This window comes from Quercus robur, chromosome 5 (genome assembly GCF_932294415.1).
Source record: "Quercus robur chromosome 5, dhQueRobu3.1, whole genome shotgun sequence".
NCBI lineage: Eukaryota > Viridiplantae > Streptophyta > Magnoliopsida > Fagales > Fagaceae > Quercus > Quercus robur.
The window spans coordinates 39414657-39486745 of NC_065538.1; the positions used below are offsets into that span (position 1 = coordinate 39414657).

Below are 72089 nucleotides of genomic sequence, written 5' to 3' on the forward strand. Positions count from 1 at the left end.
TATGTGCTTTGTGCCATGCTTGTGTGCTCAGATTTATGTTGTTTGCTATGACATGTGCTACTTTAGCCCTTTTGTCTCTTGATATCTCTCTTTTTTGCTTTTTGGCCTTTCCAGTAGGGTGTAGATCTAGATTCTGTGGGCTAGGCCTACATTTGCACATCTAGGCCTATATTAAAGGGTTTGGATAATTTCCTTTGCATGCCATGTTTGCTTGCTTGCTTCTATGCTTTATAATTATGTTAGCCTCTCTAGATCTAGGCTTTGCTATGTACTTTGTGCCCTTTGTGGGTTTTGTGATTAGGTGATTGCATCCATCCCTCCTAGGGTTTGTTTGGATTTGACCACCTGTGGGATATGCCTTTGTGGTGTCGGTGTGCTTGCTTTGCACCTTCCTTTGCTCCATGCGATGTTGATATGCTTTTGTTTCTTGCTTTGTGCCACCCGTGTGCCTTTCTTTGAATCTATGCTTCCTTGTTGCACGCTTGCCTACATGTTCATGCATGAGTCTATGGGTCGTCCATACTTCAATCCAATGGAGCTATGGACACTTGATCCAAACCTACATTTGTCCTCCTAAGACACCCCCTTTTGTTTGATAACATGTTGTTTGCTCTTTTATATGCTTAGCATGCTTTGTTTGCCCTCGTTTGGCTTTCTTTGGGAGTATGTTCTTTGCATGCTCTCCCTATCTCCTTTATTTGTTTCTTTGCTTGTCTACTGACTTGTTTCTTTTGTCTTTGCATGTACACACATGGAGCGAGGATACTAGGAGTAAGGGTGCGACTTCCTAGGCACTAGCAAAAAGGGCAAGGATGCAAGCCCACAAAGGGCAATGATTAGTAGACTAAAGGGCTAGCCCATCCAGAGCGGTCTCTTCTTTCCCTCTCTTTAAGCCTCTTCCCTAGAGCATTTATTTGGGTCCCTATTCATGTACCTCCTTTTATTTTTCTACTCCTTGCTTGGGCCGCGTTCCTTGAGTATGGCAATTTTTGTTTTACTTTTCCTGTACCTTGTTGGGCCATACCCTAGGAACGTTGGTAATGTCTGGTTTTTTTTTTTTTTTTTTTTTTCCTCACTCTGTGTGATAGCATTGTGCATGATGCATGATATATATCTGCCTACATGCGTATGGGTGATTGTGCACTTTGTATGATGGACTCTCATGGCTATGTGAGCGACCCTCTCTAGTCATGAGAACTCTTGACCTTGTAGTATGGGTATGTGCTCAAGGCGATTGCTATAGGTGCATATTCATGCTATATTGTGTGCACAATCATCGCGGTGTGATTGCCTTGATCCATGTCACCAAGTGACATTAGTTTCCTCATGTATGCGACACGTATCAGCTTGTTCTAACACTTTAGAGGGCTTCAGCTCGTCATGGTGTGAGTATGTCAATACATGCCGCATACACAGACGCGAAACCCTATCGGTGCGCCATAGCGCACCAAATGCAAAACTTTGTTGGATTTTTGGCGTGAAAATAGGGCATCCCCATTGCCGTATTCCCATGTCAAAAGCTTTGTGAGAATAGCGTTTGGCATGCTATGACGCATCTGAGGCGAAGCGCTATCGAATTTCCGCCATGAATATAAGGTGAAATGTTGCTGGATTTTTGCCGTGGAATTTGGTAGCGAATTCAAACATACTTGGAAAGCATCAATCGAGACCACACCCATTCTAAAACCAAACCTCAAAGCCCAACGCAATTAAAGCCCCAAAAGCTAATGCCAATAGCTTGTTTTCAACTGCCAATGTCCTAAAATTATGATTTTACCAAAACAAAGGATTATCTCCAGACAAGCGTTGTGAGGTGCCTAACACCTTCCCCACACGTAACCAGACTTCCAAAGTCAAGAATCAAAATTTTTTGCCCATCCAAATTAGATGAGGAAAAATTACTTTTTTCTTAACCAAGGATCGATAATAAAATCAAATTGAGTCAGGTGACCAATCACACCTTAGAAAAAACCCACTGATTGGTGGCAACTTCACTTACCCTTGGTAATTTCCATAAGATTGACTCAGATTCTAGTCACACGTCCAAGGTATGACACACCTCCATATATAGCGTGCGAGCATCGTCGTGATGGGTGGTCGAGTAGCCGTGAGGCACCGACAGACTGGCGATTCCACTGGGGATACTTAGAGAGTTTAGCCTTTAGAGCTTTAGATAAAATCCTAATCTTTGGACATTGGCTTTCAAAAACATTGAAATGGGCATTAGCCTCCAGGGCTTTCTTTTTGAAACTGCTTTTACTATATCCTAGTGAACTATTTTCAAAACTCAAAAAATATTTTCCAAAAAAAAAAAAATTTCAAATGGTTTTCCAAAAATCGGCTTTGAGGTATTTTCGTACGTGTGAAGCTTTACTGCTTTCCTAAAGCATGTTTTACAGCTTTCCTTCACATGTGGGAACCTAGGCCAGTAAGATTTAATTTCTGCTAGACCTTTATTTGCACTTATATCTGTTGTACTTGGAAAGTCTTTCCTCTTTCATTTCAAAATGCATGACATCACCCCACATATTAAGTCAAACCCGAGCTTAGCGTTGAAGGCTAATACTGGATGCTATACCTTAGATAGTTACTGGATGCTGAATTGTAGGCCTTTCTTGGGTCCATGGGTGGACAGGATTATGCGAAAAAGGCCCCTTTGATTCGCTCTTTCCCACAACTTCTATGAAGGGAAGGATTTGATGATTGAGGTCCCCCCCTAAGAATAGTACCAACTTACCAGTTAAGCCATGTCTCATATAGTTAGCCTAGACTACGTCAAACCCTTAAGGACTAGGTAGAGCCAAATCCGAGTGAACATCCTAGCCTAGGGTAGGATATCATTCATAGGATTGTTTTCAAAAATGAGTCAAGGGAAAAATGTCCATTTCCGTTTGCAGGTTTGCCCTTTTTGCTTGCATCAAAGAGTCATGCTCTAATGTAGGTTCTACCCATCCTATTTACACAACACCTATGATTAATCCATAGGGAAAAGCAACCCTGATGCTTGCACATTAGATCATACCCAGTTCCTAAGGGTTTCCAACCTTACAAGGGCATGCATGCATACACTAATGGCTCCATCATGTAAATGTGTACAGATAAAAAAACTCCGCACTAAGGAGGACGTTGCTCAGAGTTCAAGATCTTTTCCGAGAAGGCAAAGCCATCTAGAATGAAGGCTCTCTTCAATGTAAATTTGAATTTCCTTGTATTGTAAAAGGCCCTCTATTGGAGCCATTGTCTATAGCCCATGATCTCGGGGCATTGTAAAAAGCCAAATTTCATAAAAAGACATTACTTTTCCATGTAATCAAAAGAGTGTTAGGATCTGTGCCCTAAAATCCAATTTATTGGCATGTCATAAACAATTAAATTGTTTAATTATATGAGACTATTTATAAATAAACTAATGAGATATTATCTTAGTCCATAAGATGCATAGTATGTGATTTATGTGATTTAGTCACAAAAGATATAAATCACAAGTTCTTTGTACACTCAGAATTTTAGTTCGTAGTCGGTGATGAAATTGGGTGTTTCATCTGCGAAGATTATAACATATCAACTAAAATGATTTGTCTTGATCATGGAAATGGAGACTTCTAGTTGACATGTTGATATGTTTTAAGAGTTAAGACATATTGAACTGAATTGCTGTGAGATTTATTATTCTCCTAATGACTATCAAATGAATAATAAATCTCACGACTTCTATTTACATCAACTCTAAATCCTGAGAGATTAATAAATTTGATCATGAAGTGTAGGGTGTGTTGATATATCAAGAGTCAGATTTAAAGTCATGATCAAAACCACAGTATATTGGGCAGCCGCATTTAATGTTGATGGAACATATATTCTCAAGATGGAATTCACAATCTCTTATCGAAAATATAAAATATTCCCTTGAGATAAGTTTAATGGGTTTGGTTATTCAGAGTGTTGTGCCCAACCACTTTAGTAAGCAATTACTAAAGTATATATTTATGAAATTGGATTTCATAAATATATGATGAATAATTTAAAGGATTAAATCGGGTACTCAAGGATTAAGATGTAGTAATTTTCAAAGTGGCAGTTAACATTCAAGACTTTGTATTACTACGAATATTTTAATGAAGGGGTTGTATGTATAATAAAGTCTTGGGATATAATTTATTAATAAGACCTAGTGAGTTCTAAGCAACGGAAGACATCCTAAATGCTAAGGTTAGGATCAATATGACTTAATTCAACTTCTAAGCCTCAACAAAAAGGTAAGGGTGGTAAGAAGCGGAATGATAATACCAAACGGTTGGGCAAGTTAGTTGTCCTAGGAGTTTCCAAAAAGGAAATTAGACTCAAAAGCATGACCTAAAGGAAAGTGTTTCCATTATGGTAAACCTAAGCATTATCCATAATCGTAATTTAGATGGAAATTTACATGTTTTACTTTTAAAGAGAAAGTTTTCATCCTTTAGTATTTTATGTTTTGGCACTTAAATTTGGGTCTTATTAAATTAAATGATTTTCTAGACTGGTGAAAAATGGGCTTTTAGAACCATTAGTTTTTTGTTATATTCCCAGTCTATGAATTCTATTTAGAGGATAAAATGACCTAGGGCTCCTTTATTGTAAAGGAATATAGTTCCAATGACTTCTTTAAGTCAGTGCATACATGAAGGAGGAATATGACTCTTTTAGAAATGGTAAAGTACATGATAAGTATTTCTATTTACTTATTTCTTTTGAAGATATACTCTAATTATTACTATACATTCTCTAAAATTGATTCCAAAAGTTTCTTCCTAGGACATTTGTCAAATTGTGGATTGGGTAAAAACCTAATATATGATACTTCCACTTTTGGAGATGTCCAGCACTTGTACTAGAAAGGAAGTCTAACAAATTGGAATCAAAAGGTAGAAAAATGTATGTTTATGTTGGGTATCCAAAAGGAATTGTGGAAAATCATTTTAGTAGTCATAAAGATAACAAGGTGTTTGTATAGTACAAATACAAAATTTCTAGATAATGACTATGTGAATAATCTTAAAACTAAATGTAGAACTATTTTAGAAGAAAAATGTCAGCTTCTGTTGTAGGAAAACTATAAAATACATTTAGAAATAAGATAGTTGTATTAGATACACCACAATACACTATTCTATAGATAGCTAGTACACCAGTATAATATCGTAGTGAGAGGATTATCAAATTACCTAATAAATTCATACTTTTGGGATAAACCTGAGAAGTTATCCCACAAGAATATGAATTTGATCCTCGATCCTATGTGGAGGCAATAGATGATATGAATATGGATTACTGGATCAAAGTTATGTAAATAGAATTAGATTCTATTTAAAAATCTAGAACTTGTAGAGGCGCCTAATGGCATTAAGCTTATTGTTTTCAAATAGGTCTACATGAAAATGAGATTGATAGATTTGAAGGTGTAAACTTTCAAAGTCAAAACTAGTAGCAAAAAGATTTATTCAGAAAGAAATAGATCGATTATGAAAAGATTTTTTCACTAATAGTCAAGTTTGACTCTATCTAGATTTTCTTATCCATTATATTTCATTTAGGTGAAATATGACAATGGATATCAAGAAAGCTTCTCTTAATGGCAATCTTGAGAAAGACATCTATATGATGTAGTTAGACTAGTTCATAGCAAAGAACTAGTTATATTTAATATACAAGTTGCTTAAAATCCATTTATGGACTAATGCAAGCATCTAGATCATAGAATATCATTTTTGATCAAGCAATCAAATTGTTTGATTTTGATCAAGTAGTGATAAGCCTTATGTGTGTAAAAGCTATATAGAGTAATAAATATCTTAATGTATGTTGATGACATTCTAATCATTTAGAATGATGTATAGATATTGTCATCAATAGAGTTTTTATTGTCAAGACCAGTTTGATATAAGGTACTCGGGCAAGATTGGTCACATCCTAAAAATTAAACATTGGTAAGATTCAGAAATTAGAATGTTGGGTCTATCTCAAATTGCTTAAATAGATTATATTTTACCCAAGTATAGCATGTGATACTTCAAGAAAGGATTCCTACATTTTAAGTTTAAAGATCTTTAGTAAAGGACTATAGTCCTAAGACTTATAAAAGAAAGGTCATATGAAGATTGTTCCTTATACCATGTTAATAGGAAGTCTCAGTTATGCTATGCTATATGCTAAGCCAAATATCTATTTTTCAGTGGGCATGATAAGCAAATATCAATTAAAATCTAGGATTACTTAATTTAGTGAGAGCAAAGCATACACTCAATTATCTTAGGAGAATGAGAGATTACATGCTTATCCATGAAAGTGAGGATTTGATAATTACTAGTTGCATAAACACTGACTTGTAGTTTGACTGTGATTCATGAAATTTGACTTCAAGATATGTGTTCTTCCTAGGTGATGAAGATACATATTAAGCATAAGTATTATCTCATTAGAGAAATATGAGTATGTGGGATTATGATTTACTCTAAAGGGAAGTAAGTGTCAGATATATGCAAAATTGTCCTTGAGGGCAAATGGGAGATTGTTAGGGTTTATGCCCTAGAATCCAATTCATTGGCATGCTAAATAATTAAATTGTTTAATTATATGAGACTATTTGTAAATGAACTAATTGAACATTATCATAATCCTTGAGATGCATTGTATGTGATTTAATTACAAAAGATATAAATCACAAGTTTCTTGTAAACTCAAAATGTAGTTCGTAGTTGGTGATGAAATTGGGTGTTTCATCTATGAAGACTATAACACATTAATTAAGACAGTTTTTCTTGATCATGGAAGTTGAGACTTCTAATTGATGTGTTGATATATCTTAATTGTGTAAAACATATTGAACTGAACCTCTGTGAGATTAATTATTCAATTAACAATATTCAATTAACAATTGTCACCTGAATAATTAATCTCACGACTTCTAATTTCATAGACTCAATCTTGAGAGAATAGTGAATCCGATCTTGAAATGTAGGTTATTTTGATATATCAAGAGTAAGATCTAATTTCACAGTCAAAACCTCAATATGTTAGGTAACCACACATAGTGTTGAGCGAACACGTATTCTCAAGATGAAATCCATAATTTCTTTTTATAAAGACACGAAATATCCCTTGAGATAAGTTTAATAAGAATCGGTTATTCAGGGCCAACCACTTTAGTAAGGAGTTGCTAAAGTTTATATTTATTGAAATTATATTTCATAAATATGAATAACTAAAAGATTAAATCGGGTACTTAAGGAATAAAATGATTGTTTACAAAGTGACCGTTCATTATGACTTTGTTCACTATGGATATTTCATGGAGGGGTCAAATGATATCATATTAGAATCTTGGAATATAATTATTAATAAGGCCTAGAGTGAAATTATATTTCCATAGTGGTACTTGTTATATAATTAATAGTGTAGGGACATGGTTTTAGTTGACCCGATCCTTGTGGGTCAGGTCTTGGCCCAAAAGGTCCCACACAATGAATTTTTTGTAGAGTATGGGCTAAAAAACTTGGTTCCAGTTGGCTTAAACGGTTTGTTGCATGGGCTCAGGAGATACAGGAACAAGAACAAAAGGAGGTATCAGTGAAAAGAGATCTTTCTTAGATGATAAGGTCTCAAACTTGATTAATGGGCACAGATTCTTGCAAATAAAATTTCTCTACAATGTTCTCTCCTCCCTTTCTCTCCGTTTTCTCGTCCCCTTCTCTTGGGGGACTTCTACATATTATATAGACCCTCTCCTATCATCTGAGCTTTACACTTGTTGATCATCCAAGCCCCTACTTGAGCACCTGTCCCATCAGACACCCTTATTAGTTCTTTGTGAGTTGCAGTGACCAAGGTAGCACTGTTCAGAGGTCTTCTCTTCATTAATGCGGCCATGAGAGTAGTTGTGGTGCATTTAATGTGGTGGTGGCAGCCTTTGCTGAGATATTTGAAAGTTCAAAAACGTGTACAAAAACACTTTTGAACGTTTAGACCCCCAAAAACCAATTTAATCAACACATGCAATATGTTAAACAACTAATGTGCGGAAACTTAACATATGCTATAACATGGAATTGATTAAACAACTATCTAAGCCACATCAAAATAAACCACAGCAGATTAATGTAAAGGCAGAGATAGAGAGGAAGGAAGATGCAAACACAGCGATAACACCAGATATGTTATCGAAGAGGAAACCGAAGACCTCGGCGAAAAACCTCTCCGCCGCCCTCCAAGCGGTAATCAATCCACTAGAAAATACAGTTGGGATACAAGGACAGCAATAGACCCTCCAAGCCTAATCTACCCAATGCACCTAAGCCCTCCAAGCTTCTTGCTCCAACGAGGTTGCGCCGAACCTTTTTCTTTTCTAGCTTTCCGGATTCCGCTACTACACCGTAGCATCCACCAATAAAGATTGGCTCCTTCCTAACTGCTTCCCAGAACTCCAAACGTCTGTCTCACAGAGATGATAATGGTGAGAACCAGGTTTGGTATAAAGGCCTCTCAAGGATTTGACAATGGAGAGGAAGAGAGTGAGGGAATTTGATGAGACTCTAAGGTAGAGATTGTGGGTGAAACAATCTGGTTTTTCTTTAGGGTTTCTCTCTCAAAATTCTCTCTGGAAGCTCTCTTTCAATCGTGGGTTAAAAGGGTATTTATACTGAAGAGGAGTGGAATGCGAAACGTCAGGTTTTTCCAAAACAGGGGTGGCTCGCGGCTTGACCTCGCGGCTTGACTAAGTCGCGAGTTCCAGTCGCGAGTTAACCGTATGGCCAGTTGTCCTGTTTTGTCCTGTAGTGCTCCAGCTAGCATGACTGTTCATCTTCCAGCATGCTTGGCACGTGTGCATCTTCTGGCGGGTTGAAGCCGCGAGTCCAGTCGCGAGTCCCAGCCGCGACACTCTGTTTTCTTGCACACTCTTGAGCAATCTTCACACTATCTCACTCACTACCCTTACAACAATCCCACCTAAATACAGGGTTACTAAATGCTGAATTACAAGCAAATTTGGCACGGAATAAAGCCAATTAGATGGTTGAATAAATTCAACCTTACAATCTCCCCCTTTGGCTATTCCGTGACAAAACCCTAAAACAGACTCTAGACTTAACATGTGAGTTGGGAACAGTTGATCAAAACTCACTCACACCTAATTCTAGAAGCTGTGAAGCACTTGAATCATATGAACATAAACTCCTGAAACACAACAATACACCATGATCATTGTAAGCAGAAAATTATAAATGCATATGAAACAGGCAATATGAGATCAAGCAAAGATGGAGTTAATAAACAAACCATGGCTTGATCAACCAAGTGAACACCACAAGGTAGTGATCACAATGTTCATTCACACTTGGAATGAACACAAGGACATACAAGTTAACAAGCACAAGGCAAGACACTTGTATGTACAACACTCAACCAATGCATAGCACACAAGGCATATGCATCTAGGAACAATCCTACAAGGGCACAAGAGTGACAGTACATAAACCAAAATGCAGAACATTTAGATTAAAGTACTGATTTCAACATAGCATAAAGGCTGCACTTAAGCATGGTACATACCACAAGGCCTACAAACTATGCATAAAACATTAACCCTAAAAGCTTACAAAAGCACATGGGTACAAACCATTATATTGAATAAAAACTTAAACAATATAAACTAAAAGTGCTTAAAATTTCTCCCCTTCAAAGAGATGAGAAGCTGTGATGCACTTGGAACATATATGTACTTGTACCCTGAAACACTTGCACAAAACATATTAGACCCTCAAGGTAAAGCAAGTAATAAATGACAAGTATAGAAATGACTACAATGATCACATAGCAAAGCAAATGATCATCTGAACATGCATTCAATGAAGCATAATCACATAGGGATATATGCATGTCCAAAGCACAAACATGATGCAATGAGAACACCAAAGCATAACACAAAGCACCATAAAGCCAACAAGAAAAACAAATAGAACAAGGTTTTCTAGTTAACACAATGTCTTCTCCCCCTTGGTATATGCATCTCCCCTATGGAATATCTCTCCCCCTACAAATGTGCATGCGAAATAGAATTTCTCCCCCTAAGGATGTGCACAAGAGTCATATAGAAATGACAAAATACTCCGAAACATACTCTAGAGTATACTCTCCCCCTTTTTGTCAGGAATAGACAAAGGGTCAAGAAGAAACGAGGGCAAGAAATGAAGGTATGAACAATGCTAATGATGCATGAGGGGTGCAAGATGAATGAGAAAATGAAGCTCAAACCTAAGATAAAGTAACATGCTACAAAGCATAAGACAAACATGACATGCTAGGATGAAGAAGCAAGGTATAGACCAATGCATGACAAGGGTAGCAAAGGTGTGTGCAAGAGGTGGCTAAGTGCAATGCATGATCAATGCATGAAAAATGCACATGTGGGGCAAAGTGTGTTAAAATACACAACCAATGAACCAAACATGTTCCTAATGAGGAAACATGAGAAACCCCAAATTTTGGTACTCATCGGAGTCCAAACAAGCGAGAAAATGTCGAAGAGGCATTTTATCAAACACCTAGCATGCACACTATAAACAAAAATGTGAAACAATGCATGAACATCATGAAAACCACCCTTAATACATGTTCTTACTGCCACAAGGGGCCAACATCCAATGCATATCAACAAAAGAAACCAATCCCATGAAGAAAATTGACAAAAAATAAGTTTTCCCAACCCCTATGATGAAAATCCCAACCAAGAGCACAAAACTCTCCAAAACATAATCTAAGGATCAAAATCAATGAAAAGAGTTTATAATTACCTTAGAGATGTTAATGGATTGAAAAACCATTCAAATTGGTTGGGTTTTGATGTAAAAATATTGAAAGAGGGGTTTTAGAGAGGATGGGAGAGGTTTAAAACAAGTTTCCCACGAAAAAGCTCTTTAAAAAGCTGATTCTGGGCGACTCGCGACTGGCGAGTCGCGAGCCAAGTCGCGAGTGAGCCGCGAAACCTCTCTGTCTGAGCTCGCGGCTTAGACTCGCGGCTTGCAAGCCGCCAAACCGACCAGCCAAAACTGGCAGCTTGCTGGCAGCTCACGCAAGTAGCCAAAATGAGTGGCCAAAAAATCTGACACAAGTTTTTCAAACCAGAACATGTTTAAACATTGAAAAACAAAGTAAGCACTAAACATAAACTCAAAGAGTGATAAAAATCACTTCCAAAAACATATAAAATGATCAAAAATCTTTTTGGATTGAACCATATATGATTGAGCACACACACATCACATTTAGACAAGTACAATCTAACAAATGAATAAGACATTCATTGAACATAAGGCAAGTGTGTTATGTGTGTGTATCAAATGTGGAATAGTCCTTAGTCTAGAATGAAGCTTCAATGATCAATTCAATCAAGTCATACACAACTAGTACTAAGTCAAGTGGTATATCTCAATTATAGAAGTGAACATATATGACCTCCCACAAGAAAATGATTACATAAGATTGAAGCTTTTCATTTGGCTTCTTACAATTCATATCATTTGATCATTTTGAATCAATACAACTCATTTTGAGCAATACATCTCATTTTTGAGATTGATGCCTGAAATTTTTGATATTTCAATTTGATGAACAAGCCTTTGGCTTTTTGGGCATCATACATTTTCATATAAGTCGCTTTCCCTTTTTCCTAGTCGAATACTAGTATGTGCGACGGCTTTTGCAGCTCATTATCTCTTTTCATTTTGAGATTTACATTTATTGAGCTCTTTAAGCAATAAAGATAAAAGAGTGGGAAGAGATATAAGCACAAGTCTACGCATGTATCAAAACCAACATGACTATTGACAAATCATTCATGACAAGCTTGAAGATCGATTTACAACAATCACACAAAGATGTCAAGATTTTTCCCACAAAGATATAAGTGCAAAAATAACAAGCTAAGCTCGAAAATGCACAAAGCCATTTGTACAAAGGTACAAGGCCAAACTCACATGTGATATGTGCTCAAACATATACGATCAAACTTTTTGAATTTTTCACTTTTTATGTGGTTTTGGATTTTTTACTCACACAAAATAGAAACATAAAAGTAAGATCAAAAACGAAACAATGCATACAAATAAATGCAAGATGCACAAAATGCATGAAGATATGACATTTAATGCATGAAGGGTCCTACAAAGATCGAAAGAATTAGATCAAGGACCAAAAGAGCAAAAGCTCAACCATAGGAACCCTTCCTCATCCAAACGGAACGATTGTTTGGAATGAGTGTCTCATGAGAAGTGAGACGAGGGTTGGAAGAATGAGAACCGGAGATGCACATAGACAAGGAGTTAAGAGCATTAAACATTTTCTTTAACAACATGCTATTATCACTAAAATCCGGTTTATCCTTTTTAGCACAACTTCCAAGAAGCTCAAGTTTTTCTTTTCTTTTGATTCTTTTAAAAGCATGAAACTTAGAGCATTGAGGTCTTAGATGACCAAAGGCACCACAATGGTGACACACAATGTGTTTAGGTCCACTAGGCCTTTTGGGAAGGGATCTAGCAATATGATTTTGTTCCATCTTCAACTTATGACATTGAGGTCTTATATGACCAATCACACCACAATGGTGGCAAGTTGGAACAAACTTAGATCCATCCAAAGCCTTAGGTTGAGACCTAAACGAAGGCTTTGACTTAACAGCCTTTCTCTCCACCTTTTGATTTCTTTTATGTGGAGGAATGTACACCGATTTGTCCTTTAAGGTAGAACACACACTAGGCACAAAATCGGGTACCACAACATGATTGCAACAAATATTTTCATCCTTTTTAACAATAGGTTCAGCAATCAAACACTTGGCATGCATCTTAAGAGATTCATTTTCACATTTAAGATCATCAACAAGTTTGTTAGACAAAACAAGTTTAGCTTCCAAGTCCATATTCAAACATTCAAACTCTTTCAGCTTTTCAAGAGAAATTTCAGCAAGTTTTTTATATTTCTCAACCAATTTGTTGGATTCATTGAGCTTAGCAATCAAATCATCCTTTTCACAAAATAACTTGCTCAAATTCTTTTGAAACTTCTTAGCATTTTTCTTGAAGAGTTTGTCAACAACACCCATAGATTCAAATAACATATCATCACACTTATGAGGATTAACACTCATAGAGGCAATTTCACAAACACGTGGCATGTTACATTCATTACCAACCAAATCATGCAAAGAGTCATACAAAGCACAATCCATGGCAAATAAACACAAGGGGTCAAGGATCACACTTAGGTATTTAAACCACAACAAGTGTACCCGCTCTGATACCAATTGAAAGTTCAAAAACGTGTACAAAAACACTTTTGAACGTTTAGACCCCCAAAAACCAATTTAATCAACACATGCAATATGTTAAACAACTAATGTGCGGAAACTTAACATATGCTATAACATGGAATTGATTAAACAACTATCTAAGCCACATCAAAATAAACCACAGCAGATTAATGTAAAGGCAGAGATAGAGAGGAAGGAAGATGCAAACACAGCGATAACACCAGATATGTTATCGAAGAGGAAACCGAAGACCTCGGCGAAAAACCTCTCCGCCGCCCTCCAAGCGGTAATCAATCCACTAGAAAATACAGTTGGGATACAAGGACAGCAATAGACCCTCCAAGCCTAATCTACCCAATGCACCTAAGCCCTCCAAGCTTCTTGCTCCAACGAGGTTGCGCCGAACCTTTTTCTTTTCTAGCTTTCCGGATTCCGCTACTACACCGTAGCATCCACCAATAAAGATTGGCTCCTTCCTAACTGCTTCCCAGAACTCCAAACGTCTGTCTCACAGAGATGATAATGGTGAGAACCAGGTTTGGTATAAAGGCCTCTCAAGGATTTGACAATGGAGAGGAAGAGAGTGAGGGAATTTGATGAGACTCTAAGGTAGAGATTGTGGGTGAAACAATCTGGTTTTTCTTTAGGGTTTCTCTCTCAAAATTCTCTCTGGAAGCTCTCTTTCAATCGTGGGTTAAAAGGGTATTTATACTGAAGAGGAGTGGAATGCGAAACGTCAGGTTTTTCCAAAACAGGGGTGGCTCGCGGCTTGACCTCGCGGCTTGACTAAGTCGCGAGTTCCAGTCGCGAGTTAACCGTATGGCCAGTTGTCCTGTTTTGTCCTGTAGTGCTCCAGCTAGCATGACTGTTCATCTTCCAGCATGCTTGGCACGTGTGCATCTTCTGGCGGGTTGAAGCCGCGAGTCCCAGCCGCGACACTCTGTTTTCTTGCACACTCTTGAGCAATCTTCACACTATCTCACTCACTACCCTTACAACAATCCCACCTAAATACAGGGTTACTAAATGCTGAATTACAAGCAAATTTGGCACGGAATAAAGCCAATTAGATGGTTGAATAAATTCAACCTTACAATATTTTAGGTTTCCTTTCTTTTTACGTGTTTGGAGGGAGGACTACAGTAACTAGGACGCACCTTTTACCTGGATTTTGGAATGTCCGAGGAGGAATTACTCCTCAGACATGTTCTATTTCACCCAGTGGGCCTGAATAAGAATTCTGGGCCACGACGTCTCCTCAGATACACTGGTCCTCGGACGGGCCCGGGGCCCAGTTAACCTATTATTCTGGGCCGGTCCCCACAATAGCCGCTCAAAACTCCAGTTTTTGATCTCTTTCCGAGGAGAAAAACGGGGTTTTGACATTTACAAAGGATGGAATTAATGAGATCTGGGTTCGCGCGTGCAGACAGTTACTTTTAACGCGCTACAATTTACGAAGCGCGGCCATTTACTCCAGGTAGCTTTATGTCTCCTTCATCCAACAGCGAGGCGTGGATCTGACGGTCAGCATTTTTCCTCGAATTCTTGAGCGGGAGTGGTTTTCTCTTTCTCTCTCTTGCTATATAAAGCGCTAGAAAAGCTCATCTTTTCTTTTTTATCTGCATATCAGAAGTCCAGAGAACTCCAGAGAACTCCAGCGCCCAGAAATCTACGAGCACTTTCGTTCTTCAAATTTCCATAACCATTTTTGCGATGCGTCCTTCCTAGAAGAGATTTTCAAGCATCTCACTGGTCGTTTGTGAAGATACTCGTAAGTTCCGTTCGTTTCCTTGCTTCAAATTTCTCCTCGGATTTCACTTTTCTCCTCGGTTTTTATTTCCGTCCCTCCAGTTCAGCTTAGATGGGTAGATTCAAAGACCTAGTAGACACTCCGACTGCCATGGAGGCCTTTAGGGCAAAATACCACATCCCGTAGGGGGTGGTTTTGCCGTACTGTCCCCCAGAAGGAGTATTGTTAGATAGAGACGTGGGTGAAGTGGTCATTCCTATGATTGCCTTTATACAAAGAGAATGACACTTCCCATGCGTAGGATTACCCAGGACTACTTGTTCCACCATAGGTTGACACCACACCAGTGCGCTCCAAACATGTTCAGGGTATTAGGCTGCATAGATGTCTTGAACGAGCGAATGAGTCTAGGCCTGACCTGGCATGATGTGGTTCACATGTACGAGTGCCACTACATCGAGAAGGGAGGGTATTACCTTAAATCTCGATCTGAGGTGGTTAGGCTAATCTCCTGCCTCCCCATATCCAATAAGACTATGAAGGATGACTTCCTCATTGCCTCAGGAGAATGGAGCGATGGTTTTCATTGTCCAACTCGGGCAGGAATTCCAGGTGCGGCGCCTTTAGGGCCAATCCTTTAGGGAGGGGATTTAGCTTTTCGGATTCACTCTTCTTTTTGCTTAAGTCATAAATTTTATAGTTTAACTCTAATCTCCTTCTCGGTTGTATTGCAGATAGAGCTCTGGTTGCTCCCAAGCTGAGCCATGTGAACGTTCAAGCCTTGAACTATCTTCTAAGGTCAGAAATCTACATTGCCGAGGATGGGCAGCTACACACGTGTCATTTGGTTTTGGGCTACCAATCACTAACCCGTTCCTTCCAAGCCATTGGCCACGCCATAAGAGCTGGTAGTCCAAGGTTGGCTAGGATTGACGTATCCAAGCCCAAGTTTCTGGCCTGAGAAGATCTCAAGCCAGTCGTGTTACCTGGTGTTCGGGATCCTCCACCAGCCGCGCAATTGCCTCCGCCAGACAACCTTGAAGTTGCTGTGCCAGTTGAAGGAGAGACCGAATCATCTCGTCTTTCTCTTGAGGAGGAGATAGACGAGTTCTATTTTGAAGAGGAGGTTCATAAAGCCCCCTTGATTGAGCTCTCGGACCCTGAAGGAGAGTAGGATCGAAACTCCGTGGTTGGCGCTCCGATTATTATAGCCTACTCGGACGACTCTTCAAACGAGGAAGTAGACAATATGGCTAGCAAAGGAAAAACCTTACGAGAGTTGATGTCCTCCCAAGGGAAAGGTCAATCTTCGAAGGTGCCTGCTCAGTCGCAGACTCAGGACCTTCCTTTAGTTGCTCCTCAGGTTCCTTCTGACCTGGGCCTCAAGGTCAACCCGGACCTAAAAAAGAAAAGGTTGGCTGAAATCCCTGAGGAAGGCGAGGTGGTGCCCCGCCAGGGAAAGCAGCAAAAAACCACCCGGGGGCAAAAGAATAAAAGGGCTTCCTCCGTGGAGAGCCAAGAGGAGGAGAACCGAGCTGAAGTGCGTGCTCAACCGTGCACTTGGGGCCCAAAGCTGGAGCTGGATGGGGTTGCTATCCCTTACACTGCATCGGTCTGAGAATACAACAGGGGCCAAGTAGGGTACATAGCTGAGGCTTTGGAGCAGCCAATACTCCTCCCCCGGGATATGGAGGCCTACAGGAGGTTCTCTCAGCCCGAGCTCTTTCTATCCCTTAAGAGGGACCTTGCAATGGTAAGTCACTCTTCTACCCTTTCGTTAAATCATTAGACATTGTTGCAATCTAAGACAATTTTTGTTTTGTTGGCAGATCACTTAGCAGGTGTTTGTGGCTAAGGAGTTCTGCCACAGCAACCGCAGCTTAGCTGAAGCTGAGGCTCAATCTTGGACAGAGGTGGAGAAAACCGTGGGGTCCCTCAAGCAAGAGAACTTTGAGCTTGTGGAGAAGTTCAAAGAGGCGGAGAAAAAGCGCCGGAGTGCTGAGGCCGGCTTGAAGAATGCTGAAACCCAAGCGGAGGACCAGCGCCAACAATTGTACGTGACCGAGACCAGCCTGGCCACTGAAAAACAAATAGTGCTGGATCTCAAGGCCACGCTACAAAAAGCTGAGGAGGAAATCCAGTAGGCTAAAGAAGAGGCTCAGCTAATTCAGGAGGCTGCCGAGGCTGAGAAGAAAGCTGCTTATTAGCTCGGGGTTGGAGAAACTGAAGCCAGGTTCTCCGAGGAAATTCCGGAGGTGTGTAGGGATTATTGCAGCATCTCATGGGCTCATGCCCTTGATGCTGCAGGAATTCCTGCAAACTCGGCGCTGAGGTTGCCCGAGAATGTCTTCTTTCCGCCGGAGATCCGAGAGAATCCTGATGGCCCTCCTGAAGCTTCTGAGCAGGCCACGGCTATTCCTGATGCCATCCTTGTGCTTGACAAAGCCAAGGATCCTGCCAAGGAGTCCGTCTCCGAGGTTCCTCCTCCTCAGCCAGAGCAAAAAGAGAATCCTCTTGCTAAGGCTTAGATTTTAGGTTTTTAATTATTGTACCTTTTTTTCAATGAGAGTTGTCTTATTTTTGTTCTTTCGTAAAGACCTCTCTTTGTATTGACCTCGGAATATTAATATAGAATGTTCTCTTTATTCTCTTCGGATGTTTACTAACACTATTCCTCTATTTAACATTTGCAACGATATAAACAAATATAAACGAATAAGAAAAAGGAATGCCGTGCGACGAATCCGAATGATAGTCGTAATTATACTAAATTACGCACGTACCTTGAAATTGCACAAGAGCACTAAGTTATTAATTTCCCCTAAGTCTGTGGTCTGAGGAGCCATGCACGACTTAAGTTCTGTTTAAAACTTAGATAGATGCCATAAGTTATTAATTTTACCTAAGTCTGTGGTCCGAGGAGCCATACAGGACTTAGGTTCTGTTTAAAACTTAGATAGATGCCATAAGTTATTAATTTAACCTAAGTCTGTGGTCCGAGGAGCCATACAGGACTTAGGTTCTGTTTAAAACTTAGATAAATGCCATAAGTTATTAATTTCCCCTAAGTCTGTGGTCCGAGGAGCCATGCAGGACTTAGATTCTGTTTAAAACTTGGATAGATGCCATAAGTTATTAATTTCCCCTAAGTCTATGGTCCGAGGAGCCACGCAGGACTTAGGTTCTGTTTAAAACTTGGATAGATGCCATAAGTTATTAATTTCCCCTAAGTCTGTGGTCCGAGGAGCCATGCAGGACTTATGTTCTGTTTAAAACTTCGATAGACGCCATAAGTTATTAATTTCCCCTAAGTCTATGGTCCGAGGAGCCATGTAGGACTTAGGTTCTGTTTAAAACTTGGATAGATGCTGTAAGTTGTTAATTTCCCCTAAGTCTAATTTTCCCTAAGTCTGTGGTCCGAGGAGCCATGCAGGACTTAGGTTCTGTTTAAAACTTGGATAGATGCCATAAGTTATTAATTTCCCCTAAGTCCGTGGTCCGAGGAGCCATGCAGGACTTAGGTTCTGTTTAAAACTTGGATAGATGCCATAAGTTATTAATTTTCCCTAAATCTGTGGTCCGAGGAGTCATGCAGGACTTAGGTTCTGTTTAAAACTTGGATAGATGCCATAAGTTATTAATTTCCCCTAAGTCTGTGGTCCGAGGAGCCATGCAAGACTTAAGTTTTGTTTAAAACTTGGATAGATGCCATAAGTTATTAATTTCCCCTAAGTCTGTGGTCCGAGGAGCTATGCAGGACCTAGGTCCTGTTTAAAACTTGGATAGATGCCATAAGTTATTAATTTCCCCTAAGTCTGTGGTCCGAGGAGCTATGCAGGACTTAGGTTCTGTTTTAAACTTAGATAGATGCCATAAGTTGTTAATTTCCCCTAAATTAATGGTCCGAGGAGCCATGCAGGACTTAGGTTTTGTATAAAACTTAGATAGATGCCGTAAGTTGTTAATTTCCCCTAAGTCTGTGGTCCGAGAAGCCATGCAGGACTTAGGTTCTGTTTAAAACTTGGATAGGTGCCCTAAGTTTAAAACTTTGATAGATGTCATAAGTTATTAATTTCCCCTAAGTTTGTGGTCCGAGAAGCTATGCAGGACTTAGGTTCTGTTTCAAACTTAGATAGATGCCATAAGTTGTTAATTTCCCCTAAATTAATGGTCCGGGGAGCCATGCAGGACTTAGGTTCTGTTTAAAACTTAGATAAATGCCAAAAGTTATTAATTTCCCCTAAGTCTGTGGTCCGAGGAGCCATGCAGGACTTAGATTCTGTTTAAAACTTGGATAGATGCCATAAGTTATTAATTTCCCCTAAGTCTATGGTCCGAGGAGCCATGCAGGACTTAGGTTCTGTTTAAAACTTGGATAGATGACATAAGTTATTAATTTCCCATAAGTCTGTGGTCCGAGGAGCCATGCAGGACTTAGGTTCTGTTTAAAACCTAGATAGGCGCCATAAGTTATTAATTTCCCCTAAGTCTGTGGTCCGAGGAGCCATGTAGAACTTAGGTTCTGTTTAAAACTTGGATAGATGCTGTAAGTTGTTAATTTCCCCTAAGTCTAATTTTCCCTAAGTTTGTGGTCCGAGAAGCCATGCAGGACTTAGGTTCTGTTTAAAACTTGGATAGATGCCATAAGTTATTAATTTCCCCTAAGTCTGTGGTCCGAGGAGTCATGCAGGACTTAGGTTCTGTTTAAAACTTGGATAGATGCCATAAGTTATTAATTTTTCCTAAATCTGTGGTCCGAGGAGTCATGCAGGACTTAGGTTCTGTTTAAAACTTAGATAGATGCCATAAGTTATTAATTTCCCCTAAGTCTGTGGTCCGAGGAGCCATACAAGACTTAAGTTCTGTTTAAAACTTGGATAGATGCCATAAGTTATTAATTTCCCCTAAGTCTGTGGTCCGAGGAGCTATGCAGGACTTAGGTCCTGTTTAAAACTTGGATAGATGCCATAAGTTATTAATTTCCCCTAAGTCTGTGGTCCGAGGAGCTATGCAGGACTTAGGTTCTGTTTAAAACTTAGATAGATGCCATAAGTTGTTAATTTCCCCTAAGTCTGTGGTCCGAGGAGCCATGCAGGACTTATGTTCTGTTTAAAACTTCGATAGACGCCATAAGTCATTAATTTCTCCTAAGTCTATGGTCCGAGGAGCCATGTAGGACTTAGGTTCTGTTTAAAACTTGGATAGATGCTGTAAGTTGTTAATTTCCCATAAGTCTAATTTTCCCTAAGTCTGTGGTCCGAGGAGCCATGCAGGACTTAGGTTCTGTTTAAAACTTGGATAGATGCCATAAGTTATTAATTTCCCCTAAGTCCGTGGTCCGAGGAGCCATGCAGGACTTAGGTTCTGTTTAAAACTTGGATAGATGCCATAAGTTATTAATTTTCCCTAAATCTGTGGTCCGAGGAGTCATGCAGGACTTAGGTTCTGTTTAAAACTTAGATAGATGCCATAAGTTATTAATTTCCCCTAAGTCTGTGGTCCGAGGAGCCATGCAAGACTTAAGTTTTGTTTAAAACTTGGATAGATGCCATAAGTTATTAATTTCCCCTAAGTCTGTGGTCCGAGGAGCTATGCAGGACCTAGGTCCTGTTTAAAACTTGGATAGATGCCATAAGTTATTAATTTCCCCTAAGTCTGTGGTCCGAGGAGCTATGCAGGACTTAGGTTCTGTTTTAAACTTAGATAGATGCCATAAGTTGTTAATTTCCCCTAAATTAATGGTCCGAGGAGCCATGCAGGACTTAGGTTCTGTATAAAACTTAGATAGATGCCGTAAGTTGTTAATTTCCCCTAAGTCTGTGGTCCGAGGAGCCATGCAGGACTTAGGTTCTGTTTAAAACTTGGATAGGTGCCCTAAGTTTAAAACTTGGATAGATGTCATAAGTTATTAATTTCCCCTAAGTTTGTGGTCCGAGAAGCTATGCAGGACTTAGGTTCTGTTTCAAACTTAGATAGATGCCATAAGTTGTTAATTTCCCCTAAATTAATGGTCCGGGGAGCCATGCAGGACTTAGGTTCTGTTTAAAACTTAGATAAATGCCAAAAGTTATTAATTTCCCCTAAGTCTGTGGTCCGAGGAGCCATGCAGGACTTAGATTCTGTTTAAAACTTGGATAGATGCCATAAGTTATTAATTTCCCCTAAGTCTATGGTCCGAGGAGCCATGCAGGACTTAGGTTCTGTTTAAAACTTGGATAGATGACATAAGTTATTAATTTCCCCTAAGTCTGTGGTCCGAGGAGCCATGCAGGACTTAGGTTCTGTTTAAAACCTAGATAGGCGCCATAAGTTATTAATTTCCCCTAAGTCTGTGGTCCGAGGAGCCATGTAGAACTTAGGTTCTGTTTAAAACTTGGATTGATGCTGTAAGTTGTTAATTTCCCCTAAGTCTAATTTTCCCTAAGTTTGTGGTCCGAGAAGCCATGCAGGACTTAGGTTCTGTTTAAAACTTGGATAGATGCCATAAGTTATTAATTTCCCCTAAGTCTGTGGTCCGAGGAGCTATGCAGGACTTAGGTCCTGTTTAAAACTTGGATAGATGCCATAAGTTATTAATTTCCCCTAAGTCTGTGGTCCGAGGAGCTATGCAGGACTTAGGTTCTGTTTAAAACTTAGATAGATGCCATAAGTTGTTAATTTCCCCTAAATTAATGGTCCGAGGAGCCATGCAGGACTTAGGTTCTGTTTAAAACTTAGATAGATGCCGTAAGTTGTTAATTTCCCCTAAGTCTGTGGTCCGAGGAGTCATGCAAGACTTAGGTTCTGTTTAAAACTTGGATAGGTGCCCTAAGTTTAAAACTTGGATAGATGTCATAAGTTATTAATTTCCCCTAAGTCTGTGGTTCGAGAAGCTATGCAGGACTTAGGTTCTGTTTAAAACTTAGATAGATGTCATAAGTTGTTAATTTCCCCTAAATTAATGGTCCGAGGAGCCATGCAGGACTTAGGTTCTGTTTAAAACTTAGATAGATGCCGTAAGTTGTTAATTTCCCCTAAGTCTATGGTCCGAGGAGCCATGCAGGACTTAGGTTCTGTTTAAAACTTGGATAGGTGCCCTAAGTTTAAAACTTGGATAGATGCCATAAGTTATTAATTTACCCTAAGTCTGTGGTCCGAGGAGCTATGCAGGACTTAGGTTCTGTTTAAAACTTAGATAGATGCCATAAGTTGTTAATTTCCCCTAAATTAATGGTCCTAGGAGCCATGCAGGACTTAAGTTCTGTTTAAAACTTAGATAGATGCCGTAAGTTGTTAATTTCCCCTAAGTCTTTGGTCCGAGGAGCCATGCAGGACTTAGGTTCTGTTTAAAACTTGGATAGGTGCCCTAAGTTTAAAACTTGGATAGATGTCATAAGTTATTAATTTCCACTAAGTCTGTGGTCCGAGAAGCCATGCAGGAATTAGGTTCTGTTTAAAACTTGGATAGATACCGTAAGTTGTTAATTTCCCCTAAGTCTGTGGTCCGAGGAGTCATGCAGGACTTAGGTTCTGTTTAAAACTTGGATAGATGTCATAAGTTATTAATTTCCCCTAAGTCTGTGGTCCGAGGAGCCATGCAGGACTTAGGTTCTGTTTAAAACTTAGATAGACGCCATAAGTTATTAATTTCCCCTATGTCTGTGGTCCGAGGAGCCATGAAGGACTTAGGTTCTGTTTAAAACTTGAATAGATGTTGTAAGTTGTTAATTTCCCCTAAGTCTAATTTTCCTTAAGTCTGTGGTCCGATGGGCCATGCAGGACTTAGGTTCTATTTAAAACTTGGATAGATGCCATAAGTTATTAATTTCCCCTAAGTCTATGGTCCGAGGAGCCATGCAGGACTTAGGTTCTGTTTAAAACTTGGATAGATGCCATAAGTTATTAATTTCCCCTAAATCTGTGGTCCGAGGAGTCATGCAGGACTTTGTTTCTGTTTAAAACTTAGATAGATGCCATAAGTTATTAATTTCGCCTAAGTCTGTGGTCCGAGGAGCCATGCAAGACTTAAGTTTTGTTTAAAACTTGGATAGATGCCATAAGTTATTAATTTCCCCTAAGTCTGTGGTCCGAGGAGCTATGCAGAACTTAGGTCCTGTTTAAAACTTGGATAGATGCCATAAGTTATTAATTTCCCCTAAGTCTGTGGTCCGAGGAGCTATGCAGGACTTAGGTTCTGTTTAAAACTTAGATAGATGCCATAAGTTGTTAATTTCCCCTAAATTAATGGTCCAAGGAGCCATGCGGGACTTAGGTTCTGTTTAAAACTTAGATAGATGCCGTAAGTTGTTAATTTCCCCTAAGTCTGTGGTCCGAGGAGCCATGCAAGACTTAGGTTCTGTTTAAAACTTGGATAGGTGCCCTAAGTTTAAAACTTGGATAGATGTCATAAGTTATTAATTTCCCCTAAGTCTGTGGTTCGAGAAGCTATGCAGGACTTAGGTTCTGTTTAAAACTTAGATAGATGTCATAAGTTGTTAATTTCCCCTAAATTAATGGTCCGAGGAGCCATGCAGGACTTAGGTTCTGTTTAAAACTTAGATAGATGCCGTAAGTTGTTAATTTCCCCTAAGTCTATGGTCCGAGGAGCCATGCAGGACTTAGGTTCTGTTTAAAACTTGGATAGGTGCCCTAAGTTTAAAACTTGGATAGATGCCATAAGTTATTAATTTACCCTAAGTCTGTGGTCCGAGGAGCTATGCAGGACTTAGGTTCTGTTTAAAAGTTAGATAGATGCCATAAGTTGTTAATTTCCCCTAAATTAATGGTCCTAGGAGCCATGCAGGACTTAAGTTCTGTTTAAAACTTAGATAGATGCCGTAAGTTGTTAATTTCCCCTAAGTCTGTGGTCCGAGGAGCCATGCAGGACTTAGGTTCTGTTTAAAACTTGGATAGGTGCCCTAAGTTTAAAACTTGGATAGATGCCATAAGTTATTAATTTCCACTAAGTCTGTGGTCCGAGGAGCTATGCAGGACTTAGGTTCTGTTTTAAACTTAGATAGATGCCATAAGTTGTTAATTTCCCCTAAATTAATGGTCCGAGGAGCCATGCAGGACTTAGGTTCTGTATAAAACTTAGATAGATGCCGTAAGTTGTTAATTTCCCCTAAGTCTGTGGTCCGAGGAGCCATGCAGGACTTAGGTTCTGTTTAAAACTTGGATAGGTGCCCTAAGTTTAAAACTTGGATAGATGTCATAAGTTATTAATTTCCACTAAGTCTGTGGTCCGAGAAGCCATGCAGGAATTAGGTTCTGTTTAAAACTTGGATAGATACCGTAAGTTGTTAATTTCCCCTAAGTCTGTGGTCCGAGGAGTCATGCAGGACATAGGTTCTGTTTAAAACTTGGATAGATGTCATAAGTTATTAATTTCCCCTAAGTCTGTGGTCCGAGGAACCATGCAGGACTTAGGTTCTGTTTAAAACTTAGATAGACGCAATAAGTTATTAATTTCCCCTATGTCTGTGGTCCGAGGAGCCATGAAGGACTTAGGTTCTGTTTAAAACTTGAATAGATGCTGTAAGTTGTTAATTTCCCCTAAGTCTAATTTTCCTTAAGTCTGTGGTCCGATGGGCCATGCAGGACTTAGGTTCTGTTTAAAACTTGGATAGATGCCATAAGTTATTAATTTCCCCTAGGTCTATGGTCCGAGGAGCCATGCAGGACTTAGGTTCTGTTTAAAACTTGGATAGATGCCATAAGTTATTAATTTCCCCTAAATCTGTGGTCCGAGGAGTCATGCAGGACTTTGGTTCTGTTTAAAACTTAGATAGATGCCATAAGTTATTAATTTCCCCTAAGTCTGTGGTCCGAGGAGCCATGCAAGACTTAAGTTTTGTTTAAAACTTGGATAGATGCCATAAGTTATTAATTTCCCCTAAGTCTGTGGTCCGAGGAGCTATGCAGAACTTAGGTCCTGTTTAAAACTTGGATAGATGCCATAAGTTATTAATTTCCCCTAAGTCTGTGGTCCGAGGAGCTATGCAGGACTTAGGTTCTGTTTAAAACTTAGATAGATGCCATAAGTTGTTAATTTCCCCTAAATTAATGGTCCAAGGAGCCATGCGGGACTTAGGTTCTGTTTAAAACTTAGATAGATGCCGTAACTTGTTAATTTCCCCTAAGTCTGTGGTCCGAGGAGCCATGCAAGACTTAGGTTCTGTTTAAAACTTGGATAGGTGCCCTAAGTTTAAAACTTGGATAGATGTCATAAGTTATTAATTTCCCCTAAGTCTGTGGTTCGAGAAGCTATGCAGGACTTAGGTTCTGTTTAAAACTTAGATAGATGTCATAAGTTGTTAATTTCCCCTAAATTAATGGTCCGAGGAGCCATGCAGGACTTAGGTTCTGTTTAAAACTTAGATAGATGCCGTAAGTTGTTAATTTCCCCTAAGTCTATGGTCCGAGGAGCCATGCAGGACTTAGGTTCTGTTTAAAACTTGGATAGGTGCCCTAAGTTTAAAACTTGGATAGATGCCATAAGTTATTAATTTACCCTAAGTCTGTGGTCCGAGGAGCTATGCAGGACTTAGGTTCTGTTTAAAACTTAGATAGATGCCATAAGTTGTTAATTTCCCCTAAATTAATGGTCCTAGGAGCCATGCAGGACTTAAGTTCTGTTTAAAACTTAGATAGATGCCGTAAGTTGTTAATTTCCCCTAAGTCTGTGGTCCGAGGAGCCATGCAGGACTTAGGTTCTGTTTAAAACTTGGATAGATGTCATAAGTTATTAATTTCCCCTAAGTCTGTGGTCCGAGGAACCATGCAGGACTTAGGTTCTGTTTAAAACTTAGATAGACGCAATAAGTTATTAATTTCCCCTATGTCTGTGGTCCGAGGAGCCATGAAGGACTTAGGTTCTGTTTAAAACTTGAATAGATGCTGTAAGTTGTTAATTTCCCCTAAGTCTAATTTTCCTTAAGTCTGTGGTCCGATGGGCCATGCAGGACTTAGGTTCTGTTTAAAACTTGGATAGATGCCATAAGTTATTAATTTCCCCTAGGTCTATGGTCCGAGGAGCCATGCAGGACTTAGGTTCTGTTTAAAACTTGGATAGATGCCATAAGTTATTAATTTCCCCTAAATCTGTGGTCCGAGGAGTCATGCAGGACTTTGGTTCTGTTTAAAACTTAGATAGATGCCATAAGTTATTAATTTCCCCTAAGTCTGTGGTCCGAGGAGCCATGCAAGACTTAAGTTTTGTTTAAAACTTGGATAGATGCCATAAGTTATTAATTTCCCCTAAGTCTGTGGTCCGAGGAGCTATGCAGAACTTAGGTCCTGTTTAAAACTTGGATAGATGCCATAAGTTATTAATTTCCCCTAAGTCTGTGGTCCGAGGAGCTATGCAGGACTTAGGTTCTGTTTAAAACTTAGATAGATGCCATAAGTTGTTAATTTCCCCTAAATTAATGGTCCAAGGAGCCATGCGGGACTTAGGTTCTGTTTAAAACTTAGATAGATGCCGTAACTTGTTAATTTCCCCTAAGTCTGTGGTCCGAGGAGCCATGCAAGACTTAGGTTCTGTTTAAAACTTGGATAGGTGCCCTAAGTTTAAAACTTGGATAGATGTCATAAGTTATTAATTTCCCCTAAGTCTGTGGTTCGAGAAGCTATGCAGGACTTAGGTTCTGTTTAAAACTTAGATAGATGTCATAAGTTGTTAATTTCCCCTAAATTAATGGTCCGAGGAGCCATGCAGGACTTAGGTTCTGTTTAAAACTTAGATAGATGCCGTAAGTTGTTAATTTCCCCTAAGTCTATGGTCCGAGGAGCCATGCAGGACTTAGGTTCTGTTTAAAACTTGGATAGGTGCCCTAAGTTTAAAACTTGGATAGATGCCATAAGTTATTAATTTACCCTAAGTCTGTGGTCCGAGGAGCTATGCAGGACTTAGGTTCTGTTTAAAACTTAGATAGATGCCATAAGTTGTTAATTTCCCCTAAATTAATGGTCCTAGGAGCCATGCAGGACTTAAGTTCTGTTTAAAACTTAGATAGATGCCGTAAGTTGTTAATTTCCCCTAAGTCTGTGGTCCGAGGAGCCATGCAGGACTTAGGTTCTGTTTAAAACTTGGATAGGTGCCCTAAGTTTAAAACTTGGATAGATGTCATAAGTTATTAATTTCCACTAAGTCTGTGGTCCGAGAAGCCATGCAGGAATTAGGTTCTGTTTAAAACTTGGATAGATACCGTAAGTTGTTAATTTCCCCTAAGTCTGTGGTCCGAGGAGTCATGCAGGACTTAGGTTCTGTTTAAAACTTGGATAGATGTCATAAGTTATTAATTTCCCCTAAGTCTGTGGTCCGAGGAGCCATGCAGGACTTAGGTTCTGTTTAAAACTTAGATAGACGCCATAAGTTATTAATTTCCCCTATGTCTGTGGTCCGAGGAGCCATGAAGGACTTAGGTTCTGTTTAAAACTTGAATAGATGCTGTAAGTTGTTAATTTCCCCTAAGTCTAATTTTCCTTAAGTCTGTGGTCCGATGGGCCATGCAGGACTTAGGTTCTGTTTAAAACTTGGATAGATGCCATAAGTTATTAATTTCCCCTAAGTCTGTGGTCCGAGGAGCCATGCAGGACTTAGGTTCTGTTTAAAACTTGGATAGATGCCATAAGTTATTAATTTCCCCTAAATCTGTGGTCCGAGGAGTCATGCAGGACTTTGGTTCTGTTTAAAACTTAGATAGATGCCATAAGTTATTAATTTCCCCTAAGTCTGTGGTCCGAGGAGCCATGCAAGACTTAAGTTTTGTTTAAAACTTGGATAGATGCCATAAGTTATTAATTTCCCCTAAGTCTGTGGTCCGAGGAGCTATGCAGAACTTAGGTCCTGTTTAAAACTTGGATAGATGCCATAAGTTATTAATTTCCCCTAAGTCTGTGGTCCGAGGAGCTATGCAGGACTTAGGTTCTGTTTAAAACTTAGATAGATGCCATAAGTTGTTAATTTCCCCTAAATTAATGGTCCAAGGAGCCATGCGGGACTTAGGTTCTGTTTAAAACTTAGATAGATGCCGTAAGTTGTTAATTTCCCCTAAGTCTGTTGTCCGAGGAGCCATGCAGGACTTAGGTTTTGTTTAAAACTTGGATAGATGCCCTAAGTTTAAAACTTGGATAGATGTCATAAGTTATTAATTTCCCCTAAGTCTGTGGTCCGAGAAGCCATGCAGGACTTAGGTTCTGTTTTAAACTTGGATAGATACCGTAAGTTGTTAATTTCCCCTAAGTCTGTGGTCCGAGGAGCCATGCAGGACTTAGGTTCTGTTTAAAACTTGGATAGATGTCATAAGTTATTAATTTCCCCTAAGTCTGTGGTCCGAGGAGCCATACAGGACTTAGGTTCTGTTTAAAACTTGGATAGACGCCGTAAGTTGTTAATTTCCCCTAAGTCTGTGGTCCGAGGAGCCATGTAAGACTTAGGTTCTGTTTAAAACTTGGATAGATGCCGTAAATTGTTAATTTCCCCTAAGTCTGTCGTCCGAGGAGCCATGCAGGACTTAGGTTCTGTTTAAAACTTAGATAGATGCTGTAAGTTGTTAATTTCCCCTAAGTTGTTAATTTCCCTTAAGTCTGTGGTCCGAGGAGCCATGCAGGACTTAGGTTCTGTTTAAAACTTGGATAGATGCCGTAAGTTGTTAATTTCTCCTAAGTTTGTGGTCCGAGGAGCCATGCAGGACTTAGATTTTGTTTAAAACTTGGATAGATGCCCTAAGTTTAAAACTTGGATAGATGTCATAAGTTATTAATTTCCCCTAAGTCTGTGGTCCAAGAAGCCATGCAGGACTTAGGTTCTGTTTAAAACTTGGATAGATACCGTAAGTTGTTAATTTCCCCTAAGTCTGTGGTCCGAGGAGCCATGCAGGCTTAGGTTCTGTTTAAAACTTGGATAGATGTCATAAGTTATTAATTTCCCCTAAGTCTGTGGTCCGAGGAGCCATGCAGGACTTAGGTTCTGTTTAAAACTTAGATAGATGCCGTAAGTTGTTAATTTCCCCTAAGTTGTTAATTTCCCTTAAGTCTGTGGTCCGAGGAGCCATGCAGGACTTAGGTTCTGTTTAAAACTTGATAGATGCCGTAAGTTGTTAATTTCCCCTATGTCTGTGGTTCGAGGAGCCGTGCAGGACTTAGGTTCTGTTTAAAACTTGGATAGATGCCCTAAGTTTAAAACTTGGATAGATGTCATAAGTTATTAATTTCCCCTAAGTCTATGGTCCGAGAAGCCATGCAGGACTTAGGTTCTGTTTAAAACTTGGATAGATGCCGTAAGTTGTTAATTTCCCCTGAGTCTGTGGTCCGAGGAGCCATGCAGGACTTAGGTTCTGTTTAAAACTTGGATAGATGTCGTAAGTTGTTAATTTCCCCTGAGTCTGTGGTCCGAGGAGCCATGCAGGACTTAGGTTCTGTTTAAAACTTGGATAGATGCCGTAAGTTGTTAATTTCCCCTAAGTTGTTAATTTCCCCTAAGTCTGTGGTCCGAGGAGCCATGCAGGGCTTAGGCTCTGTTTAAAACTTGGATAGATGCCGTAAATTGTTAATTTCCCCTAAGTCTGTGGTCCGATGAGTCATGCAGGACTTAGGTTCTGTTTAAAACTTGGATAGATGCCATAAGTTATTAATTTCCCCTAAGTCTGTGGTCCGGGGAGCCATGCAAGACTTTAGTTCTGTTTAAAACTTGGCTTAATGCGACTGGACTAATGGGTGAGCGATGATCGTGGAAGAAAACATGGATAGAGCTACTTTTATTAATAATAATTTCTTCTTAGATTATTTACATTCCATGGGCGTGGTACAGTTTTTTCATCTAAGTCTTCTAGGTAATAAGCACCTATTCCGGCCACGGAGTAGATGCGGTACGGTCCTTCCCAGGTTGGTCCCAGCTTACCCCAGGAAGGGTTTTTAGCACTGCCGAGAATCTTTCTCATCACGAGGTCACCTGGACTTAAAGGTCATAGCCTTACATTAATGTCATATCCCTGCTTTAGCTTCTGGTGATAGCAGGCCATATGGATCATCGCTTTTTCCCTTTTTTCCTCGGCTAAATCTAGACTTTTCCCCAATAACTCGTCATTATTGTCTGGGGTGAAGGCGTTAGACCTCAAGGTAGGGAAGCTGTTCTCGATTGGGAGTACGGCCTCGGCCCCATAAGTCATTGACAAGGGGTTTTCACCCGTTGACCACCGCGGCGTCGTCCGATAGGTCCATAAAACATGTGGGAGCTCTTCCACCCATCTCCCTTTTGCCTCGTCCAACCTCTTTTTCAGTCCACTCACTATGACTTTGTTCACGGCCTCGGCTTGTCCATTTCCTTGAGGGTAGGCAGGAGTGGAATACCGGTTAATGATCCCAAACTCGCAGCAGTACTCCCTGAAGTTCTTACTATCAAATTGGAGACCATTGTCTGAGATGAGTATGTGGGGAGTTCCGAAGCGTGTAATAATGTTTTTCCAAATGAATTTCTTGGCATCCACGTCCCTGATGTTGGCCAAAGGTTCAGCCTCCACCCACTTGGTGAAATAATCAGTTCCGACTATTATATATCGCTTATTCCCTGCTGTTTTGGAGAAAGGACCGACAATATCAAGACCCCACTGAGCAAACGGCCAGGGGCTGGAGAGAGGGTTAAGGACGCCTCCGGGTTGGTGGATATTTGGGGCAAATCTCTGGCACTGATCACACTTCTTTGCATATTCTTGGGCCTCCCTTTGCATGTTCGGCCACCAGTATTCTTGGGTAAGTGCCCTGTGCGCCAGCTATCTTCCTTCAGTGTGGCTTCCACAAATCCCCTCATGTAACTCTTCAAGTAAGGACTCGGATTCTTCTGGGTGTATACATAATAGTTATGGCCCAGAATAGGAGCGCCGGTATAGTTTACGGTCTTCTGATAACCAGAACCGAGGAGCATTCCTTCGTATCTTCTCGGTCTCCAGTTTTCCTTCTGGTAGTGTATCGCCCTTTAGGAATTTCACTATAGGATCCATCCAACTAGGACTCTTTCTAACCTGATGGACCTGAGCTTTCTTTCCTCTAATGGAACTTGTCTGGCATAAATCCTCAACAAGGATTGTCCTGGGCAGGTCATGTGTAGAGGATGTGGCTAGAGTGGCTAGGGAATCCGCATGTGTGTTCTCGCTTCTCGGAACATGCGTCAGGTTAAAGGATTCAAAGTCTGACTACAGGCGTTTGACACGGCCGAGATATTCCTGCATTCTAGCATCTCTAGCTTCTAACTCGCCCATCACTTGGCCAATGACCAATTTGGAGTCCGAGAACGCTTCCATTGCCCTTCCACCCAATTTTCGAACCATCATCATCCCTTGAAGCAAGGCTTCGTACTCGGCCTCGTTGTTCGTAGCCGAGAACCCGAATCTTAGTGATTTCTCAATGGCAATGCCTTCAGGCGATATTAAAACTAGCCCAATTCCAAACCCTCTTTGGTTGGCCGCGCCATCCACGTAGACTTTCTAGCGCAAGGTTTCCCATGCTGAGATTGTGCCAACCGATTTTCCATCCATGTCTTTCTTCTCGGTTATTGTTTCTATAGAAGGTTCAGCGAATTCTGTGACTAAATCCGCGAGGACTTGACCCTTGATAGAAGACCTAGGCATGTATTTAATGTCAAAAGCACCCAACAGTGTACTCCACATGGCGATCCTTCTTGTGTAATCGGCGCTTCGGAGCACCGACCGAAGGGGAAGCTGTGTTAAAACAATAACCGTTTGTGCTTGAAAGTAATGAGGGAGCTTCCGTGTGGCGTGCACCACCGCCAGAATTGCTTTCTCCAATAGTAAGTATCGCACTTCGGCCTCATGTAATGATTTACTTACGTAGTATACTGGTCGTTGTACCCCATTGTCATCCCGTATCAGTACCAGGCTTACAGCATGAGGGGCTACGACTATGTATGCAAACAGTACCTCATCTGCCTCAGGGCTAGACATGATGGGTGGTCGCGACAAGTATTCCTTGAGTTACTGGAAGGCCCGGGTACAATCCTCCGACCACTCAAAACCTTTCCATTTATTTATCAAGAGGTAGAAAGGTCAACATCGGTCTGTAGATCGTGATATGAACCGGTTTAATGCTGCGATCATGCCAGTAAGTTTTTGTACTTCTTTAGGATTCCGAGGAGCCTGTAGGCTATTAATCGCTTTGATTTGATCTGGGCTTATCTCTATCCCTCTGTGAGTTACCATATAGCCTAGGAATTTCCCAGACTTGACCCCGAATGAACATTTGGAAGCATTAAGCCGCAACTTGTGCTCCCTTAAGATGTCAAAGATGATCTCCAGGTCCTTTACGTGCTCGGACACTATTTTGCTTTTTACGACCATATCGTCTATGTAGACTTCAATAATTTTTCCCAGCTGTGGTTCGAACATTCTGGTTATCATTTTTTGGTAAGTTGACCCTGCGTTCTTCAGTCCGAAGGGTATTACCTTGTAGTGATAGTTCCCAATGGGTGTCATGAACGCCGTCTTCTCCTGATCCTCTAATGCAAGGGGTATCTGATGATAGCCCTGGAAGGCGTTCAAGAAGCTCATTCAAGGGTAACCTACAGTTGCATCCACCAGTCGGTCAATTCGAGGTAAAGGGAATGGGTCTTTTGGGCATGCCTTATTCAAGTCTGTGAAGTCCACACAGACTCACCACTTTCCCGTTTTCTTTCTCACCACCACCGTATTTGCCAGCCATTTAGGGTAAAAAACTTCTTTAATGGCTCCTGCCTTTTTCAGCTTCATCACTTCGTCTCTAACAACACTGGCATGTTCCTTTGAAGGACGTCGGGGTGGTTGCTTCTTTGGAATGGAAGATGGGTTAACGTTCAAGTGGTGACAAATAAGGCTAGGGTCAACCCCCGGGGCATCGTAGGCGTCCCATGCAAACACATCAATATTTCTTCTCAGAAACCCGACCAGTTCCTCTTTTTCTTGAGGAGGCAACTCGGAGCCGACCTGGAAAAATCTCTCCGGGTCATTGTCAACGACAAACTTTTCTAAACGCTCACACCTTATCTCCTCGGCTGGCTCATTGACTTGCCCTGCCGAGGTGGCTGGTTGCTATAAGTTCTCAGAGGCCGAGGACTCGGCATTGGACCGACGTGAGATGGCGGCCACCATACACTGCCTAGCCATGGCCTGATCTCCACGAATTTCTTCTACTTGGCCTTTGGATGGGTATTTTACCTTTTGGTGAAGTGTGGAGGATACAGCTTCTAGGGCATGGATCCATGGCCTAGCTACTATCGCTATGTAGGGCGAGTAGGCATCGACCACGATAAAGTTCACTTCCACCACCTCTGATCCAGTCTGTATTGTTAGTATGATCTGCCCTTTTGGCGTGACAGTCTTCCCTTCGAAGCTGATAAGGGGAGAGTCGTAAGCTGTCAAATCCTCCGGCCTCAGGTTCAGCCCCTTGTATAAATCAGGGTACATTACTTCTACTGCGCTACCTGGGTCTACCAGCACCCTTCTCACATCGAAACCTCCGATTCTCAGCGTAACCACTAAGGCATCGTCGTGAGGTTGGATAGTTCCCCTTTTATCCTCGTCCGAGAATCCTAATATTAGCAAGCTTCTCTTTTTAGACCTTTTAAATTCTCTTCCCCCGTCCTCGGTGGAGAGCCGAGCCACAGACAACACCTTGGAAGGAAATGACCCGGTTCTTCTTGGAGCGGCGAGGATGACATGGATTGTTCCTGTGGGGGGTCTTAAGGATGCATCTTTTCGAGGCTCTTACATCGCCTGGCCCAGATGACCGCTCGAGGGGTGTAAAAGGTGACGCAACTTTCCTTCTCGGACCAACTGATCTAGGTGATTCCATAGATTCCTGCAATCCTCAGTGGTATGTCCATGGTCCTGATAATAGTGGCAATACAGGTTCTAGTTACGTTTTAAAGGGTCTCCAGCCATATTTCCCGGCCATCTGAAGAAGGGTTCGTTCCTCACTTTCTCCAGCACCTGTTGTATTGGCTCTCTGAACACGGCATTCACCGTTTGCATGTTACTTTGTCCAGCCTGTCTCGAAAAATCTTTTCTCAGCTGGTTATGGTTATATCGTTCCGACCTGAAGTCATTCGCTTTGGGGGGAATGATCTTTTCCTTTCCCTTTCCTTGTAGCTGATCTTTTTCCACCCTTTTGTACTTGTCAATCCTATCCATCAACTGATGAACGTTGGCAACTGGTTTACCGGTGAGAGATTTCCTTAAGCCATGCTCGGTGGGGAGGCCACTTTTAAATGTGCTGATAGCGACATCATCATGGTTCTCATCCAACTCGTTATACATCTCCCAATATCTATTCGAATACGCCTTCAGGGTCTCTCCCTCGTGCATGGATAAGGACAATAACGAACTTAGGGGTCGAGGGACTCTACTATTTGTAATAAAGCGAGAGCAGAAAGCTTGAGTGAGCTACTTATATGAGCCTATGGAATTTGTCTTCAGGCTGTTGAACCATCTCATCGCCATTGGTCCCAAGCTGGATGGGAAGACTTTGCACATTAGGGCTTCATTTTGCGAGTAGATAGCAATTTTTTAGTTAAACTGACTCACGTGCTCCACTGGGTCTGCTCGGCCGTTGTAGATGGCGAACGTTGGTTGATTAAAGCGTCGAGGCAACTTAGCCCCTTCGATTCTGTACATGAAGGGTGATCTTGAAATCTGGTCTAGTGCCCTATTTATAGCATCGTTTCCCAAACTCTTGCTAGATGGGCTCTCGTACTTTCGAATAGGGCGAGACTCCTTCTCGCAAGAAAAGCTTCGCTTGGGAGTGTTCTCGATCTCCGTCGATAACTCACGTCCTCCTCATTAGAGGACGCATCTGAATTGGAGGGAGATCGCTTTCGCTGCGCACATCACAACTTCCTTTTCAGGTCATCTATCTCTCACTGCATGGCCTGATGACTGTTTCGCCTTTGGGATACGTAACTACCTATCTGGGTATGACTTTGGCTCGTCTGGGTAATATGTACGCTTCCCTCACGATTCCTTCTGATGCCTGGGTTGGCAGGGTTATTTTGCCACTAGGACTTAACGGGTTCTGTCTGTTGAGGGTTAGCCTGGTGAGGATTCTCCTGGTGTAGACTTGGTTCTGCCATGCTCAACCGTTGTGCTTACTGATACTCTAGTTCTTCCCATAGACGGCGCCAATTGTAGGGACACGGTTTTAGTTGACCCGATCCTTGTGGGTTAGGTCTTGGCCCAAAAGGTCCCACACAATGAATTTTTTTGTAGAGTATGGGCTAAAGAACTTGGTTCCAGTTGGATTAAACGGTTTGTTGCATGGGCTCAGGAGATACAGGAACAAGAACAAAAGGAGGTATCAGTAAAAAGAGATCTTTCTCAGATGATAAGGTCTTAAACTTGATTAGTGGGCACAGATTCATGCAAATAAAATTTCTCTACAATGTTCTCTCCTCCCTTTCTCTCCGTTTTCTCGTCCCCTTCTCTTGGGGGACTTCTACATATTATATAGACCCTCTTCTATCATCTGGGTTTTACACTTGTTGATCATCCAAACCCCTACTTGAGCACCTGTCCCATCAGACACCCTTATCAGTTCTTTGTGAGTTGCAGTGACCAAGGTAGCACTGTTCAGAGGTCATCTCTTCATTAATGCGGCCAGGAGAGTAGTTGTGGTGCATTTAATGTGGTGGTGGCAGCCTTTGTTGAGATATTTTAGGTTTCCTTTCTTTTTACGTGTTTGGAGGGAGGACTACAGTAGTTGGGACGCACCTTTGACCTGGATTTTGGAATGTCCGAGGAGGAATTACTCCTCGGACATGTTCTATTTCACCTAGTGGGCCTGAATAAGGATTCTGAGCCACGACGTCTCCTCAGATAGACTGGTCCTCGGACGGGCCTGGGGCCCAGTTAACCTATTATTCTGGGCCGGTCCCCACAAATAGTAATTTTGGACATGTCAAAAATTGATAGGTAAGTTTGAAGCCCATTGGAGCTAGAGTCTTATTAGTCATTTTGGTCCCATCCCAAGCCACACACTTAAGCCCAATTGGGTTGGTCCAAAAGGCTAACCCAATTAGATAATCGGTTATTTATTTAATAAAAGTTATTAAATAAAGTAATTGCTAAGGCAGTTAATATGTACGTATGATAAAAAGAAGAGAAAACAATTTTTCTTTGCAGTGTCTTTTGAATACACTTTTCTTTTTAGAAAATCAACATACTTAAGAACTGATTGAGAGATCACTCATCTTAGCCACCATGTGGAATTGGGATGAAGATTGATGATATTCTCAAGTCTTGTTTTTGAATTTCACTGCATTAAGGTATGCTTTTTGTTCTTTGTTCTAGAACTCAAGGTTATATGTTATCTCTCATGAATGAAGTAGATCCTTGTGTTGCTTCCGCTGTAGGTTTTGATGAGATGCAAAACCAGTTTTTCGAACACCATTATCAAAGGCTACTTTCACCAACTAGTAAATTAATTTTATATTATTTGTTAGGATATATTTCCTCAAATTAAGGGATAATATTTAACAAGTATTTAATTTAAGTAAAACTTTATGATTTAAATGTCAACAAATTTAAATTCGATTCAAACCAAAAGTTTATTATAAAAAATTATAAACTTAAATCCCAAACAATAACCCACATTTTCTTTCTAAAAAAACCCCCACGTTTTGCCTTTTACTCCAACTAGATGTTTATTATTAATATTTTAAGAACAATTAATTAGTAAATTAATTTTATATTATTTGTTATGATATATTTCCTCAAATTAGGGGATAATATGTAACAATTGTTTAATTTAGACAAAACTTTATCATTTAAATTATTTTCAAACTAAAAGTCTATTATCAAAAATTTCTAAATTTAGATATTTCAATAAATAAGAATTCTATTTAAACTAAAAGTCTATTATAAAAAATTATAAACTTAAATTCTAGACAACAACCCACATTTTCTTTCTAAAAAAAAAAAACCACATTTTGACTTTTACTACAATTAAAAGTCTATTATCAACATTTTAAGAATAACTAATTAGTAAATTAATTTTATATTATTTGTTATGATATATTTTCTCAATTTAAGGGATAACATTTAACAACTATTTAATTTAAATAAACTAAAATTCTGTTAAATTAATATTTTTTTCTTCAGAATATTAAGTTACAAGATTCCTAACCAAGGATAAGGTTTAACAATAATTTAATTTAGATAAAACTTTATCATCTAAGTTTTAGAAATTTAAATTCTATTCCAACTAATAGTTTATTATCACAATTTATATATATATATATAGCCATAGATTTTTGATATAATCTCTCTTAACCATTAAAGTCATCCTTATAATTAAATCACACACAATACACCCCCTGTTGTTATATTTTTTTCACTTTTTTTTCCCAAAATGCAACTTACGCTTATATTTTAATTTAATAAATTTATCTTACTTATTGTTTTTTGTTTCTAAATTTGTGTACAAGATATTATGCTAAAAGAAGTTTACTATAAAGAAGCAAAATAAGAAATTTATCTTACTTATTGTTCTTTGTTTCTAAATTTGTGTACAAAATATCATGCTAAAAAAAGTTTACTATAAAGAAGCAAAATAATGGACACCCATTTAAGTTAAAGTCCAAATTCTAAACAATTAGAATTTAAGTAAGAGATTTAGAGTTCAATCACCGCATACAAGAAAAATTGATTGATGTCTTGATCTGATGATAAAAAGCTATTATTAAGAGTAAATGCTATAAACTGAAACTCTCTAAAGAAAATTAAAGCAATTTTTTTATTAGAATTATTTACTTATTTTATAATTTATTATTAATATTTATTTAATAATTTTACTTTAATTATTTTCAAAAATAAATTAACTTTCATATAAATTTTATGAAGCATGCATCCTACCGAATGATACTAGTATATGTATAAAAAAAGCTGGCATATTCGCACACTAGCAGTGCATCTTTTTATTCAAAATAAATTACCATTCTTATAATAATAATAATAATAATAATAATATTCAATTCAAAGTTTTTGTTTTTTGTTTTTTTGAGAATCATTCAATTCAAAGTTGGAAGTTGAAAGTTGGAACAATACATAGCAGGCTTCTACAGGAAATCCAAACATTGGTTTCCAAACCGTAAAATAGAAGCTGACCAAAAGACAAGTCCTACCTACATACTTTCTTCCTTCTTTCTCTCTCTATATTTTCTTCTTCTTCTTCTTCTTCTTGGCTTTCAATTGCGGAGAAAAAAAAAAAAAAGCTTTAGAAAACTTCCTCTACAAGTTTCTCTGTAACAGTTTAAAAAAATCTCTGAGATTTTGTGCGTGCTGTTTCCATGGCCGGCCGTTTCGAGAAAAACCCTTTTCAAGAAGAACAAGAAGAAGAAGTCAATCCCTTCTCTGTGCGTCTTTCTTTCTCACTACATACTGTCTCTGCACTCATAGTTCAGCTCCTATCTATCTTTTATAGTTTGACTAACTGAATGAAGTGGTCGTATAGAGTTTAGACTCTGTAATATTGTTTTTAATTGTTGGATCCAGTAACTTTGTTTATTTGCTTTTTATGTTGTTCTCATTTTGAGCTTGTTTTGTAGTTTGACTTTGAAGTCCATGATTTTTTTTTTTTTTTTTTTAAAATTATTGTTTTGTAAATTTATTTTACTATGGGTTTCTTATAAATTTAGCATATGAAGAATTAAATTTAGATTTTCTGTTAATTTTGATCATTCTTGTTTTATAATTTAATTAGTCTCAAACTTTCTTTCCAGGTCTTAATGGGTTTTTTAAACTATAAATTTTTTAGCTGATCTAGTAGTTGCTTTTGTAACAAGATATATGGATTGGATGATTGAAGTACCTTACTATGCTTAAGGTGAAAGAAAAATGTTTTTTTTTTTTTTTTAGATGTGTGTCATTCTAAGATGAGTGAATTGTTTTTAATCTAAAAGATGATGTTAATTGATTCTTAGTAACATTTAATTTCATTTTTCTTATGGTGTACGTTGAGTGTTTCTCATACTGTTCATTCTGTTTGGTGTCCTGTGTTTGATTAGATTGATTGGACAACCACCAATGGGCTGAAGCATTCCACCCTTAGTGGTGGAGTGCGGTCATGGGTTCAATCCCTTATCAGCGCGTGAGTTACTTTACTTAGCTAAAAAAAAAACGATGAATTGAATAACAGTTGTACCTAAACATTTATGATATATTTTCCGACCTAAAGGTTTTAGTTGTCATCGATACATAAATATATACTTCTTTGAATTTCTAATGATATAATTTCTTTCCTTCGGCTAATATTGTTGATATATGTTTTGGACAAACTCTTGCAGCAACTTCTCACTATAATTTTTACAAACAGGATCCAGCAGTTAGGGGAAAGGCATCAGGGCAGTCAAACTATGGTGGAGGTTCATTTTTCACTACAGTGAGTGATTTTTTCCCCTTCTTTAAGCTGTTATGGAACTCCCCTGTCCCCTTCTCATCCAGATTGACAATTTATATATCTGTTAGATAATTAATTTTATATTGGACTTCATGCTTTTTGGTTTCAGAGTAATCTGTTATAGTTTGATTTTTTACTTGCAAACTGTAGTTTAATCTTTAATAGAAGAGGTGCACTCTTAATGACTTTAGTTTTCTCCTTAGATGTTTATTTCACTCTTTTGTTAGCTGCAGTTTTTTCTTTTTGTTTGAGTTAACTTTCTCATTAGTCTACTAGCAAAATCTAACTAGATCAAAATATAAAAGCATTCATGTTGTGGGAAGTCTATGCAAATAAATTCTCTTCCCCATATGTAAAAAACTTTCTCTTCCGTTTTTCTTAGTCATAATACATGCATTCTTCTAGTGCTGCTGTTCATGATCCAAAGCCATGGCACTACGTTTTGTTGAGCTACAACTATCTTTGTCTTTCAGTATGAGTGTCTTTTTCCATCACTTTCAGGTGAAAGCATCCTTAGAATGAGCAAGAGGGTCGCTGTTGGTGTTTTTCACTGTTGTGGTGTTTTTCACTGTTGTAATATTGTTCCCTTTGTACAAGTTGAAGTGAGGAGTACTTGCATCGAACCACCACTTTGTTGTGTAACAGTTTCTCCAGATTTTATAGCATAGTGGTTGAAGTGCACATATTTGTACCAGTCTTTATGTATTTTCATAATATATCACAAACTGTGGAAAAACTTAATGCTGGAGCTGTTTGATCCTTTTCCTTAGTATATGATTTGCTATTCTATTTCAAAGGTATAATTCTAATAAAATTTTGGCGCCACCTAATTTATGTAGTAACCATGTTTGTTGGTAGACACTAGACCTGAGTTTGAAACCACCTTCATTTAAGGGGGAAGAAGCTGCTTGGGTACACTTATCAGGAGAAAATATCCAAAGCCATGGTTGTGTATAATTTGTATTTAGTTAGCTTTGTGTTCCCTTCTACCCCACCCCCCAAAAAAAAAAAAAAACTACAAGAAAAAAAAAACTGGCTTTTGTTACTACTGGAACTCCTACACATGATCATAATGTTGCTATGTTTTCAGAATCCTGGAAACTCAAGGCTTTCACCTCTTCCTCCTGAACCTGCTGGTTTCAATTTTGGCCATGACGCGACAATTGATATACCTATTGACACAACTACAGGGGGACGAAATTCTAAGGTTGTTGAATTCCTGTCCTGAGTAATGCTTTTCCATATGCATTTGCTGGTAAAAGAATTGATATTGATTTTTCATGTTTTAATCTGTTTCAAATTTAGGATTTGCAAAGGAAAGAGAGAGAACTCCAAACTAAGGAGGCTGAATTGAGAAGGCGGGAGCAGGTGTGCCTTATGCCTTTGATGGAATTCAAATTTTCTTCTATTTTTGAAAGAACTATGGACCTACCATGTGGCATTCATATTTTTCAATCTGGCAGCCAACAAGGCTTGTCAATTATATGAGATGCATTTAAGTTGCTTCATTTATAATATCTGGGATTACATTTTATGAAGGCGTAATGAGATTAAGTCTACTCATAGTAGTACACTCAAGTATCATTGTTTAGTGCTTGAAGGAAAGTAAGTTATAAGTATGGGTTCAAAACCATTGTTGGAGGTTTTTTATGGACCAAACCTATTGTCTCAAAATATTTTTTCCTATTCAATATATATTATGTAATTATTGTGGTGTTGACTGGTTACACACCCTCACACAGAATATGAAAAGATTGTGAGGGCCAAGATTTTAACGTATAATAGATTGTTTATGCATAAGTATATCTTGGATAAAGTGACAGACCTCCTCAATATGCTTTGTCCTCTCTTGGAATGTAGTATTAATAGCAATGAATACAGTAGCTTGGTTATCACAAACATCTTCATAGGCTCACCAGACAAAACCCAATTCTTGTAAAAGAGATTTCCCCCGTAACATTTTGTGTGATGCATGAGCCATGGCTCTACAAAAAGGAATAACATGAGTTGGGCCCTTCTGTCTGTATAACACCTTACTGATTTCTGTTAATCAGTGGCTTCGAGCCTTCGACTTATCAGGGGTGCTGAAGATTTATAGGGTTTGGGAGTGAATTAAAAAGAAAAGTGAAGAGAAAAAGAGAGAAATATAGACAAAACTTGCCAAGGTGGATGAGCTCAAATTGAACCTCCTTCCCTTAAAAGAGCGAGGTCGAGGGTAAGATCATGGATTCAAGAGTAGATCCCCCAAGTGCATGTGTAATTTACCAATAAAAAAATGAGACAATAATTAGGAATATAGGGCTAGGGTTTTTGATTTATGCTCCAATACCATGTGACATTGATGGCTAGAGAAGAGGGAGAATATGAAAAGACTGAGTGCTCAACCCCAGAGTGGCTAGCTTCTCTCTATATATTTATACATATTAGTAACAATGTAAAATTAAAAATTTTCCATTTTAATTTTCCATTCTATGCATAGTATAATTGATGTAGGACAACCTAGGCTTCCCACCTAGATTAGTCCTACCGTAAAACCTTAGGCTTCCTACCTAAGGTGTTTGGAATCACCACCAAACAAATCAATGCAAATAATCTCAATAATGATAATAATAGTCTGTCCTACAAAAGAAATCATCTGGAGCTTTATATGCAGCTTCCAGGAATCACAAAGATAAGGATAAACTCTCCTAAACAATTTCAAATACTAATCTGATAATCCTAAACAATCTCAAATACTAATCCAATAATCCTAAACAAATGATAATGATAAACTACTAATCCTAACCAAACTCAAATACCAATCCAAACTAAACAAATAACTACGTTACAATTTGAAATTATCCACTGAAAATCTAAAATGAAATATTGAAATAACTTTTGGTTATGCTCCTGCATTATACTCCCCTGGTTTAAGAAAACTCGACCTTGAGTTTTGTAGTGATGAAGAATTAAGATTTTGGTGCTTAATACTTCCTTCAAATCAGAAATCACCCTAGGAAGCACTGAGAGTAGAATAACCTTCAATTCCTTGACACCATAGAACTCATCTGGAAACACAAAATCAATGTGTTGAATAGGCACAATTTTATCTTGAACCATAGTATCAACCTTTTGGACTTCAACAACTTGTAGATGTTCATCAACCTCATGGATCATGAAGGGCTCAATACCACTTTCATCAGAATCAACCTCCACATCAAGTGCACCTTCTAAATCTTCGCTCACTTGTTGAAATTCCTCTTCTTGTGTAGACTCTATAATAGGTTCTTCTTGTTGCATGAATGTTGAAACATCATCTATTGGCACTTGTACCTCTACTTCAACATTAGCCTTTGGTGGAACCTGAGCATCCTTTTTCTGAGTAGAAGAGTCTATCAAAACCATTATTTTTCTTAAGTCTTGAGCTATGGCAGTGAGTTCTTGACGGAAGGATGAGGTGTTTTCTTGCTGAATACTGTCTCTGTGGTGTAGAAAATCCCCATAAGAGGATTGAGGTTGATAGTTCTCTTGATAGCATTGGGGAACATATTTCTCTCTAAGTATTTGTTTCATTTCATTCCAATCAGTTATGGCAGGCTTGCTCCTTCCTCTGAGATTATTCTCAACACTACGCCAAAAGTCTCTAGCTCTACTTCTCAATTTCAACCTTGCAAACCTAACCTTATTAGCATCTGGCGGACATATTTGATCAAAGAATTGATCCATCTCATCTAACCAATTAATGAAGGTCCATGGATCTGGATGTCCATCAAATATTGGTGCTTCTGAGACTACCATGATTCACTGGAATGGACTTTCAACAATCTGAAATGAACATGGGCTTGGTAATCTGGGCTTTGGCTGGTGCTCTGTACTGATCATTATGTGGGGCTTGATAAGCGTGGCTTGTAATAGAACTCTAGTGTTTGCTGGAACTTTTCTGCTTTGATTTTTTTTTTTTTTTGAAATACAATAAAGAAAGACTACAATATAAAACTAAAATTTACTAGTGTCAAACAGTAACACGTCAAACTGAAACATTTAACAGTGAAACTAAAGGAACTAGAAACAGAGGAAAACTAAAAGAGAAGAAGCGGTGGAGCAAGCACGAAACATCTTTGGAGTCGACAGCGAAGAGACGGCTGGGCTTGTCGGCGATGACTGTCAGCGGCACTCGAAGGTGGAGATCGGAGCTGGTGAGTTAGATCTTGGAACTATGAAGCGGCATGGTGGGAGCGAAGGTGACAGCGTGTCGGCGGCGGTTGTTGGTGATGATTTCAGCGGCGGGTTGTGCGATGGTGTCATTCCGTTGGTGGGATCGGCGGCTTGGTGGTGGCTTTCAACTCTCTTGTTCTCAATCTGGCAGTTTGAAGTTGTGGATCTGATTTTTTTTTTTTTTTGGGTGGAATTTATATTCTCTGTTTCTGAGCAGAAACGGCTTGATTTGTGGTAATTGCAAAGATCTCGTGAGGCATACTTGGAGTGTTGCTCATAGTGGGTTGTACTGGTGGTTGGGCCGTAGAGTTGATCAAAGTGGCTAGATGTTTTTCCTGTTTGGCTTGAAAGGCTGGGTTCACGGTGACGCTGGATTGACAGTTGTTGAAAGAACGATGGATTTTGGGTTGCTAAAAGGGGCGATCGGGTTGGGCTCTGATACCAAGTTGATGTAGGACAACCTAGGCTTCCCACCAATATTAGTCCTACTGTAAAACCTTAGGCTTCCCACCTAAGGTGTTTGGAATCACCACCAAACAAATCAATGCAAATAATCTCAATAATGATAATAATAGTCTGTCCTACAAAAGAAATCATCTGGAGCTTGTTTCCAGGAATCACAAAGATAAGGATAAACTCTCCTAAACAAATCCTAAACAATTTCAAATATTAATCTGATAATCCTAAACAATCTCAAATACTAATCCAATAATCCTAAACAAATGATAATGATAAACTACTAATCCTAACCAAACTCAAATACCAATTCAAACTAAACAAATAACTACGTTACAATCTGAAATTATCCACTGAAAATCGAAAATGAGATATTGAAATAACTTTTGGTTATGCTCCTGCATTAATAATAGTTCTTTCTTTTTTCTTGTTTAAAGGTTATGTTCTCTATTAAAATACTTTGTTTTTCTCTGTGACTGAAATGTGGAAATGGTAGGTTGGCTCTCACTGACTTGATGGCCTTAAACAATTTGAACTGTGACATGGATATTAGATACTGAAAATCTTTAACAATAGCCAAAAATAAGAAAACCATTTTGGTAGAATTTCCCCGTATATATCTTCTTCTGTTAATTTCATTGTAAATAGCTCTCCCAATTTGTTTAGTGATTCATGTTTTAGTTGATTTGTGGCATCTCCATGAATTTCACTCATCAACTTTTTTGATGCCATGTAGGAAGTAAAACGGAAAGAAGATGCTGCTGCACGAGGTAATTTGCTTTGCTTATATTTGAATTTGCCTTTTTTTTTTGGGGGGGGGGGGGGGTGGAAATGTTCCTTTGCTTTGCTATTTTCCAGTGTGTTAAATTATCGATTGTCTCAAAAGTTTAACCTATTAGGAAATGGTGAATTTAGTTACTTAACCATATTTCTGACATTCCCCCTCATGTGTGGGTTCAAACACCCTTTTAATAGGTGAGGCTCAACATGTGAGATTTTTAACATGCGAAGACGGGGGATCGAACTCAAGATCTCTTATTTTGATACCCTGTTAAATTACCGATTGTTCCATAAGCTTGTGCTATTGGGATATGGTAAATTTAATCATTTAACCACATGCTTCTAACACTCACCCTCATGTGTGGGCCGAAACTACATTTTTAATAGGTGAGACTCAACATGTGGGATTTTAAATGGAGATAAAGTGAAGGAGATAAGGATCGAACTCATGACCCCTTGCTCTAATACTATGTTAAATTATCGATTGTCCCAAAAGTTTAAACTATTAGGAAATGATAAATTTAGTCATTTAACAATAATTCTAACGTTGTGTATTATATTTCCATCTTTAAACTTGGAACATCCATCGTGTTTTGGGTTGCATTCAAAGTCATTTTTGCATTTAAATGCAGTCAATATTCACCAAATTGAGTGCACTAACCCTCTTTATGAATATATTTACATTATAAAGTTGTGATCTCAATTTTGGTGCAATACATAGTACCAGTTCTATTTCCTAGGGAAATTATTCTTCCTCATGGTTCTGCCATGTAATTTATAGTTTCAGTTCTTTCTCTCATTCTGCAGCTGGAATTGTTCTCGAGGAGAAGAATTGGCCTCCTTTTCTTCCAATTATTCATCATGATATTGCAAATGACATACCAATTTATTTGCAAAAATTGCAGTATACTGCATTTTCCACATTCTTAGGTATGTCACTCTTTGCTTGATTTTATGGTTATTGCATTTACGACATTGTTTTGAATCTCAGTCAGGCTGCTAATTTACCTGCAAATTGTGGTTTGAGTTATTTATGTATTGATCATTGGTTAAATTGATCCTTTTATGTTGGAGCTTAGGCTGTTTCCACTAGTGGAATATGTTTTTTGGTGTGTGTGGATAGGGTGGTTGAATTCGTCCTTGTAAAATCATTTTAATAAATTGACTGGTTTATTGCGTAATTGATTTAACTGATTGATATCTTGTGTTTCGTTTTGATTACTATTATAAATATATTTTTTAATATTTTTGAGGCAATTTGACTTTGTTGTTTGGATATTTTTATGCCAATTACTTGACATGTGTCTTGAGACATAATTTGAACATGAAACATTAACAAAATTTTAACAATGGGTTTCAATTAGTTCAATTAGTAAAATGTCTGATGGTTGAATAAGAGATCTAGGATTTAATTTTTGCTTACATCAAAAATTAATTGATGTCTTAATTTGATGATAAAGAGCAATTATTAAGAGTAGACGCTATAGGTTGAAACTCTAAAAAAAAAAAAATTTTAACATTATCTTTTGTTGGACTATAGGATTAAAATTATTTAACTGCATAATTGAAGTCTTTAGTGCAAAGTTGTGAATGCTGAATTGGAGGCCACTTCAATTTGGCTAGGGGAACAAAGCAAAGCATTTCAGTACTAGTCTATATTGTTGTACCATTTATGGATTAGTGCTATATATATGTGTGTGTTTGTGCTTGTGTGTATATATACACAATTAACTATAATATTTCCATTGACATAAAATGAAAGATTTCAATATTTATATATTTACTTACTAATTTGCTAAATAGTTTCATTTATTACTCATTGGGCCAATTATTGCCAAATTCTTTTGATTTTTACCCATATCTCAACTTAGTTTGTAGTCCAACAGATTCTTTCATCCTTGTTTTCTTTTTTTCTTCTCTTTTTTTCGTCCACTTAGTCTCGTCTTTTATTTTTTTCCTCTTTATTTTTTCTCCTCCACATGATTTCTCTCTCTCTCTCTCCATGCCTCACAATCTCTTCAGACTTCTTCCTATCTCCTACTCTCTTTTTTTTCCTCCCTCTCTTTTCTCCTCTGGCTCTTCCTTACACTTCTTAATTTTTGGTTGGGGTAATTTGTGGGGAATGGAAAATGAAGAGGAGAAAATAGGGGTGATTTGGGTATTTGGTTGGGAGGGGGAAGGGAGAGGGGAAGAGGGGGGGGTTGATTTTGGTGGGGCCCAGGTGTTTTCTCTCTTGACCCACCATTTGGGGTGATTTTGGAGTGTCCCTAAATTGGGGAGAAAATGGGAGAGAGAGAGGGGGTTTAGATAGGAATTTACCCATTTGCCCCTCTCCTCCCTTTCATGTTGGTTCCCTTCTTTCCTTCCTTTTCTTATTATTATTATTTTTTTGGGTAAATTACAATAACTTACCTTGAGGTTTGGGGTAATACCAAACACATCCAAGGGTTTTAAAAAATTACCAATTTAGTCCTTAAACACTAACACCGTTTGTGCACCGTCTATTAAATCATTCTATTTCATTTTTTACGTTTTGCCTTTCCTTTGCTCTGTCGCTTTGCTCTCTCTTCTCCACGCTAGAAAATCTCTATCGCTCTCTCTCTCAAGCCAAGCTATAAGGTTTCAGACTCAGCAAAGAACCAACAAAATCCGCCACTAGAATGGTTTCGGAGTCAATTTACCCATAAATCTCATGCCATACGCTTTCGTTTAAAGCTGGGTGGTTCACTAAAGCTGGGTGGTTCACTATCTAGGAGGATGGTAGACTACGGTTGCTGGGTAGCGATGAGTGGTGGCCAGCGGTTGCGAGATCATAGTTTTGGTGGAGCTCGCTGCCGTGGTTATGGGTTTAATTTTTTAATTTTGATTTGGGTTTGTTTGGGTTTGGGTGTGAATCATATGATGTTGAATAGTCGGAATTGTTAGGGTTTGGGGAGGATGAGTGGGTAGTGATAGGTGGTGCCATGGTGGACGGCGGTTGCTAGGTCACACGATGGTCTTTGTTGTGGGTTTTTGAAATATTTTTGATTTGGGTATGTTTGAGGTTTGATGTTGGATGGTTGATTGGTTGAGTTGATCCACGTTTGATTGTCTTGTGTGATGTTGGATCTAATTGGGTTGAATCATTGATGTATTGAGATTTTTTTTTTCTTTGAATGTTCTGCATTTTTTTTTCTCAAACAAAACCGTGTATGATTTTGGAAAGTGGATATTGGTTTAATGAGATTTTCCTTTTGAATTTTGCTTACATACATGGTTGTGTATAAATTGTATATCCTTTGGATATTGATTTGAGCTTGTGAGTGAGAGAGAGGCGTTTATGTTATAGGCGAAGAGGAGAGAATGAAGAATACAAAATAAACTAAAAAATTGTTTGGAAGGGAATGAACAAATGACATTACTCGCCATTTGTATTTAATGACCACATTGGTCATTTTTTAAAACCATTGGATGTGCTTGGTATTACCCCAAAGCTTAGGGTAAGTTACTGTAATTTACCCTTTTTTTTTTTCTTACAAATTTTATTTCATTTAAATAATTTTTTTAATGTAATAGGGGCATTAGATTAAATTTTTATAAACTACATTTTCTATTTTCTCATTTTTCTTCTCAACCAAACAAAAAGAGTTTTCCATCCTAAGAAGAATGGAAATGGGTACGAGTATGAGACGGCAACACAGAAAGTTTTGAAAAAATAGGACATGGGTATGGTGGGACAAGTCTATTAAATATATTTTTATTTTCTATATATTATTAAGCATTTATTTTCCATATAATTTTAAATTTATATCAAATTAAGAGTCATAATGAATAATAAAGCAAATCAATGACTATTAAAGGATGTTTAGAAATTAGAATCCAATCCAAGAATAAAGATATCTATTAATTTTCAAATGCACTATTACTATTTAGAGCATGGATGCTCTCTTTCTTTTGTGAAAGGGTATTCGATTCCTCTTGTTCTCATGTCCCAATTGTGTTCTGCATTGCTGGGACACGCATGCAAAAATGTCCTAAACGTGTCAAGTGTCCAACATAGGTACAGAATCTCAAATGAAGTGTTCGGGTACAACATGGAAATCATCTCTCCACTTTTCCATCCTCCCAACCAAACATACATGAGGGAAAACTAAGTCCTTTTTGTCTCAACACCTTCTTTTTATTTTTTCCTTAACACCATATCACCTTCATCACTCTCAGGGCACACCATCTCCCTGGTTCAATAGTTGTGTTTTAGATTGTCACAATTTTTATTACATTCCATGTTTTAGCTTTTGAGAAATGAACCGTGTAAGTGTTTGTTTTGTTTTTTTTTTTTTCTCATTCCATTGTTAGATTAAAATTTTTTGGAAAAGAAGTCCGGAAACCTGTATTGGTCTGAAAGAATTTGCTGTCCAAAACACCTTGAAATGGCCAAAACTTCATGAAACACTCCAAAATTTAAGCCAGTAGGTTTCCAAGGGTTAGCTTGTACTGGCCAACTCAGTACGAAGTTGATAACATTGCTTAAGTGTTGGGGCACAGCATTATGGTCTGCTTGTTTAGGCTAAAATTTTATTTCCAAATTTTTATGCCTCAATATGCTCATGGTTGGAATATTCACGTGTGAGTAGTATGGTTGGTTAATAAGTGAAGTCCCACATTGGATGCTAATGAGAAGAGTGAGTGGTTAATATAACATAGTTGAGCTCATACTCATAGGGCTTTGGCCTTGCCGGTTAAGTGTGTCTCTATCAATTGGAGTCTCCCTAAAGTGTTTCTCTCCCCAATGCTCATAATGAACTTGGTGCTCATCAATGGCTTTGAATTGGGTTGCCAGTCTCTGCAATCACATAGGCATTGATCCCATTCTCCTTGCACTTAATGTCTATAAGATGCCATCTTTTGCTTGGGGCCTGCACCTTTTGTTTGCTGCCAGCCTTTTGTGTACCAATATCCTATGTAAAACTCATTGGTAGGACTGTTCATGGAACCAAAAGGCCTGACAAGTGACAAAACCTACTGGTCTGACTCGGCCCAATCAGATCTACACAGATTTGATGGCATGCTTGCTCAGTGGCAAGTTTTGAAGCATCAAACCTAACCCTTATCAGTAAGACTGGGGTCTAGGCACTTGCCACCTGCCTAACCCAACCTGCCTATGGGAATAATGGTAATCCCACCATTAATTACTTCATTTATGAATTTCATAGTAATAGAAATAGATATCTTACTGAGACAAAATTTGTAACTTGTTATCCTCTTGCCAAGCAGGCAAAGATTTACCTCAATGGAAAAGATGATTCATTCGAATCGACATAAGATTCCATATACATTTCATTTGCATTGCCGGAATCCATGTTGTATATTTGGAAGAGGTTGACCTCCTTGCTTTTCTCCCCGTCCCTTTCTTCCTTTCAACCACCCTTTCTGGCATTAGTGACCCTAGATCTGCCACTAGTGACCCCAAATTGGAAACCAATGAGCCCAAACTCTCCTCTCTCTCTCTCTCTGGCGAGCTTCCCCTTCCCTTCACTTTTCTCCCCCACTGTCCTCCACCTGCTGCCTCGCATTGACAATACTGCCATAACCGACCACCTATCCAAATGCAAAGTCAGGTCAGTGGCTGGATTGTGTTGGTCGGTGAAAGGTTTCTTTCTACCTTACATGCTTGGTCAAGTGGTGGGTTGACCATCAACCCAAACCCAATTGACTTGTGCATACCCCTACTTGTCGACCTTATTTTGAAGGCTTAAATTGCTTGGGCCTAGATAGATTGCAACTGCATCTCCTTCCTCTTCCCACTTCCTGGTAAACACCATACTCAATGAGGGTTCTTTTGAGGCTGGTTTATGCACTCTAGCTGATGCCTCTGTGACATTTTTCATAATTTATTTTATACATCTGCAAATTACCCATTCAAAGGGCACTCAAGTGACTGCTGAACGTATCTTTTGAGACCTGAAGGATGGGATATTGATGAGATAAGGGAACTTTAGTTGATCAATACCTTATGGGGAGCTTAATGCGTATGACAATGAAGCATGGAGGATGCTGAACATGATGATCATGGCATATGATATATCATAAGAGGTTTTGTCCTTACAAGTTGGGAGTACATAACATAAATTACCAAAAATATGGTATGAATAGGCTCGTCAGAGATGCTTTGTTTTTTATGGTATATACATATTGATGATGTAGAGATGAAGATTGTGTGGAATTTGCATTATATATTATACGTATAATGTGTTGTGCATGCTCAAAGGCTCTCTCTCTCTCTCTCTCTTTTTTTTTCCTAGAGGACAACTTTTCATTGATCATAATTTGGGGCTGATATATTTTTCAATTACAAAAATACCTAGGAATGTGATGAGATTTATGCGTTTTCAGATGTGTTTTTACTTGTGCTACATTTTATGACAATTCTTGGTATTTTTGTGATTGGAAAATGTATTAGCCCTAAATTATGATTGGAATGTTTTGTCCTTAGAAAAAAAATAAGAGAGCCAATGATTGTAAGGGGATTGATGGGAATTGTAGGGATATTGACTTAATTTGAAGTAGTCACCCTCCATAGAGAAAGAGAGAGATTAAGAGAGAGAGAGATGATCTAATGCACTTAAGCAATTAATTGGTTTATTCTTTAATTGATATCTAATGTTGAATTATAATCATGTATTTATAGGAGACTAGTTTTAATGTCATTAGCCCACATGACTCAAGATAATTGGCTAGTTAATTCAACATGTGCTATATGAATTAAGTCATGTGTTAAATGAACTACATGTGCTCAAATCCTAACTAACTCATCCTAATCTCAACCAACTAACTAACCAAAGGGATTGCAACAATTATTTCATATTCCTAACATTTCCCTCCCCTTGAAAACACCTTGCCCACAAGGTGGTGTTGTAAAATCACACCTTCGTTAAAGGAGATCTTCCAATGGACCAATACCTTAATGACATTTTGATCATCATATTCATGCATTTCTCTTTGACAAGTGGTCCCATGCACAAGAAGGTTTCTTCTTCGTTGAGCTTCAAACTTTGCTTGAATTCTTGAGCCTTCAATGGTTCTTCAATCTTCAAGATCTCATTGGTTCTTTGAACCTTGGAATGTTCTTGTATTCTCAAGATCTCATTTGATTCTAGAACCATTAAAATTTTTGGCGCTTGCTTCTTGGATTCTTGGATCACCAACACTTGGATTGCTAATTCTAGAATCATAGACTCTTGATTGGAAGCCTCCATTGGTGCATCAAGAATTGGTTCTTCAAAGATCATCATCTTCTTCATTGGTTCTTTGGACTGAACTTCAAAGGTAGCTTGTACATGGATATCATCATCCACTTTGACACAAAAATCAACGTCCTGGCTTGCAACAACAGTAGTAAATTCTTGGAACTTAATTTGTTCTTCGAGTTCCATTGAATCAAGAGATTGTAACTCCTCTTCCGTCATATTCTCAAGATCCTCTTACAATCTTAAGAGCTCCTTTCATGACCTTTTTAGATTCAGCCAACGCCTTGACTTTCTCTGAAACATCCTTGACATCCTCTAAAACTTTGTTCACCATTTGTCGTATTTCTTTCCAAAGTTCTCTTCGGTCACATTCGCTCGTCTCAAGATCGACAGCTCTGATACCAAATGTTAGGAAATGGGGATGGATATGAATTGTAGGGGGATTGATGGGAATTGTAGAGAAATTGACTTAATTCGAGGTAGTCACTCTCCATAGAGAAAGAGAGAGATGATCTAATGCACTTAAGCAACGAATTGGTTTATTCTTTAATTGATATCTAATGTTAACTTACAATTATGTATTTATAGGAGACTAGCTCTAATGTTATTGGTCCACATGGCTCAAAATAATTGACTAGTTAATTCAACATGTGCTCTATGAATTAAGCCATGTGTTAAATGAGCTAGCTACATGTGCTCAAATCCTAAATAACTTATCCTAATCTCAACCAACTACCTAACTAAAAGGATTACAACAATTATTTCATCTTTCTTTTTTTGATAGGTAATAAAGATATATATTCAAGAACACTACCGTATGCAGAAAAACATAAGGCAGAGAGAAAAAATATAAAAGGGAAAAGAAAGAGTAAAAAGATAAAGAAAGGAAAAGATGCTAAGTACACAGGAGAGAGCTAAGGAACATAGGGAGAAAATCACTAGAGGTGAGTCCCTAAACCCTAGACCAGTCAAACAGAGTGCCACTAAAAGAGGTCAATAATTGGTCATCCGAACTTTCCATGTCCTCAAACGTCCTCCTATTTCACTCCCTCCAAAGACACCACATCAAGCATAAAGGAGCTAAATTCCAAATGCTTTCCAGACCAATTCCACCAACCGAATAGAGTATCCGCAACCGATCTTGGCAAGACCCAAGAAAACCCAAAAGATCTAAACATCAAACTCCACAACCGATAAGCCTTTCCACAATGTAGTAACAAGTGATCCACCGTCTCTCCATTACTATGGAGCCTATGAGGCTAGTTTTTCCAAAAACAAAAAAAATGCATGGTTAATGTTATTTTTTAGACCATCAAAATAAATAATCATTTGGCATAAAATACCCACAATCTCCAAGAGATAATTTTTTGTTTAATAAATTAATACCTCTACGTTGATGTAATACTAAAATAAGAATGAAAGAATAAAAATGATAACATAATAAGAGCAACATTTAATACCCAAATTTGACATGTGATACTATTAAATACTTGTCAATATAGGTCACAAAAATTGCTGCTTTTCAATTTGCTATAAACTTCAATAGAATAATCTTTGCTATAGACAAATCACTGTATTCATATTTACACGTGAACCCCATTGAGTAAACCAAAATGTCCATAAAATCAGTAGTGTAAGCCAACCATAAAGACTTTGAATTCCAAGATTGTTTTCATTTAGACTCTATATCACTATATGATCCCTTTGCCAAGGATCTCAATTAGAAATTCACAATTGTCGAAGCACCAAAAGAATATCTCAACCCAATCTACCGGTATAGGTCTTTTTATCCAAGATTAGACTGCACCATACTCATGCATTATCCATATGTATCATCTTGTCATAATGATGAACACTTTGGTAGCTGTTAACAATTTAATCAAGGAAAATATAATCAGAACACTTACTAAATTGAATAATTAAAAAAAAAAAATTATTTGAATCCATATTGAGGAAATTCAAGGTCAGGACCAAATGAAAAAAAAAAAAAAAACTAGGGATAATTACAACTTACCCACCGGTGGATTGACCGAAATTTAAGTTACCTACCCGTGGTTTGAAATTTGACACTTTATCCACCTAAGGTTAGCTCAGTTAGGGTTCCGTTACCTACCTCTGTTAAAAATGAGGCTAAATATATATTTTTGCTATCTTTTATGTCTCTCTCCTCTCATAACATAAAAAAAACATAAAAGAATAAGACAAAACAAGATAAAAAAGTGAGGGTTTTGTAAAATTGTGGTGTGACTACTTGGAAAACAAAAAAGCTTAAATTAAATATGGGTAACACTTATCTTAGACGTTCCATGACTTGTGAAATTGCATATTGACCATAGGCTTAAATTAAATTCCATCATTGAAAAACACAAAACATAACGATGCAAAAGGATAAACAAGCGCTCATCGTAAATCATGAGTGGTTGAAAGCGCATCTTTTGAGAAAAAGATGCAAGCCTTCTCTTCTCTTCTTTCATCTTCTTTTTTGCGTCTGAAGTTTCCCTTTTGATTCGTTTGACACGCCTTTGTGTATTTATGGCTTCTTCTTGACATCCCTTCTTCTATTCTTGATTGTAAAAAATTCTATCAAACTTGCAAGAGCCAAGGCACCTCCCAACACAAGCACCCCTCCAATACCATCACTTTTGCCTTGGCTAATCTGGGTTTTCCTCTCATCTTTCTTGCTTGTGCTCTCTTGCCCGTCCATGTTAATTTTCTCTCTTCTTTTTGTTTACATGGGATTGATGCTCGGAAGAAAGTAAGCACCGTAGATAGATATAGTGTAAGCAAGCAAGGGGGCGAAGCGGTAAGCAAAGATCAATTGAGAATATAAGGATAGGTTGTAAGCTATGAATCACGAGTTATGGGTTCAGCTATTTCTTCCCTTCACGTAAGAGGCAGGATTCTATCCCTTCAAACCTGCCTGTGCTCAAGTCAAGTAGAAATAGGGTGGTCTACTTTCTGTGTCAGTTTAGTTTATGTTGGGTTTGGGCAACAAAAGGTAGTTGTTTTCTTTTTAAGGGAAGAGATGATAAGAGAGGAATTAGGAGATGTAGGATTGACTTTGTGAGCGAGTGAAGTATCAATAATCAATATAGGAGGTTGAACTAGGCATAACTTAGGACAGAAATTTCAATGGAATAACAACATTTCTGCAACAAAATTCTTGACAAAAGCTTCTATGATGGTGGTAATGTTTGTTTATAATTTTTACAAAACCCTTACTTTTTGATCTTGTTCTCTTATTATTTTATGTTTTTTTATGTTTTGAAAGGAGAGAGACATAAAAGAGAGCAAAAATGCATATTTAGCCCCATTTTTAACATAGGTGGGTAACGGATCTCTAACTGAGCTAATCTTAGGTGGGTAAAATGTTAAATTTTGAACCACGGGTAGGAAACTTAAATTTCGACCAAACCACAGGTGGGTAAGTTGTAATTATCCCAAAAAACTATTTTTAAAGCAATATCAACAAAGAAACAAAACCTAGAGAAATTCAACTATAGCATAGACAAAATCAAATTGACAGGAGTAAAAACTTAAAAAATCCAATTCCTTTTTATCAACCTAAAACTTCTCATATTCATCATAAAATAAAATAATAAAATAAATAATCCTAAAAATTCTGAAAATATCCAACATAGACTCTCTCAAATAATATAAACAAAAAAGCAATAGTTCCAATTTTGTGCTTGCTTAGCATTAAAAAAAAAAAAAAGAAGTTATTTAATTTAACTTTTACTCCAAAAAATAAAAAAGAGAAGCCCAATTAAACTTCAAATCTGCAATACATTGGCTGGAAGGATACATAATTTGCAAAGAGGAATGACATAAAATTGAAGAATAAAAATTATGGTTGTTTCTCTAACTTGGCTGGTGGCAACATCTAATAACAGTAGAGGAAACAACAAAGTAGCTAGCAACAACATATGGCCCCACTGAAAAAAATAAAATAAAATTGTCAGTGCAAAACTACAGAAATCCTCCACGAACTGTCTTCATAATTCGTACATATGGGATTACGAAACCTATTGTTGGGCTGTGGGAAAATATGGGAAAACAAAAGAAATTCAAAATTTTATTTGATTTCTGTTACCTGAACCCCAGATGAAGATTCTAATCACCAAAACAAATGGGAAATTATTTGAACTTTATACAATTTTCTACTCAATTAGTCAAATTTATATCCTAAACAGAGAAAATTGCTAGAATAAGTGAACATAGACAATTCAAGTTAAACGAGTCACAACTAAACAAACAAATTAAACCATGGTAAGTCAAAATACCAAAGGAAAAAGAAAAACAATTTCTGGGTGCTCAAGGGTTGGGAGTGTGGAAATGCTTTTTTGTTGTCTAGCATTAAATCCATTAGCCTGGTGGGGGAGTCTTATTCAAGATAAAAGAAATCCTATTCCATTGTGGTTACCTTTTAGTGTTATACAATTTTAAATTTTGAATTTGGAAAATTAATAAATTTTGGAGGTAGCTATCCAAAACATTTAGTTAAGTGCCTAATTTTAAGGGAAGGAATAAGGATTGAGGAGAACGTAAATGAAAGAGTTGGAGGTGGGTTGAAAAATCTGAAAAGTTAAAAATTTAATAAAAATGAGAGAAGTTAATGATGGCAGGAGCCTAGAATTAAGGGATTGAAAGATTTGAACTTGATATTGGAAGTTATATTTTGAGTCTAATATTGGTTGATTGTGGGTTTGAATGTGCTGAACGTGGGTAAAACCGTAAGTTGACTTGTGGGTAAAGGAGTTGAGATAGCAGTGGGTATTTTGGAGTAGTAAGTTTATGTTGTTAACCCTATTAGTAAATTAATTTTAACATTTTCAAATGGTGGCAATTTTGTACAGCGAAATAGTGAACTCCAAATAGGGGAATCTTGTTATTAGTAGTATAGATAGTATAGATGCAAACAGGTGTTTTATTTCATTTTAGTGCAATTCATGGATGTCGGTGGTAGGCGGTTCACCTCTTACATCAAAACTACCTTAACTAAAGCCCAATATTCTAAAGTACAATAACGAACAAAGGAAATAAATTGTTTGGTGTTAGTATTCACTCTCCACAGCATAAGCTTGGCTTGTTTGAGTTAGTCAATTTTTGTTGGCCAAGTCAATGAAATTATCTGCCACAAACTCTGTTTTACCTTTTTCTTAGCATCATGTAATCTTTCAGTCTTTATTCAATTTGTTGTTATGAGAGACATTGCATTTGTGTTCCATGTAATATGATGAATTTTTTTGAGGTGTTATATATCTAAGCCAGCAAAGGTGGTTGATGTTGGTGATGGTTGGTTATGTTGCGCAGGATTGGTTCTTTGCCTTACTTGGAATGTCATAGCTGTTAGTACAGCATGGATTCAGGGGGAAGGTGAGTTCATCAATATGTTTCACATCTTTCCTGGGTATTTGGGAGTCCTCGTTAAGGGTTTTGAATCTTAATATTCTTATTCTTTGGTTGTAGGGGTAAAAATCTGGTTCCTTGCCCTTATCTACTTCATAGCAGGGGTTCCTGGAGCCTATGTGTTGTGGTATCGGCCTCTTTATCGTGCGTTTAGGTACTTATTTCCCATGATTTCCTTCACTTAGCTGTTCGTATATGTAGCTACTTAATTCAGTTGTTCACAGTGGCAAGAAATCTCTTGCAGGACTGAAAGTGCCATGAAGTTTGGATGGTTTTTCATGTTTTATATGGTAAACTTCTTATGTTCCTTTAGAAATGCTATTTACTTTAAGAATTGAAAGACAACTAATTATTCAGCAAAAAAAGAAAAAAAGGATGGACATCTAATTACTCTCATTCGATTTTCTTCTGTCTACAGCTTCACATTGGCTTCTGCATCTTAGCTGCTGTTGCACCTCCTATAATTTTCAAAGGAAAATCACTCACGTATGTTCCTCTAAAATTTCTAAGTTGTTCCTTTGGGGAATCATGGATCTTTCTTTTGTTCAGAGTGGATTTACTGCAAAGAGATTGGTGTTTAATTGCATTTCCCTTGTGCTTATTTATTTATTTTTGGCCCTAACCATTAAGCATACCTTAAAAATTTTGAAAATGTTCAATTGTTATCTTTGTTAATGCTGATGGTGGAACATAATATTTTCCCCATGTGGTGCTGATGTTTCTATGTTGTGTTTCTTTGAAACAGAGGCATTCTGGCTGCAATAGATGTTGTGGGCGACCATTCGTTGGCTGGGGTATGTTTCTGTAAAGTTCATTGATTGGACTCTTGAGTTCTACATTTTAATTTCTTGTATTGCAGAAGCTTGATCATAATTTTCTTTTCCTGCTTGTAGATCTTCTACTTCGTTGGATTTGGATTATTCTGTCTTGAAATATTGATCAGCATCTGGGTAATTCAGGTATAACTTACGCCTCCATTCTTCTAGCCTAAAATCAGAAAAGCAAATGCACACACACCGCAGAGCACTCACTCTTCTTTTCTTGTTTTCTCATATTTTCTGTCTCTTTATTTTGTTTGCAGCAAGTGTACATGTATTTCCGAGGCAGTGGTAAAGCTGCTGAGATGAAGCGGGATGCAGCAAGAGGAGTTATGAGGGCAGCACTATGATACCAACCCAGTGGCAAAACGCAAGAGGGTGGATGTATGGACAGATTGTATATGCCCTTAGCCACAGAAAATGAGGATAGTAATATCATTTGCTTTAAGTTTGCTTTTGTGTTACACCTGTTTATAGCTTAGTTCCGAGTGTTACCTTTTGTTCATGTGGTGTACTGGAGTACGGTTAGAGGATTATTATAAACATGGGCGTGGTGGAAAAAAGTACAATTCTTTGTATATTTGATTTGATTGTATGTAGAATTTTATTTTCCGTTCCATTCTCAATTTTGTCTTTAACTTGATGTCGGAGAATAGTAATATCCTTCCTACAACGGTGGTTTGATACAACTGGGTGATAAACATGCCCATATGACTTACATGCATTGAGGTTGCAACATATGAAATGCTTCATTCTTGGATTCTTCTCCCCTGTCGCGCCCAGGAGAAAAAAAATAGTAATAGCTCCAAACGAGATCCATTCAATTTTCAATGTTCAAATACAGAAAATTGTTGGCCTAAAAGAAAGTGCGTAGAAGTTTTTTATTAAGAGTGTTTGAGTCACAGTTCTCAATTTAGAGTGTTTAGTTTAGCTAATTTCCTAACTCAAAACTCAATTTTCATTACCAAAAGTTGAAAATTTGCCGGTCTCACCTAAAAAAAAAGTGTTTGGTTCAGTTTTTGTTTGGAGTTTACGTAACTCAAAACTCAAAATTTTGAGTTTGAGTCACCGAAAATGGGAACAACTTTCCGAAGTTTTCAAGTTATGAAAACTAAGCGGTATTCTTGTAATTAACTGCATCCATGTGTAACTTGAGTCAGAAAGTTGTCCCCCATCAACTTAGAACAAGACTGTTGCTCATTCTCACTTTCTTCCTTCTCATTACACTAGCTATTACTCCAAACTTAGGCCCCTTTGGATGGAGAGGAGTAGAGTAGAGTTGGTTAAAAATACCCTAATTTTGAACTAAATTTACTCTACTTTACTCTACTCTCATTCCCTCCCTTTCAATCCAAACGGATCATTAGAAACCACATTCACCTCTATTCCTTTCCCTAACTTTCTTCCTTTTCATAACCTTTTTCTCCCTCCTCTCTTTTCCACGGCATTTTTTTACTTTGCATCTGAAGACCACCACCTACCCAGCCAAGCTCTCCAGCCCAGCTGAAACCCAAAAACTAAAAACCAAAATAGAGTCGTGGTGATATTTAAGTCTCTCATGTCTCTCACTTGCTCCATTTTCGGAGATCTTAGCCTAGGTAACCTCTCTCTCTCTCTCTCTCTCTCTCTCTCTCTCTCTCTCTCTCTCTCTCTAACCCTACGTAAAAATGTCAATGGTTCTATCTCTACGGATGTTGTCATGTTCAACCCATAAATTTCGACAACATAAGAATCAAATCTAGTCCCAAACTCAACAAACTTTTAAATTTAGTGAACCCAACCAAATTTCAGAAGGTAGCGAAATAAAATCTAAGAGAAACCCAAAGAGATTATAGCAATTACACAAAAAAAAAAAAAAAAAAAAAAAAAAAAAAAAAAAAAAAAAAAAAACTCTGAGAGAGAGAGAGAGAGTGATTTGGGATTTTGGGGTTATCTTCTGCTTCAGCCGAGGAGAATGATGCCTGGAGAGTACTGAATTTTAGTCAATCTAATGAGAAAGAAGAGATTGAGAGGTAGATAAAACTTTTAGCAATTATTTATATAGATGTTGTATCTTCTAGCATATTTTCTTAAGATTTTAGTTGGATACCGAAAACCTATTTGTTTCAGTGTTCTTAGTGAGTTGAAGCTACCTCTCCAACTGTATTATTCTCTTTAAGACAAGATCATATGATATGTTATTCATGTTACTTGCAGAAGAGACAGGTGATGCTTTGCATAGCCTAAAGACCAATTTACAGGATCCTAACAATGTCCTACAGAGTTGGGATCCTACCCTCGTTAACCCCTGCATATGGTTTCATGTCCTACAAAGTTGGATTTTTTATGCAATTTGAGGATGACAGTTTGGAGTTTGCAAAGATTGTGAAGCAGTGGAATGTAAAGATTATCTCAGTGAGTATTGTTTTTCTTGATCTGGTTGGTTGTTTTGATCTTAGTTATGTTGAATGGGATATGAGTATATCAATGTCTGCGGCCATTTATTATTAGGATTTGATGTGAATGTATATGGCAAATGTGCAGATTAGCAAAATAAGTGACACCAAGATAGAACTGCAGCGTTGGATGTGTGGGAAAAACTAGAAGATTTTGTTCGGTCATAATCACATTCTTGATGTGCACCGACTTTTTATCAATAGATAGTTTGCTTGAAAAATCAATTACCCATATTTACAAATTTGTATAGTCTGGAGTTTATGTCAAAAGTTGGAACTTTGATAAAAATAAGTAGGGCATTGTAGTTGACATTGTTTATTTTAGGTGTGTGTGTATAATTGTTAATGTAAGACTTGGTCTTTGTTTTCGTGAATTTTGGTGAACTTCAAGGTTTTTCATTCATAATAGTTGATACAGAGGATGCATTTTGCAAGAACACTGAATGAAGTGTTACGTGTTAAGTCACACTTCAATTTCCTTGATGGGTAATTGGAGATGGACCATGCAATTTTATTGATATGTAAATTTCGTTTTTTGTTGTTGCCAGTTTGCTTAGGACAATACTAATCTTAAAACCCAGGAATGATTTTTTATTTATTTATTTATTTTTTGATGAACGAGTAAATTCATTCAAAAGAAATGACCCACTTTAGGCAAGGATAGGAAAATCTAAACAGTCAAACAAAGTATCCAAGAGCTGAACTAGAGATGACCCAATAGCAACCCTTATTTCCCGTTTAACAAGCAGTAGTAAAAAAAAAAAAAAAAAAAAAAAAAAAGGTTCCAACCTGAGACCTGGAAAACCGACCCGATTACAGACCCGATTTTTCGGGCCGGGTTGGGTTTCAGACAGTTAAACCCGATTTCTATAAGTTCGAGTTTCGGGTCACAGTAAACCCGACCCGACTCAACCCAATATTAGTCCTAGAAAAAAGGAAATGAAAATGAAAGAGAAAGAGAAGAGAAAGTGAGTGGTAGAGGAAGAGGAAGGGAAAAAGAGAAAAGAGAAAAGCCACGCGGGAGTGACTTGTTTCTATTTCGAATTTCTGATTGCTTTTCAGTGTGTGGGTTCCACAAAATTTTCCCAACTTTGTGTTTTTTAGGTGAGAACTACACTCGAGTATAAGAACCAAACACAAGCTTTTGTCAGTTTTACGAGAAATAGAGACAGATATGAGAATTGGATTAGAGTTTAGAGTGATGAAAAATGAGTATTGAGAACTGAAATATTAGGAGGTGTTTGGTTTATCAATTTCCATAACTCATATATCTGTTTCCATAACTCATAACTCAAAAATGGTGGGACCCATAACTAGAAGTCTGTTTGGCACCACCATAACTCTGTTTTCATCACTCAATGACATTTCCATAAATAGTACTACATGGAGGGACCCACTGTCAGCCTTTAGCCGCAACTTTTGACCATTTTTTTTTCTTTCTTCACTGGGTTGTGTTTCTTCATCTTCTTTTTTCTTCACTAGGTTGCGTTTTAGACTTTAGCTGGCTTCTTCTTCTTCCTTCTGATTTGGTTTTTTTTTGTTTTTTTTTTTTTCACTGGGTTTGGTGATACTGAATGAAAAAAAAAAAAAAAAAAAAAAAAAAAAAAAACTTGCACCATGTGGCAGGTATGGGACCCATAAACAGTGTGAAAAATATTGAGTGATGACAAGTGAGTGATGGTGCCAAACGGGTAGGGTATTTTGAGTGATGAGTAATGAGTGATGAGTGATGAGTGACGAAAATTGAGTGATGGAAATTGAGTGATGAAAATTATTAAACCAAACATGGCCTTAAACACTGTATTTTGAGAACGCGTCCACAATAGATTTTAGTTTTTGAGTAAAAATGCTCAATGGTATTATTGTAAATATCTTCAAAATCATGGGAACCATTGAACTGACAGCACATAAACTGGTTCTCTCTCTTTCACTCTCATGGCTTTTCTCTCGCTCTCTCTTTTCTCTCTCTCTCTCTCTTTCACAAAGACTCTCAGTTGGATTTCTCTTTCTCTGTCTCTTCACTCAGATAGTCAGATCTCTCTCTCGCTCTCACTTGGTTCTCTCTTTTACTCAGATTTGTTTCTCACTCGGCTTTTTATCTCTCATCGTTCCTTGGTGCACCGTTGGTTGTTTTAGCCACAAGTCCTAGCCTCATCTCTCTCTCTCTCTCTCCTTTCTTCGTGAATTCTAGCAGTGACATTGTCCATTTTTTCTTCCCAGTTGAGATCCCCCTTATCCCTTTTTTCTTCTTTTTCTTTCTATCATGGGTTGATCATTCATGGGTGGATTTGATTTCTTTTTCTTTTTTTCTTCCCAGATAAACAATAGATGGTGGATTTGATATCTTCTTTGTCTTAGTGGATTTGATTTTGTGATGGTTGGTTTGGGTATGTGAACAGCCCCTTTGCTGGGATTTATTTGTAAAATATGTTGGTTTTTGAAGGATTTGGTAGAAGAGAGGAGAGATAGGAAGAAAAGAGAGAGACAAAGAAGAGAAGAGAACCAAAAAGAAGAGAAAGAAGAAAACGTAATAAGTGGGAATTTCTCTCTCATCAAATAAAATAATATTAAATTTACTATACATGTTAGATGAGTATTTAACCAAAAAACTTTATTAAAAATACATACTCATACCAAACACATTTTATTAGAAACACGGTATCAAACACATTTTTTGCATTATGATTACTTTAAACACGTGTTTTCACACACTTTTTAAAACCACAATTTACACATCATTTTGAATGCCAATACTAGAACACCACTACCAAATAGGCCCTAAGTAATGAGCAAAGAATTTGAATTTTTGTAATTAAGGGAAAGTAAAGTACTTGGGGGTAGTGAGTTTTGCATCAAAAAATGTTCAAATTGTAGATTGCAAAGATATTTATAACCAAAAAGTTTGATTGCAAACATGTTTGGAGCCTTGGGTTTCAACCACCAATAGGAAGACTTATGTCCTGTTTTGTGCAATGCATAGACTCACTTGATTGTTTGGGTTAAGTGAGTTATGTACATTGCAAATGACAAGGATTAATGTCATCCTATTGGTGGTTAGAGTCCAAGGTTCCAAACAGATTTGGACTTTGGAGTTGAACTTTGTCCTTTACAAGTTGGCACTGAGGGGTGACTTATTTTATTTTAATTTTTTTATAAGTTTTAAATGCAAAAGGGAAAATAAATTGGATAGGTAGTAAATTAAGCCCTGTATAGTGGGATAGAGAAAAGAAACGGTACCCTTCCACCCCTTATTATTAATAAAATGACCATACGTATCTGGTTGCGATCATATGTAGGAGAGAAGCTCGTTTAGGAGCCACCGCATATGTTTACTCTTGAATTGATTCCTGAGATTTGTGATCACTCTTTTCCACTACCTTGCTAGTCCTCAAAATCTCCTTGAGCATTCAAAAAAAAGTTGTTTGATCATTAAATGGATAAAGCTTGTGTTGATTTCTCTCTTTTCAAATCAAGTTTTTCTTCCATAATATGTTTTTAAAATGGGTAAAGAATTTTGTATGGTTTTTAAATGTTGAAGAAAAAAATTGTTTCGCATTGTATCTCTATTTCATTTTGAAAAAAAAAAAAAAAAAAAAACCTCAATCCTTGAAAGAAAAATTACAAATACATCTAGTGCGTTGTACACAAATTCACACACCTATCACAACAAACCAACAAAATAACCTTAAATCCATCTATCATAAAACACTAACAACAAGTTTAGTAAAATAACAAACTTTAGACATCGCATTTTGTACCCCTTATGACCCGGGCTCCCAAATGATGTTGAAATTCTAAAGCCCAAGGTTGGTTTAGGGCCTGATCAAATTGAAATTGACTTGAGGAAAGTGTTTACGAAAAAATATAACTCTTTTATAAACTAAATAAGCTATTTTTGGAAAAGAAAGGCCACAGAAACCCTAGGGTTTGCGCATGGATATGTGCGTATGCATGTGCACCCGCAAGCTGTGCATATGCATGCTTAATGCATGTGTGCGCATACACGGGCATGCATGTGCATGCTAGGGTTCTAGAAACTAAGAAAGACAATTTTTTCTGCATTAAAGATTGGTTTTGGAACGAATCTCACATCATCTAGAAGCCATTCCAAACCCTTATTTTCTGACTATAAAAAGCCATACATGGTACCTTTTCAAGAGATAGAATCCGGAGGAAAACACACAACAGTCACTAGAAATAGTGAATCAAAGAAGAAGTTTTTCACAAAACACCCTCAAGTCAATATTTTTCTGATTCAGACATTTTCTAGCCATGATCTTTGAGTTTCAAGGTTTAACTAACTTGTTGTAGTTTGGTTGTGACTAGATTGATTGACGTGAACGGTCAAAATCAAGTCAAGGAGCATTTGTTTTGGAGGTAAAGGTTCTAACTCTTCTTTCCTTCTTTTCTCTATTTAAATTCAAATTTTCTCCTGTTTTTTTTGCTTCATATATGTTTTAATATGTCTACTTAGTGTAGGTTTGTTTTTATGTTTTAAGCATGATAGGTTGTTAGATTAGTTTTTGTTAAGTGTTGTTCTTGCTTTCTGAGCTAGGGTTTAGGGTGTGTATGCGTATGCATGCTTACTGCATACGCACGCATACTCAAATATGTGTACGCATACAACTAGGCTACGCACGCAGGCCCTATGTATGTGTACGCATACTCATGCCCAGAAACCTTAATCTAAATCTTGTTTTCTTCTGTTTCTTTATTTTGTTTGTATTACATGCTTCTGCCTAGGGTTGTCCACGGGTTAAGCAGATTGGGTTTTAGATCGAATTGCCACTTAACTAGCTCAAATTAGGTGGAAGAAATGATGACCCGCAACCAATTGGTGACCACCACGGGTCGAGTTGGACCGAGCTCTAGTAGAAGATTGGTCAGTTCAGTTGAACTGATGGAGCGGTGGTGGTGGTAGATCTTTTCTAGATCTGAGCAGGGGAGAGAAAGATTTGGTCGGATTTTGAATGGATCTGAGCTAAACCTTGCCGATCTAAGCTAAACATCGCCGGATCCACACCAAACATTGCTGGATCTTAGCAAATCAAAGCAAACATCACCGGATCTTAGTAGATCTAAGAAAACATTGTCGGATCTGAGCGGATCTAAGCAGAGAAAGGGAAAATGTGGTTTGACCTAAGAGACGAAGGTTCTAAAAGTCGCCGAATTTGGGTAGAATCAGGTAGATTCAAGGTTCTTTTTTTGGTTGGGTCGGGTAGCTAGGGTTTTGTTGGAGGACACTCGTTACTCAACCCACCAGAGTCAGTTTCTAAGAGACTAGACTTGTAGCCGACTGACGAAAGGATCGGATTGGGCCACCAGCTGTCAGTTCCGTTAGGTGATCAGTTTGCTTGGATAACCTTGCTTTTGCCTTGAGTTGATATTCGTATTCACAAGCCTTTGCTTCCCTGATTTGCTTTGTTTTACCCCTTTGATGCTAGTTAGGTTTTGCTCTTTTGTTTTTCCATAAACATGCATATGATATGAACATGCATTGATGTATGGGTGCTGTGATGCAGTGAGGTAAGTCATGCAATCACATGAACATGCATTTGTTTGGGAATATGATGTTGCCTTAGTGATGAATATGAACACGTTTAGCTTGAATTCCATGATCTTGATGTTTAGATGCAATAACATGTTTGTTTGATTCTGCCATAATATGTTTCCACCCTTGGGAATATATGATGTGATGCCATGATAGATGAATGTTAGGTCTTGGGATGAGTATGCTATGTTGTTTGCCTTAGATGCATGCTAGAGTGTGTATGAGTCTAGAATGACAATGTTGAATGTGCTTTAATAAGATTAAGATGTAAGACAAAATAAGTGGAAGTCGACCTACGGGTCGGGTGGGGTTAGGTGCCTAACACCTTCCCATTCCCATACCTAAACTTTAGACATGTGCTCTGGTAATAGATCAGTCATTCCATGAAGGGCACAATATTTATGGTTTTTAGACCTAATCTAGGTGGCGACTCAATTTCTTTTCCCTGGTCCACCTTTGGCCTAGGCATACTTCTCATTGCGAGGATGAAACCACCGACGCGTCTCGAAAGGAAGAGAGCGCGTTCGCAGGTGTTTGCGCCCATAGTAGCAACTCCACTAGGGACAGAAAGTTTGATTCCAATGTGTCTTATTTCTTAATCTTAATAAAGGCTTATTCAATATTTGTTTGCAAACACTTCACTTGGTTTATTTTGTCCCTTTCGCCACGGTTGGTGATGAGTGGGAAGATGGAGGCTCCACTCGGGCCAAAATCTTCCAAAGTTCATCCCACCAATTTACAATCTATACCATTGCCTATAATGGGCTTTGAGTACTGTAGACACCATATTTTGTTCGCCCTCGATTTATGTGCCAAACTCCAAAAATTTCAAAAATATTATCTTTTCACCATGGGGCCATGGAAGCATCTAGATTGATGTGGCACAACCCGTTCAGACATCGGAGCACTCGAAGTGCCATTTCGGGTCAAATTGACCAAAATGCCCTTGGTCAACACTAGGTTGACTAAAAGTCAAAGTCGGTCAAAATCATTCCAAAACAACATTTTTCATGTTTCTACAATAAACCTGAGCTACTCAATGATTTTCGTCAAGTTTGACCAAGTTTGACCCGAGGTTGACTCTGAGGGCACCAAAAACCCTAATTTTGATCCAACCATCAGAACGGATTTGGGACTAGTGCCATTGTGAATATTATCAAATTCCCTTACTAACGACTATTCATGGGTTGAAATTAGACTTAAAATAATTGAGATAGCTAGAAAACCATAGAAAGCGCGTCAACACTCTTCCCGAGGTCATAACTTTTGATCTGACCGTTGGATTTTCAATTTCTTTAGTGTTCTGGAAACTATGCATCCAGAGCTTTCTATGGACACCAAGGTTAGATCAATCTGGGTCTAGGAAGGCCTTCAAATATGCATCCAAAGTTGAATTAGGAAAAGGCCAAAATTGTGGACATCAACAAGGTGGCCGGTGGCCCTTTAAGGTGCACTGAAAGTCGAAGGGGGCACTTTTTCACTATAAATGCCCCTGGACCCCACATTTTTCCAAAAAAAAAAAAAACAAAACAAAAATTCTGGGTAGTTTTTGGCAGATTCTCTCAAACACTCTCAAACACCTTGGATTCTCACATTTTATCTACAATCTTCAAGGTAGTGTTCTTGCACTCAATCTTCCTTGATTCCATACCTTGGATTTGATGTTTAAGGGTGTGGATGTAGCTTTTTAGCTACAATCCACACCCTTTTCTCTTTATTGCTTTTCCTAGCTTTATATTGCTTCATTTATTTGATGAGAATGCAAATTGTCATATTTTTCTCCCTTAATGTTTAGTCTTTTATATTTATTTGGTGCCTAAATGTACTTATTATTCTTATATTTTGATTTAGGATGAAAATGGAGGCGTTAAGAGCAAAACGTAGCTAATTGGGCGATTCTGGACAGCTTTGACATCGCTTCGTAATTTGGGCATAACTCTCTCATCCAAGCTCCGATTGAGATGATTCAAGATGCTATGGAACACCAAGACAAAGCTATACAACTTTCATGTTTTGAGTTTTGAGAGATACGGGATGCGTCAAGGTCGAAATCGGGCTTGAATTTGCTACACCTGCACTGCTGACGTTCTGGAATGTTCCTTTGCCTGCAATTCTAATACGCAGATCTGATGGGGTTTATTTTCAGAAGCTTCCAGATCTGGTGCATGAAATTTCCAGATGAAAAACACCACTTTCCTAGTTATATTAGGACTTTGTTTTGAAAGTTCAAAAACGTGTACAAAAACACTTTTGAACGTTTAGACCCCCAAAAACCAACTTAACCAACCCAAGCAATATGTCAAACAACTAGTGTGCGGAAACTTAACATATGCTATAATATGGAATTGATTAAACAACTATCTAAGCCATAACAAAATAAACCACAGCAGATAATGTAAAGGCAGAGATAGAGAGGAAGGAAGATGCAAACACAGAGATAACACCCGGATGTGTTATCGAAGAGGAAACCGAAGACCTCGGCGAAAAACCTCTCCGCCGCCCTTCAAGCGGTAATCAATCCACTAGAAAATACAATTGGGATACAAGGACAGCAATAGACCCTCCAAGCCTAATCTACCCAATGCACCTAAGCCCTCCAAGCTTCTTGCTCCAACGAGGTTGCGCCGAACCTTTTTCTTTTCTAGCTTTCCGGATTCCGCTACTACACCGTAGCATCAACCAATAAAGATTGGCTCCTTCCTAACTGCTTCCCAGAACTCCAAACGTCTGTCTCACAGAGATGATAATGGTGAGAACCAGGTTTGGTATAATGCCTCTCAAGGATTTGACAATGGAGAGGAAGAGAGTGAGGGAATTTGATGAGACTCTAAGGTAGAGATTGTGGGTGAAACAATCTGGTTTTTCTTTAGGGTTTCTCTCTCAAAATTCTCTCTGGAAGCTCTCTTTCAATCGTGGGTTAAAAGGGTATTTATACTGGAGTGAAGAGGAATGCGAAACGTCAGGTTTTTCCAAAACAGGGGTGGCTCGCGGCTTGACCTCGCGGCTTGACTAAGTCGCGAGTTCCAGTCGCGAGTTAACCGTATGGCCAGTTGTCCTGTTTTGTCCTGTAGTGCTCTAGCTAGCATGACTGTTCATCTTCCAGCATGCTTGGCACGTGTGCATCTTCTGGCGGGTTGAAGCCGCGAGTCCACCCGCGAGTCCCAACCGCGACACTCTGTTTTCTTGCACACTCTTGAGCAAACTTCACTCTATCTCACTCACTACCCTTACAATAATCCCACCTAAATACAGGGTTACTAAATGCTGAATTACAAGCAAATTTGGCACGGAATAAAGCCAATTAGATGGTTGAATAAATTCAACCTTACAATCTCCCCCTTTGGCTATTCCGTGACAAAACCCTAAAACAGACTCTAGACTTAACATGTGAGTTGGGAACAGTTGAACAAAACTCACTCACACCTAACTCTAGAAGCTGTGAAGCACTTGAATCATATGAACATAAACTCCTGAAACACAACAATACACCATGATCATTGTAAGCAGAAAAATATAAATGCATATGAAACAGGCAGAATGTGATCAAGCAAAGATGGAGTTAATACACAAACCATGGCTTGATCAACCTTGATCAACCAAGTGAACACCACAAGGTAGTGATCACAGTGCTCATTCACACTTGGAATGAACACAAGGACATACAAGTTAACAAGCACAAGGCAAGACACTTGTATGCTCAACACTCAACCAATGCATAGCACACAAGACATATGCATCTAGGAACAATCCTACAAGGGCACAAGAGTGACAGTACATAAACCAAAATGCAGAACATTTAGATTAAAGTACTGATTTCAACATAGCATAAAGGCTACACTTAAGCATGGTACATACCATAAAGCCTACAAGCTATGCATAAAACAATAACCCTAAAAGCTTACATAAGCATATGGGTACAAACCAACAAATACCTGAATAACATCATCAAACATATATTAAAGTTTAAACCAAGAGTATATGAAAAGAGTTAGAAACAGTTATACACCAAAACACAGTGTATCAAAACCATAAAAACCATAAGTTTAGAAGATAAGACGAAAAACAAAAGTATGTGTGTACTCCCCCTATCACTATGCACACTTCCCTTTGAACTTTTCTCCCCTTTACTGAATGCTCTCCCCCTTTTTGTCACGAATAGCTAAAGACTCTCGTCCAACTTTCGTTGAATCTCATCTAGCTGATTCTCCATAGTCTCGAGGCGCATTTGGACATGGTTGTTTGTGGAGTAGAGAAGTGCCACAAGCTCATCAACGCGTTTCTGAATGTGCTCAAGTACACTGCCAACTCTGTCAGTATGAGAAGCAGTTTGTGCTTGTGGAATACCAGCCGGTGAAGCTTCAGGAACAGCATGAGATGCAGATGTGGTATGTGCAGGTGTCTCTGAGTCAAGGGCAAATGAAGTAACCGGAGAGATGTGAGCACTTCTTGGTGATTTGGAGGAGTGACTTCTGCTCGCTTGAAGAGTGAACAAAGAAATGGGACGTTGACGAGTCAACATTTTACCATCTGCAGGAGGAGTAATGCCTGCACTAAGGATAAGTTTCATGACAAGACTGCAAAATGGAATGATTCCTCGAGCTGTAGATCGACACGCAGTCTTCCTCAAGTTGTAGTAGATGTGAGCACAAATATCAATGGGGGCTCCGGTAATGAGATCACACAGAAATATAGCTCTCCTAAGATTGATGAATGTAGTGTTGGACAGTGGGTAGAGATTGGTGAACATGATCAACTTCAGTGTGGTCAACTCAGGTGCAAACTTTGTGGTGCTGATGGAAGTTCCTGCACTAGACACCTCATGATCGTGTCCTAGGATTTGTAAAATTTCTCCAACCTCTGGATTTCGTTCATCATAGGGAGTTAAATTCACATTCTGAGGTCTGGTGATGCCGAGAAGATTTGCGATGGAGTCTGGGGTAACACTAAACTCTGTTCCTCTGACCCAGAAGACGAGGATAGGTCCAAGATCAGATGCATTGGAGAAGCATTCTTTGACCAGCTCATCCATTGGATCATCAAAGTTTCCGAACAAGTTTGCCCAGTCTCGTTTCTCAAAGATTCGAGAGATGAAGGTAGTCCCTAAGGTGTTGAACTCTACTACCCGCTCCACTATAGTTGTTGACTTGTCAAACACATTTGAGTAGGCGTGTAAGTTAAGGGGAACTCTGAATCTATCCTCATTGGGATCTTGAGATGCTTGAGATGATAGACGAGTCCTTTTAGCAACTGGTGTTGCTGGTTCGTTAGCAACAATGTCTTTATCCCTGGAAGATCGACGAGACATCTGCAAGAGAACAAGCCAACAGAAAAGAACCAAGCAACAATACCCCACAAAAGATTGTCAACAAGATTCAGTGTAAACAATATTTCAATATATAAACCCAGACTGAATATAGTGTAGACCCAACCAAAACTTCCAACAATACACAGAAACACAAACTAATACGTGCATCAAACTTGGTAAAAGTGCACCAAGACAAAGAAAGACATCACAACTGTCATTTAGACAGGTTAACATGACCATGATATGCACTAAGAAACAGCATTTGAACATTTTGAGCGGATAACATAAATCACTCCATCAGAGACATGAACATGGGGAAAATATTTCAATCATGAAGAAACCAAACATCCACACTGGAGCACGTGGTAGAGAAACACACATTATGTTATCATATCAACTCAGAAAC

At 38.3% G+C, this 72089-nt stretch overlaps 2 protein-coding genes across 2 annotated transcripts; one reads left to right on the forward strand and one right to left on the reverse strand.

Annotated features, from left to right (window-relative positions):
* Positions 1-31261: 31261 nt before the first annotated feature.
* Positions 31262-33523, reverse strand: LOC126728165 (uncharacterized). The gene is made up of 4 exons (XM_050434032.1): positions 33275-33523; positions 32739-33043; positions 32528-32643; positions 31262-31482 (listed from the first exon to the last, which is right to left on the reverse strand). Exons 1-4 carry the CDS (start codon positions 33521-33523, stop codon positions 31262-31264), a joined length of 891 nt encoding a protein of 296 aa, XP_050289989.1.
* A 4618-nt stretch (positions 33524-38141) lies between these two features.
* LOC126725893 (secretory carrier-associated membrane protein-like) lies at positions 38142-59011 on the forward strand. The gene is made up of 13 exons (XM_050430907.1): positions 38142-38466; positions 39426-39491; positions 40600-40716; positions 40815-40877; positions 44896-44929; positions 45747-45869; positions 57479-57541; positions 57635-57728; positions 57819-57864; positions 57993-58060; positions 58320-58368; positions 58468-58533; positions 58656-59011. The coding sequence occupies exons 1-13, from the start codon at positions 38401-38403 to the stop codon at positions 58740-58742; spliced, it is 942 nt and encodes a 313-aa protein (XP_050286864.1). The 5' UTR covers positions 38142-38400; the 3' UTR covers positions 58743-59011.
* Positions 59012-72089: the final 13078 nt, after the last annotated feature.

Coding starts and splice junctions, on each gene's coding strand:
- LOC126728165 (XM_050434032.1), bottom strand. CDS start 33,523: ATGTACCCTGATTTATACAAGGGGCTGAACCTGAGGCCGGAGGATTTG. Junction 33,044..33,274: donor CCTCCACACTTCACCAAAAG/GTAAAATACCCA, acceptor AGATTTTTCCAG/GTCGGCTCCGAGTTGCCTCC. Junction 31,483..32,527: donor TTGGGAACTATCACTACAAG/GTAATACCCTTC, acceptor TATCGCCTGAAG/GCATTGCCATTGAGAAATCA.
- LOC126725893 (XM_050430907.1), top strand. CDS start 38,401: ATGGCCGGCCGTTTCGAGAAAAACCCTTTTCAAGAAGAACAAGAAGAA. Junction 39,492..40,599: donor GAGGTTCATTTTTCACTACA/GTGAGTGATTTT, acceptor CTATGTTTTCAG/AATCCTGGAAACTCAAGGCT. Junction 57,865..57,992: donor GGTTTTTCATGTTTTATATG/GTAAACTTCTTA, acceptor TTCTGTCTACAG/CTTCACATTGGCTTCTGCAT.